General features: G+C 43.9%; 4 protein-coding genes across 4 annotated transcripts; 2 read left to right on the plus strand and 2 right to left on the minus strand.

The window, feature by feature from the left end:
• The first annotated feature begins 1,953 nt into the window (after nt 1-1,953).
• Nucleotides 1,954-8,006, plus strand: LOC139643130 (low density lipoprotein receptor adapter protein 1). Its single transcript, XM_071518300.1, has 3 exons — nt 1,954-2,325; nt 4,690-5,439; nt 5,884-8,006. Exons 1-3 carry the CDS (start codon nt 2,223-2,225, stop codon nt 5,967-5,969), a joined length of 939 nt encoding a protein of 312 aa, XP_071374401.1. The 5' UTR covers nt 1,954-2,222; the 3' UTR covers nt 5,970-8,006.
• Nucleotides 8,007-8,742: 736 nt separating this feature from the next.
• LOC139643110 (uncharacterized) lies at nt 8,743-13,549 on the minus strand. Its single transcript, XM_071518271.1, has 8 exons — nt 13,447-13,549; nt 12,820-12,891; nt 12,657-12,728; nt 11,629-11,828; nt 10,302-10,365; nt 9,900-10,065; nt 9,397-9,594; nt 8,743-8,867 (listed from the first exon to the last, which is right to left on the minus strand). Exons 1-8 carry the CDS (start codon nt 13,459-13,461, stop codon nt 8,743-8,745), a joined length of 912 nt encoding a protein of 303 aa, XP_071374372.1. The 5' UTR covers nt 13,462-13,549.
• A 1,735-nt stretch (nt 13,550-15,284) lies between these two features.
• Nucleotides 15,285-22,937, minus strand: man2b2 (mannosidase, alpha, class 2B, member 2). The gene is made up of 19 exons (XM_071518306.1): nt 22,817-22,937; nt 22,439-22,585; nt 22,223-22,328; nt 21,928-22,100; nt 21,603-21,718; nt 21,134-21,311; nt 20,483-20,681; nt 20,068-20,258; nt 19,533-19,706; nt 19,173-19,289; nt 18,489-18,766; nt 18,076-18,267; nt 17,692-17,935; nt 17,370-17,480; nt 17,087-17,277; nt 16,365-16,483; nt 16,070-16,182; nt 15,752-15,869; nt 15,285-15,525 (listed from the first exon to the last, which is right to left on the minus strand). Exons 1-19 carry the CDS (start codon nt 22,895-22,897, stop codon nt 15,422-15,424), a joined length of 2,952 nt encoding a protein of 983 aa, XP_071374407.1. The 5' UTR covers nt 22,898-22,937; the 3' UTR covers nt 15,285-15,421.
• A 242-nt stretch (nt 22,938-23,179) lies between these two features.
• On the plus strand, nt 23,180-24,960 carry smim20 (small integral membrane protein 20). Its single transcript, XM_071518309.1, has 3 exons — nt 23,180-23,350; nt 23,988-24,044; nt 24,728-24,960. The coding sequence occupies exons 1-3, from the start codon at nt 23,242-23,244 to the stop codon at nt 24,769-24,771; spliced, it is 210 nt and encodes a 69-aa protein (XP_071374410.1). The 5' UTR covers nt 23,180-23,241; the 3' UTR covers nt 24,772-24,960.
• Nucleotides 24,961-53,908: the final 28,948 nt, after the last annotated feature.

Raw genomic sequence — 53,908 nt, forward strand, 5'->3', positions numbered from 1 at the left:
ATTTAAATGTATCTAAGAGCCAACTAGTTTGTAAACATTGTCAGTGTCTGTGATCGTGGCCACGCCCCTTACTCACAACGCTAAATGTCTTGTAGCTGCATTGCATTTTGGTCTGTTGAGGCTACTGTTGGGGAAGAAATTGGTATCTGTACCTCTTCTACGATGGATTTCTCCCTGTATGAATGTTGATTGTCGATGCCTCTCACTAATTAGTCTAAAAAACTTCATCATCTTTAATTCTGAGGGACTGACACCAAAACCTGATGTTTACTTTTGATGTTTTACATAGCTGAAAACTTTGCTGCAGCGGGAATAAGAACAATACACCGCCAAGCAACTAAATAGGTCCAGAAATACAAGGTACATCACCAATAGCTGGTTTCCTTTAAAATACATCATCCGGGCTCTTATGTATTTATCCAGTACAAGAGTATTCACAGGGACACATGAATATTATGTCTACTGTCTGGGCAATGTGGCTTTGACCCTCGCACTCCTTACTAACGGTTGTGTGTAAAGTTGCCGATCTAGGAGTTTATTCTACTGTTGCACTCACTGAATGGTACTCTCAACAGAAGTGCCAACTAAATACCTCCAATGCAACACGTAAATGCATTCACACACTCATAAATGCATTCACACACTTGGAGCACCCCGGCTTAAGCCACGGTTTGGATGCTGACACCGTTGCTATTGCCTAAACTTTTGCATTTCAGACAAGAAAAGTGAGATAGGGAGGGTGGTCCATTATGTCACTGGTGCCCAAGAATAGTTGCAGTGTGTCCTGCTAGGCGCTGGGACGGGTGTGACGTCCAGAACATAACTGTTGTTGGGCCAAACCCAGAAGAAACAGGGGCCCTACTGTTTCCCCATGTCAGGCACACCCACCGTCACACACACACACACACACACAGACGTATACACACATGGAACCGTTTAGGGTTTTCCTCTGCCACTGTTCAAATGCCCCCAAAATAAACACTTGAAACAGATCTGAACAAGTCGGGCCAATGAGCCCCGTTAGGAATGGGTTGTGACGCAATGTGATGCTAATGAGAGGTAGTGGGTTTCAGATGTTTCGTCAGTTTGGGATTATATACATACATATGCTTATATAGCCTATACAAACTGAAACTTTCAGCTGGAGGGGCATAATGACATGGCTGTAAGAAATGATGTAGTACTGTATATCACAATATATTTTCATAGGCCATATAGATGCAAAGGTAAAGATATATAGTATGACCAATGGTTGTTCAACAAAGTCCCAAAATTAGAGAAAGATTCTTGAGGGATTTTTGATCTAAGGGAAATTGGCTTTCTCAGTTATGTCTTTGAAGGTGCAAAATTACCAGTGTTTATTTGGGAAGTTAGATATTTGTGTGTGTGTGTGTGTGTGTGTGTGTGTGTGTGTGTGTGTGTGTGTGTGTGTGTGTGTGTGTGTGTGTGTTAATGGGCACTCTAACCTTGTAGGATTCATAGGCTGTTGTGCATCCCAGGTAAATATAAAGGTGATGATCATAAGGAAAACAGCCATCAGTTGAAATTAAAATAATATGATTGTCAGAACAGCACCAGCTTTGTTTCTTCAAAAGACAAACTTTATACTTACATCAGGTTGATATTACTTACTATGATGTATACTATGAATTTACCTCAAAAAAGACCTCTGCCAGCCTAAAATGGTGGGTAAACTGTTCTGCAATTATAAAGGCAGGTCAATTGAGTTTAGGTGCGTTTACCTTTCACTACATCCTTGCTTAGATTGCCATGTATGTCAATCAGTCCCACTTTCTTTTGAAGCAGCCTCCCTCCCACTCCTTCCTTTTTCTTGCTCACACCAGCCTCCTCACCTCTCAGACGCAGATGCTCGTCCACGTGTGGGCCGGACGCGCGCCCACGCTGCTCAAAAGCCTTGTTCCAGGCGCTCTGAGTCACACAAGTTCAGTCGATGAGAGTCATACACGCCGACCAGAAAAGCAGAGCATGAGTCGAGTTGAGTTGAGTCTTTACTGGCCAAGTCTGTATCAGTCTGCGCTCGATTCTAGTCAATGTCGTTAATTCCTTTGAATGCCATTCAGTTGAGGGGAAGGTTGAATTTTGTTCCATCAAGAGAGACTTGGATGAGCAAGGCTTGCTGCCGAGAACGACAGGGCGTTTAATTGACTTTATCTCGACTATTTATTGACTATCAGCAGATTTGGCGTGCACCGTCGCCTCGCATGGTAGCCGACCTCCACCTGCCCACTGTGCTTAGGAACACCATAGGACTCTCCGGTTCATCTGAGCAGCAAGAGGACATCGTTTGCATGAAACTGTGGCCAGGTAAGACGAACTTTATTTTAGGAAGCTCTGGTGGTGGATCATTGATTTGCTCTTAATACATCTACTTAATAATTAACTAATTTTAAAGCAAATGACTACTTTCATCATTGTGTCTTACTCCACTATCTATTGAGAAATTTAAAGGGGTCCTCGGGCAGTTCTCTAGCCGCGATTCGTGCCATTCTCTCTGGACAGAACGTCACGCCAAACGCCATTCAGAAATCTGTGAATTTAATGTTGCCTTTCTCACTGGCAAAATTACACACCTCACAGAACATGACATAGGAGCTTTTACGAAACACTAGGGTCTGCTGGTAAATTCGGCACAAAAGCGATCCACCAAGCAGCACCTGACTTTAAGAAAATCTCAACTTTTTCAAATTGGTTCACACTACTGGCTGCCTTCATCTGCTGCTTTTGGTGGAAGAGGATTCAATTCTACTAGAAGTTGATATTCCTAAATGTTGAATCACTTCAAAAAGTTGAAATTTACATTGAAATAAGGGCTGCTTGGTGTATTGGATGCATGCCGAATCGAAGAATGCATCTGATTCATATACGGTCTTAATTAATGTTCTACGTAAGTGTATATATTTGCCGATACATAAAAGTGGCCGCATTGAATTGACAAATGTTTGCATGGAGCTCAGGGTGACTGTCTCTCCATATTTCGTCCAACCGTTCCCCAGAATATGCTGCTTGCTTTTTGAACATAAGTTCACCGCTTGGCTACATTTGAAGGGAAATCAAAGCATTGATATTCCTATCCACTTTAAAATCCTACTTGCAACCACAGGGTGGTGAACTGTTGGGATTTGACAGCACTGCTCTTGTTACTATGCACCAGTCTAGGAAACAGTTTGTTCATTCAGATCACATAAATTTAATTAACCTGTGACGCATGAAGTGCTGAACTGGATCTTCTGGTGTAGCCTACCAGCTTGGAAACATGTCAGATTGTAAGGTAAACGGTCACGTTTGCTGGATGATTATTTAACCTTGTACCCAGTGACAGTGACCCTGTGATGGAGCCTTGGCTGTAATGTAATATAGGTAGGTGTGTGTGTGTGTCTGGGAGAAAGTTGACTGTCAGGGGAAAGCCGCTTTTCAAGAGTGTGTGTGTGCTTCTGCACATTTGTAACCCACACACTGACTGTCTGCATGTCCTCGGTCAGTGTATGCTCCAAAGTCAGCTTGCATCTCTTTGTGATGTGACACACTCACCAAAGCATGCCATTGTTTTTAGGAGAAATATTTGGTGGGAGTGCAAAGCTGTTTCCTGTGCAGGGAGCTTGACTAACAATGGCCGCTACCTTGGAACAGTCGGCGGTTCTCTCCCCAAGTCACTTCTGAGAGGAGACGTAGGATGTTGAAAGAATGGCAAAGAAAAGAGAAAGGGGAAAAAATAAAGTGTAACACAATGGAGAACAGGCGGCATACTGATGGAGAGTGCTATGGTTTTGTAGGATGAAAGACAATGGGAGGCCAGATGTGGTGGTTGCATAAGACTTTAGTTGGCGAGGTCACGCAAACCTTTAAGTGTGGAATGCACTTGACTGTGTCCCCTCCCTCGTGGACTTAGATAGTCCTCTAGGCCCTTTGTGTGTGAGGCTTCTCTGAGAATTTCCCCAGTAACTAATAATATGGTGCAGGGTTTCCATTGTAACTCAACAGGGAAGACCCAGGCTTTGGGGAACGTAGCCTGAGAAAGTAAGTTGGTGTCCAAAGCAAAGTCTGCTTCTGAGTTACTTTGGCACCTATGATAGTGGTGCTGATGATGATGATGATGATGATGGGCATGGAGTTGAGTTTGGAGATGGAAAAAGTAGCCTACGTGTCACTTGTATGTTTGTCACAGTCACGTCAAAAAGACATTAACATGCCATTTGTGTTGGCGTGTTTCCAGTTTATCCAGTCATGTCATGGTTGTGCGTCTCTATATTTCTTAAGGGTTCAAAGCCCGAGCCAAGCCTAACTGTAAATATTTAATGGCTGGTGTCTGTGGTAAATGAATATTCTCAGTCAATGCGTCACTTTCGTAACTGATCCTCGTCTGCGTGCTTGGTGGCCTTTTGTTTTTCCGCACTGTGGTACAATGTGTGCTGACTGCACTTTTACTAGGGAGACTTGGAGCCCGTGGCCTTGAATGCCTTAGATTGCACAAATCAAAAGTATCAAATGAACAGTTATTTAATATCCAGGAAAATCATGTGTACGTCAATGTAAAAAAAAAAATCTATTTCCAGGATTTACCCTTCATCGCATTCAACTCTGAACAAAGCTTGGGCATCTGTCCTGCTCAATTATTTATGCTTCTTTGAAATAAGTCTGCTAACGTCACTGTTTTCCTCTGCCCCACTTCAGATAAGACCAGTGGATGCAACTACGCTCCATTTATAGAAGAAAGGTGGAAGAGTGGGAGAAGGCCTGAAGAGGACCAGTCTACCACCTGCAATTGCACCTCAGCTGTTCCCAGCCCTTCCTCCAAAACTCTCTCCAAGCCCAGCCTGAGACGCACCATGTCTCTCAGCACCTTCCACCTCATGCAGACCCTTAAGAACTCTCCTGCCGCTCTGCGCCGCCGCTTCCGCCGCGACCGCACAGAGTCATTGTCCCACGGCGACCCGCTCTTCAAGGTCCACTACCTGGGCACGGAGAAAATCTTCTCTTTGGACCGAGAGCAGGCCCAGGACGCTATCGGGCGCTTGCTAGAGGGCGCCGCAAACGGGAAGAAGCTGGGTAAAGATCACGCTCTGGTGGTGCGCCCAAGATATGTTGAGGTCAAAGAGCTGAGTACGGGTCGGCAGCTCACCAAGACGTACCTGCAGGACATTGCGTACTGTGCCGCCGACGCCAACCGACCCAACGTCTTCCTGTACATCTGCAAACATCACGGGCAGCAGCTGCAGTGCCGGGTGTTCTGGTGCAGCCGGGCGGAGCGGGCGCGAGACATGACGGCTTGCCTGGCGCATTCCTTCCAGCGGGCGCTGAGCGACTGGCAGGACGGCTCGGCCACGCTGCCCCTGGGAGAGGGGAAGGGGAAGGGGGGAGAGGAGACGCCCAGCACGCCTGCCACCACAAAGAGCTGCACGCTGCCTGCCAGTCTGGGAAAAGGTGAGATGGCTTGATGGATAGGGAAGGGGGGAGAAATGTCCATGTTGTGCAGAATCAAAGGGAAATGGTTGTTGGTCTAGGATACTCTTAAATGATTTCAGGTTATAGAACCATCTGGCTGATGCCCACTCACTCTTGGTTGAGGGATTATTTGAAATGATAAGGTTTCTGAGGTGTGGGACATAGGTACCGCTGAAACCACATAGAAACCAACTGTTTAGGCAGGTAGCAACATTGTTGACTTGGATAGCCTCCCTTAGACACTTAAGAAACCCACAAGGTGTGAAATTCAACAGGGCGGTGGTTGGATGTTCATAATTACCATTTGAATGCCAGCAAGCACTTTTCATTTGCACCTGCCTTTTGGGAGCAGTGATTTTTTTTTTTTTTTTAAAACAAGCCAAGCTAACGTCATTGACCCAGTGTTTCTGCTTGCGTTTTCAGTTCGCTGGAAGAAGAGGGGCTCGGTGTCCCGCAGCCCCCTCAGGGCCATCACCAGAAGAGGATCTGCTTCTGACAGCTGGAATTGAGACTCTGCTCCGACCCCCCCGAACACGGGACCACATTAACCTGATGAGAACCTCAAGGATCACAGCACTGAAAGGAGGGAGGGTGGAAAGGATTACAAGAAGGAAGCAAGGACAGAGGGGATGAAATGGGGGAGGGGGAGCGCCCATAATTGGACATGACGAATCTGCTTCTGAAAGGATGTTTCCGTAATCAGTGAGTCTATGGACTTGAGAGGTTTTAAAGAAGCAACGTTATCTGTTGACGTTTTGCAAGAGTAGCACACAGTGCATTGGGTTGATAGCACAAGACGCTGTTGACAGCTGCCATTGTTCACTTGTCAACAGCTATGAGAGGACGTGTGACTGGCTGTAAGCCATGTGAAGACGGGACTGGTTCTTTTCCATGGCCATTTTGGTTGGCCTGTTTTCACTGAGGAGTCTACTTGATACTCTAAAGCCACCGAGGTTTGAGTCTGTTGAAATAGACAAGTGGCTTGGAAACCAACCGTGATGCCACCGAAAACCACAACCGCTGTCAAAACGATAAACAGGCTACAGCCAAAAACTGGATGAAGACAGTGAGAGTGCTGTTTTTGAAAGCATATTTTAATTTAACTGACATTTATGACAAGTCATGTTGATTTTTTTTTAACTTTTTAAACCCTGTGGCACTAGCAAACACCTTTCTCTTCTTGTCTACTCACTTTTTGGATTGTATGGAGAAGCTACGTTTGTGAGCTTGACCTAAATTGTGACCGATATTTGTCTCAGCCACGGTCACAAGTATGTGAAGGGCAGGGTTTCTCTTAGGCATGTCATACAAAGACCAAGATCTCACCTTGTGTTTTGTTCCAGTTACAATGGCTATCGTTTCTAATGCACAGGAATGCAGTTACTGTTATAGTTACTTCTTTTTGAGCACTTTCTAAATCACCTCATTATTTTGCAACTGTAGTATTCAAGATATTTAGGCAAACACATATCACAGTTCCTTGTTTTATTGTCCTAAATTTCTCAACTAATATGAATCATGAATTTTATCCTACATTTTAGGAGTTCACCAGCTTCCAGAACTTGTATGACAGGCCTAGAAACCCTGCATCATACATACTGCATGTACACACTGACAGAACTCGCAGTGCAAACAAAATCCTCCCTTCAGCACTATAGTAAAACAAGTTCTCTGAGTGATGGCCAGTGTGATAAATTATTTGCATTTATGTGGAAAATCACTCGGCCATGACATGCGCGCGCCTGTGTGTGTGTGTGAGTGTGTGAGAGAGAATTAGAACACTGGGAACACTGTGTTCCCATGTGGAGCCTCTGTTCGGAATGTTCGGCCATGCACCTGCATTCCGATTGGGGAAATTTGAGATCTAGAATCTTCTTAAAGCCCCAACTCTCTCTCCCTCCCCCCCATTCATTGCTGACTATGACTTTGCATATTTAGTAACGTTTGGCATGTGCCAGCACACACATGCCTGTCTGTTCTGACACACACACACACACACACACACACACAATCCCTTCCTCTTAATACTTTCCCTCGCCACGTCAGTACATGCTACAGTGATGACCTCGACAAAATCGCATTACCAAAGCCATAAAAGGTGTTCCAATCCTTAAAGTACAATATAAGTGACAGTTATAGGCATTGATATGTGCAGTATTGCATAACATGCTCTCATGATGGCAATTGATGTCTTATGGTTTACAAATGTTACCCAGAGACTTAAGGATTAGTGGTGCACCCTCAGGCTACCATCCACCTCTCACTATGTGTTTATGTTTAGCGAGATTCAGACCAAAACTAAGCTAGGGATATCGCCTCGTTTTACAGGAAAGGTGCTTGTTCTTCTTTACTGATGTGTCACTGGGTTTTTATCAGTTTTAAAATCGTGTACTCATGATGTATCTCAAACTACAAACGGCACAGCCCCAATCTCAGAAAAGGGTTAAGTGCCCGCTTCAAGACGTATTTTATTATCAATGTACTGTTTTATGTCATTATGTATATATTTAAATATGTATTTTATGAAATAAACTTTTTATACATTATTTTTTGTGTATGTGGGTATTTAAGTGTCTCTACATGTTGAGAAATATCTAACCAGCTTTGACGAGATGCATGATAAATTAGACCATTTCCAAGAATGAACGCTCATTTTTAAAAGGTTATATTTGGCCTGAAGAAAACAGAATTCCTGTGTGTGTGTGTGTGTGTGTGAGAGAGAGAGAGAGAGAGGAGGGTTTGTGGTGGCAGGTCAAAACATTCAGAGAGGTCCTGGGATTTTTAATCTCAAAGTCATGTGACTGATTTCCCAGGGTACTTCGTTGTGTTTGCACATTTCAAGGAGTCTGATACATGTGACTGCTACCTTCCAACTACTGCCATTCCACAGCAAAGATGGCGATACAGCTCATACACATCTGTACTGCGTTCAACACAGCAGCTTTGAAACAATTGTATACTGCTGTACATACAGTAGTGTTGTGTGACCACAGCTCCCTCCAGACACTGTGTTGAAACATATCCAGTGTCAGAGCATGTTAAATATGGACACACTAATTATAAGGTCCATGTAGGTTCCACACAAGGACACAAGGAGTCATATGAGCTTCTCATATCATTCAGCATTACAAAACACAAAAGTTCAAACGCAATTCAAATGCAACCACAATCACATATAGACTTCCAGCAGATCCCAGTCTTTCCAGCAACACTTTCACATATTGGTTTGAATCTTCTGGAGTAGAGTGACCATGAGTGTCTGTCGGTGGACGGCACTCATGGTCACTCTACTCCAGAAGAGTGCTGCATTGTGGGATCGCTGCTCGGCCCGGTGCTCCCTCTGAGTCTCTGTAGCTCCAGCAGGGATTGGACATGGAGACGCCTCAGAGGCTTCACCTCCTCTACCACTGAAAGCAGAGAAAGAGAGAAAATCCACAAATCATCAAAAACATTCAGTGATACTTTAAAACAAGAATTTAAATACAAGTCAGTACATAGAGAGCGTGAGAGAGAGACTGTAGTGATCCCTTCATAATGTAGCTCAATAGCACCACCTGCTGGCCTTCATGATAATAATCTTGTATTCATCCACTGACTTGAACTGTGGTTCAGTGGTTCTCAAACTGGGGTCCGGGGACCTCCACAGGTCCCTGAGGGAGCTCCAGGGGTTCCCCAGCAAAATGAGGAATAGTTTAATTTCACAATAATTGAATTCACAAGACATTATCACTATCATATTATTATAATATTATTATTGGAGAATGTACTATTTTAATATTACTTTTGCACTCCCACCACATCTTAGACAGTTATACATGTATACAGTTATATAATTCAATACTAAATCAACAACAAAATCCTATCAAATGGGGGTTTGTGGCCCTAATCTGTGTCCATTTTGGGGACTGTCGCATGAAAACCTTTGAGAAATCGTACCTTTGTCATAGTGCAACTCGTCCCGGTTTCCGAAAACCACATACATCTCCAGGAAGTTGAGGAGAGCTCCTGTGACAAGGAACCGCTCAGGCAGGGGAAGGTTTTTAACGTAACGCATGTCCAGGGCAAAGGGGTTGGAGGGAGAGGGAATGGTGCACAGGCACACCAGCTCACTGACAACGTCCCACACACGTATTCCTTAAAACAGGATGGAAAAGAGCAGAGCAGAGAATAGAACAGCAGTTTTTATAATTTGTGGCCTAAAGCAGAATACAGCAGTTCTTATATCTGAACTGAATAGATAGCTTGTGTGCTTTGTTGATGTGTAAAAGAGCTAAACTGAATCCACACTCAGCAGAAGTCTCAAAAAAAGGGTAAATTCAGGCAAAGACATCTGCATCGGATTTAGCTTGTGGAAAATAGAGTAATTACCGAATCTGTCGACAAGACCTCACTAAAACAATAACTGTCTCCTGTTTGGATTCCGCACATTGTTTCCATACCTTGCGTTTGCCAGTCTGTGATGGACTTGAGCTTCATGGGCGTGTCCTTCACCATCGAATCGGTGCCGCCGATATTGACCAGGCGCTCGTGATTGGAGCGGATCCAGGCGTAGGGACGGCCGTACTTGGCGTAGCCGGCCAGTAAAAACAGAGTGCAGTTCACTTCCTGATGAGGGACAAAGTCGAGGCAATGTGACTCAGCGAGCAAGGTTATGTTCACATTCAGAGTCTGGGGTTAGAAGTGGAACGGTGGTCATTGTTAAAGGTAGAGCATGGCATGTTAGGCTTTGGACTCCTGCTATGTCCAATCATACTAAACATGTGTTTTACTGTTAGACACTTTAGATAGTTTAGAGTTTTCCACATAGAGAATGAAGATAATTTGGAGGGTGAAGCACTTACAGGCACTGCTATCTCTCTTTCACTGGGAGACGCTGGGAGAAGATGCTCCTCACTGCTGGGCGCCCTAGGGACACAGAAAGAGGTCAGCCAGTTTGAGAGTGTGTGTCCTACTGTGTGCATGCTTTACCTACCGTCTGCGTGTCTGCACCCATGTTTACTTTTCTGCTCTGTGTAAGTATAAGTCATTAGTTTGAGCTCCGTCTATGTTTTTTTAAACCTTATTTAACCGAGCAAGTTAGCCAAGAACACATTCTTAACTTACAGGAAAGGCCTGGGGGAGCTGTTGCAGGGATAGGGAGGGTTACACACACACACACACACACACACTCACACCTGGGAGCTGTTGAAGCAGGAGAGAGTACGTCTCATTCAGTTCCTCCAGCCTGATGTTCAGAGCCGGTCTGGGTATGCAAACCAGCGACTTTCTAATCACTTCTAGCTTCCAGCCTCCCTCCCAGCTGATATTGTATGGGAATAATGAGTTTAAAGAATGAGAAGGACTGGGTTTATCCAACCCAGCGAATGGGAAAAGAGGCTTATGACAGGACTTCAGTATGAGTCAGTGTGTCCTGTGAGTGGGATAGTAAGTAGGTCAGCTGATTTTCCCCCTGACACTAAATTAAAGCTACGATCACACCTACAGATCGCTTTATTTGGTCTGAAGCATAGTGGAAAAGTTTCTTTTGGTTTGTTTATGTTCACACTGCCCAATTACAAATGAACCAGTGCCTGTAAACAGAAGTCACATGGATTCACAAGTGGCTTGGTTATTGGACAGAGTTTTGGCAACTTGTCATCTTCGCCATAATTTACCTTCGCTGGTGTTCCTGCCAGTCAACACATGAAGAAAAAGCTGAATATGAGCATTAGTCCAGACTGCGGTTTGCCCTCTATTCATTCTGTCAGCCTAAGCTTTCAAGCATAAGCAACCGCTGGCTTTCAGATATCAACACGTGTCTCCTTATAGCCATAAAACTCCGCTTTTTGGGTTTTTTTTTTCCTGTAGTTGGCACAATTACGTTCACACTCCTAACGAACCACACCACAGTTTGCTTGGAAGAGGACCGAGACTTGTATTTCCAGGCCAAGTTTGAATGGCATCGCTCTCACCTGCCAAAACAAACCAAACTAAAGGAGTAAACACTCGAATGAAGCGATCCAAACACGCTCGTTGTGAACAAGCCCTAAAACTACAACATGAGTAATTTCATGTCATGCAGGCATTCATTTCCTAAGATCAACACCATCATGCGCATAAACAAGTGACTGCAATATAATAAGCATGTACAAGTCACATAAACATACACACACACACACACATGCACACCTGCCAGTCTGTGTGTGGGTCTTGGTGTGTGTGTGCAGCTGGGAGCCTCGTGGGCCCGGTGGCTCCCCAGGCAGGGGGGAGCTGGTGTGGCTGGCCAGGCTGAGGGAGCTGCTGCTGGGCGAGACATCGCTACTGTTACAGCTGCTGGTGGAGGTGTAGGAGGAGGCCCGGGACACCGCGAAGCCCGGGGAGCGCCAGCCCTGCAGCACAGGAGGGGGAGAGGTAAGGTGATGATGAAGTCATTGATGTACATGAGAAAACATGTAGTCCAGGCAAGAGAGTAGATAGGAATAGAGAGAGTGAGAAAAGCAAGCAGCAACACAAATGACACAAGTTGTATTTCTTCCATATTATGCCTTTATGCAGAAATTATTCTCATAGTTAGGCCCAAACAGAATCTGTGGATTTGGATTTTGTCTATTTTCTGTCACACCTTTTGCTAAAAATTTGCAGCATTTATTTTGTTTTATTTTACTTTTACATTTAAGGTGTTCTTCCATCATTTACTAACTAAAAGGCTGCATTCTATGTGAATCAAAGCACCACTGAAAATGAACACTAATGCCATAAATTTCTTTCAGGCCTACACTACCAGTCAAAAGTTTGGACACACCACATTTTTCTTTACTTTTACTATTTTCCACATTTTAGAATAATAGTAAAGACATCAAAACTATGAAATAATACAAATGGAATTATGCAGCGACCAAAAAAGTGTTCAACAAATCAAAACTATCTTATATTTTAGATTCTTTAAAGTAGCTGCCCTTTGCCTTGATGGAAAGGCAAAGGCTTTGGAAAGAAATTCATACATAGGCATCAACTTCACTATTTATATTTGTCTGAGAAATCAATTTCAAGCATTTAAGCATAAGCCTTTAGATCAAAATGGCTTTAAGATAATGAAAAACATAGTACATTCAATGAGGTGTGTCCAAACTTTTTACTGGTAGTGTATAGTCATAGTTCTGGCAGAAGCTGTGTGTGTTTTTGCATGTTTTTCTCTTTCTCTTTCACCAGCGACTAACCAGATCCTCATTGACCACAGTGAGCAGCAGCTCCTCTTTCCCCCGAAGCCAAGGCTGGAAGTACTTAAAGCCCTACAAGAGAAAGAAGGGATGGAAGCATTAACTTGGTGTTTCATCTGCTCTGCATATTGCATCCAGTAGGTCTGTCTGGTCAAGAACCAACCTGCAAAGATCCCAGTAAAGCCAGGTCCGTCAGGAAGTGCTGCAGCTTCCTCTTTTGCTCCCTCTCTCGTTTCTATTTACAGAGAGAGAGAGAGAGAGAGAGAGTGAGAGGGGGAGAGAGAGAGAGAGAGAGAGAGAGAGAGAGAGAGAGAGAGAGAGAGAGAGAGAGAGAGGGAGGGAGGGAGGGAGAGGGAGAGGGGGCAGAAATGTATTCATATGAGGCATGATAACCTTCCTCATCTAAAACAAACACCCACAGGCCTGACCCAAAATCCTGCAGCACCTTAAGGAGCTCTTGGCCGGTGCCACCCATCCGCCCCCTCCCAGTCTAGTATCCTAGCAACACATGCAACGCCTCTTCTCAGCATCCTTGAAACCATGTCGATAATAAAGCCTACATGCATTCGCTACATTAAGGAATGGATGCTAAAGGAGGACAGATCAGATATCTGTAGCCTGCCATTTCATTTAACAGAGTAGACATTAGCGAGACACTGAATGCATCAGGCTATTTTGTTTAAAGCGTTTCGGCGGCTGCGATCTTATTCCTAAACAACACAATGGTGCTGATAAAAGAGCACATAATACAGTTAAAAGAAACGGTTTCGTCCGTTTGTTCGACACTTACACTGGCACTGCTCATCTTGTACAAAATTGCAGACAACGTCGTCTACTTCCCTGGCGGGCATGGCGTGTTTATGTGCGCTATTGTGCGACCACTAAAACCTTTTCGCTGTTTTATTTAACACGTCTCTTGCGCAATCTCTAAATCGATGTTTCCCACTGTCTGACAAAGGTTTTGGTTCCCAGAGCCTGTGTTCTTCTTCTCGGGTGTTGTCTTATCTCGCTGAGGGATCTTCCCCGTCGGTTCAGCGTGAAGTCGGTTTGATATTGGCGTTGTAGAAGCATTCTAGAACGCCCTAGCGGCCATGTTGGAAGACTGCCTCCTGATTGAAGCCAACTGCTGTCAACACCGCACACACCATGGTCAACTTTAGTTGTGGTTGGCTGTTCCAGTAAGACAGGAGGATGAAACACGTAACACAATACAAGTGTTGTCAGTGACATATCCTTCTGCGTCTTGTTAGACAACTGCAGGCTCTTAAAAGTGTCTTCATTCAGGGTCGCAAAATGTTAACAGGCTGGGAATTACAGTGAAACTCTGCTCTCACTTCTTTCTCTCTGTCTGTCCATTGAGGAACCAGAAGCATATTTGTACAGAGAGATTTTTTTTATGACTACAATTATCTTGCTGTCACTACATCCATGATGGATACAATTTAATAGCTTACCTTCCATAATCCATGTTACCTAGAGAACTAAAACAAATTTCATTATTATCAATATCCGACCTCTAATTTACAGAAATTTCTTTTGACAATCCTTACCTTCCATAATTTAGATGAATATTGCTTTCTTCTTTTGAGAATTTTTGGTCAATGTGCTAAAACAAATTCAAATTTCAATAGTTTGCTCTGTGTGAGCAAACCAAACTCATTCCCATTGGTGACATCCATCCTCAATGTTATGGAAATTACACTTAGGCCTACTTTGAAATTGAGTCTTTGAAAATGTATGGACTGTAATTTATGGGAATCCTTATTTCAGTTTTTTCAGAAACAGAAATACGTTTTTGTTTTTTTTCAATGTATCAAAATTGATTTAATGGATTTCAATAGCTACCTACCCCACAATGAGAATGAATTTGAGATCTATGGTCACACAGAAAGAGATCTATTGAAAGTGTGATTTTACTGCCATGAACAAAAATCATGATAATAAACAAACCAACAGTTTGAAAAAATCAATTCTATATATTCTATATTCTGTATATGAGAAATTGGACATAGAACATACTTGAGCCTATGCCAATATCAAACACACTTTACTCTGGTTTATGTGAGTGTATTCAGTCATGAAATATGGGTGAGCTGAAGTTAAATCTCATCTTTAACAATTTATCATGATCCACCAACAAGTGGAATTATAACACAGATGACAGACAGGCACTGGATGGACAGGAGTCCCTTTTCTCCCCCAGAGATTAACTGCAGCCTTGATCACTGGTAGGACAATCAGCTTTATTCATTACTAATTTTATGTACCACTCTTTACTCTCTAGGTGAACACAGTCATCCAGAACAGGGGGATTTTTTTACACTGAAGGGCTCAGTGACTGTCACCAATTTAGTTGCATTTCAAAATATTCTGACATTCTGCACACCATCCTTCACATAGGGTGAGGGTGAATACTGTTTTCTGCTGCAAAACTGCCACCTTTTATAATAAGGTTAATTAACCTAAATAAAAATGAAGATTATTATATAACTATACTAGGGTTCATATAGGCTGTTGGATACCAAATTCATTTTGAGATAGACATTTGAACAAAACAGTGACAAAAATATACATTTTATTTAGTGAGAGTGAACACAGACTCAAAATCACACTTAATCAACACATACATACTTCATAATAAATCAACAAGCTGTGCGAAAACAACATTTATTAACAGTGCAACAAAGGATGAAATTATGAAAGCCTGTCGGTGTCACGATTAAAGGCTGATTATCTTCACAGAAGACAGAAGACAGCAGTTCAGGCTAGAAGTTGGTGGAGCTGAAGTGAATGAAGAAGGTCCTGATCTCTTTGGGTGAGATGGTCACACTGAAAGCTTCATCTCCATATCTGCAGCACTGGTTGTTCTCTGAGACACACAAAGAAAAAAAAAACATTTGTAAATAAGGGATAACGCCATCATTTCAAGGATAAATACACTGAGATTTAACTGAACAGTAATTAATAACAAGATGTAAAGCACTGTTTCACTTTAGTAGAACAGTTTCACTTTTCACAATGCTAGTTTTTTGTGTTGAAGTTATCAGACCCCCATTAGCAATATTTAGACAGTTTCCATATGGAGTCTCTCTCACGTGTTTCTAAGGTATCTGCAGTCTTCCACTTCCACCTCTGGAGGCTGGCGACGTCCCAGGTTCCTGTGAGAGAACGCTCCTCCAGCACTCTCACTTCCCCCATGCCCCGCAGGACGTCCTGTTCACACAGGAAATAAATGACCATTGGAAAATAAAATAAATTGCAACGACCATGTTAACTTTACAAAACTGTAAACTGTGAAACTGAGATTGTATTTGAAATTGTGTTTCCTCTTTCAATATTACGACATTAAAACATAGGAGAGCATTTTCACTGGCATGAATACTAACACGTTAGTTATGATGTGTGTGCATTACCTTCAAGTTTATGGAGACTGGCTTCGATAGATCAGGGTCTTCCCCTTCCTCAAAGAGATGCATGATTCTCAACAGGACCCGATCATAGTCCGGCTCCGACCGCAAATCTTTACCTACACATGAGGAACAGACTCAAACAAATCAACGCCATGTTCTTTCTGTGAATTTCATAGATAATGGAACAATTTGTCTCCTTATGTGAAAAATCAATACCTAAAAAGCTCCAAGTGACACAATACAGCCACTAAATATGGATGGACAGGATTGTGTGTGTCCAGTATATGGCACAGCTGACCTGAGTCTATGTGGCTGAGGTGGAGGCTGTGTGTGGAGCTGTAGTTCCAGCCGGGGATGCTGAGGCTCAGCAGGTGGAGGTTGGGCGGCAGGACCACCGGCTGCACTGGAGAACTTCCCCTGGGCTCCTTCTCCAGCCAGGTCTTCTCTGCACAGGGCAAGGACACAACGTTTAAAGTATGCAACAGATTGGGGAGCTTGGTCAACCAACTGAAACCTTACAGAGGCGTGTTTTGAAGAAGGGCAGTGCTGTGGTCAAACCCTTAGAGGGCAGCATGAGTGCTGAAACTCAAGAGTAAAAGACCCAGGGACTCATTTATCCCCACTGATTATTCATGGCTAGCCCAGATCTATTCACTATTTATATGTCACTCAGTTTCTATTTAAATCAAATTTTATATGACCCTTTTTTCATATTATTGCCTACGGAGGACGATGTGAAAGTTTCTGACTTTAACCTCAGAATTTTGACTTTATTCTCACCATCTCAGAATTCTGACATGATTCTCAGAATTCTGACATGATTCTCAGAATTCTGACATGATTCTCAGAATTCTGAGATTAATCTCAGAACTCAAATATAAATTTTTTTACATGTGGCCTTAATCCTCTTCCGTAATTGCCAATGTTGGTTTGGCAGGAGTGTAACGGTTTAAAAAGTAGCTGAATACAGTGTTTGATGTCATGCAGCCCAACAGCGACTGCTGTGTAGCGTACTCACGCGGCTGGTCTATGGGCATGACCACAGGTCTGTGCTGCAGCTCTATCGCCTCCCTCTGGTAGAGCCGGGCGGTGGCGTTGACGGAGCCCAGCATCATCCACAGCGTAGGCCGGACAACCGAGCTGTCGTTGAGGGTCAGGTTGTAGCCGAGGTTCCAGGGGAGGTTGTTCCAAAGACGACGGTGGAGCATCACCTGGGGGAAACACACAGGGCGTTCACATGTGTTTCTGTGTGTGTGAGTGAACGAGACTAAGACAGATGGGTGTGTGTGTGTGTGTGTTCTACCTCTAGTTGTCCATCGGCCTGGCTGGACACACCGTGGGCTCTGTCACTGAGGAGCACCAATCTGCTAAGATCATCCTCAATGTAGGCTGCCCGAACCATAGGGAAGTAGTTCTGCAAAGTTCATATGATATATTCTATGATATACTGTATATATCACATTGTCATTTTAGTATGTTGCCACACATGCCCTATATCTGTCGTAACGCACACACAGCTGGCTCTCTTTATGTGCAAGCCCTCTGGGGCTAATTGAAGAGTCTAATAGGCACGGAAATCCCTGGCAGCTGAAAGTCCAAAGAGACCAGTTTATCCAAGGCCTTACCCGAGCTAAAGTGTTATTAGTGAACTTCCGATACGTCCTCTTCATCATCTGGTAGCCATTGTCGTCGGTGTACAGGGTCCTGTTGTTCTTCAGGGTGGTGCTGGTCCTGAGGACGACCTCTGTGTTGACACGGAGGGGGCCCAGCGAGTAGGTCTGCTCCAGCCTGCGGCACATCAGCCTGCTCCTGAAGCCCTCTGGGACACGGGTGGTGATGGAGTAAGCGTAGTCCGCATCGCCTTCCTCTCTAGAAGATGGAAAATTGTGTGAGTGGATGCCAGAGTGTGAGCAGGAGGCAGAGAGGGAAGAAAAGAGGGAGGGAAGGAGTAGAGAGAGAAGGAAAGGATGACAACTAAGGCTGAAAGAGTGAAACTAATCCTAACCCACCTGTAGAAGTATTGTCGGATCTCAGAAACAATCTTGCCAGGGACAATCTCCATCTCCACAGCCTTGTAGGCCTTCACAGCCGAGCCGTTGGCAGTAAAGATGTAGTTATCAGAAATAGGCCCTGCTCCTACATCTCCATTTGCTCGGTACTCCCAGAAATCCTGGGTCATCCTTACTCTCCTTTTTTCTAAACTATCAAGGACGACAGAAAGGTCACAGGTCAGAAAGTCACACAAGTCTATGATATGACAGTCAGAGAATAGTATGGGGGCCTATGTGATCCAAAAAAGGGACTCAAGTGGGATGAAACACTACTATAAACTACTTCCTCTGTGGAGTGTAATTGCAACTATAACTACAAGGGGTGTGAGATAGTTGGACATTATTAAGATCTAATAAGCTTGAAATCTCACCAGTCAGTGATGCTGTGCAGCAGATTGGTGTCCTGGTCAAACATGAGCTTGTAACACTCACTCAGAACTGGCAGGAGCCTCTTCCCCGTTCTCTTCCAGTCCTGAACATTGCGTCTCTCCAACAGAACGCCTTTGGCTACATAGGTGGAGTCGCACTTGGGTCTTCCAGCGCACGGCTTCTCAGAGAACTTGATCAGGTACTTCCTGTGCTGAAGACCCCCCAGGTCCACAACGATGAAGAGGTCATAGGTCACATTGGACCCTGCTGACCTCTGAATCTGAATGGACAGAGGAAGATAAGATACTGAATTATTTTAAGGCTGACGACTCAGCATTTTTGATGAATGACAGTAGAAATGCAAATTAATTAAATCACTTACATACAGCTGGAGGAGTAATATCAATAAAAGCTTATTTGCCATTGTGCCACAAATATAAAAAACAGTTAATTTTGTACAAAAGACACCTGGTAACTGTTTTATATTACAAATTGTAATATTGTATATTTCCTATCTAGAGACAAAAGAATAGTATCATACTGCAGTTGGTGTGCAAGTTCTTGTTTTGACACTTAAGAATGAAGAATTTAATACTTTAAAACTATACATTCAAAATGTTCTCAGTCAAAATTTGTAAAAGTAAAATGAAATGAAATAATAAAACAGAATAAAAAATATACTTCACCTGTGCAGGCACAAGCTGTCCATCGTCATCAAAGACGGTTGCCATGGGGAAGGTTACCGTGACGTTGATGAAGGTGGTGATGTTCCATGCTAAAGGGTTGTAGACAATGACATGCTGCTCCAAAGCCTGACGAACGCCTGGCATGAGGAGAGTAATGACCAGTTTATTTAATTTGACCTCAACTCTAGTGACCTAAACGTCTGAACAAACTCCTCGCTGACTAACTACCAGAACTGTTGTTAAAGTGCATAACTGACCAGACTGCTGTGATATAGAACTCATTAATGTTTGTTTTTACAGAGACGGTGCACATTCATCATCATTTCTGTAAAAGCTGATGTCCCCTAGCCAGATGGCAGCACCTTTCCTATGGTAGTGGGTGCCGAGGAAGCCGGGCATGCCGAGGTCGTGGGGCAGCAGGAAGAGGGCAGCCAGGACCTCCTCCACCCCCATCATGGCCTGGATGAGATGCTGAAAGTACATGTCTGCCACCTTGGGAGACTCGGTGCCAGTGATGCCATCGTGGTGCTGGACCTAAAAACACACACCAATAAAAAGAAAATTTTGTGAGCTTGGAATTATAAGGCTCTGTCTGGATTGAGTGAAGTTATTACTGACAAAAAACATAACACCACACAAGCATAAAGTAGTATTCATATTCATATTCAATATTCATTCAATTTGCATTCATCTCAAACACGTTTGAATGTCAAAAACATATATGACAGATATTTAAATCATAAGTATTATAGGCATAAAAACACTAAATTACAAATAAATATTACTTTACTTTTTGTGTCTGTATTAACTTGACCATGAGCAATAAAGTGATAATAAAGCCTCTTTCCAGTAAATCCCTTTCCAACAAAGGAGTCAAGTATTTGGACAAGATCACCTCGGAGACGGCCCAGCGAAGCCCCCGCAGTTTGTCGAGGGCCCAGTCTTTGGCCACTGGTCCATCAGGGAAGCTGATCCGGTACCGGGCAAAAAGAGTCTCCGCTGCATGCAGCTGGGAACTGGCCTGTCGCGCAACTCCTTTCAGAACATTTCGGGAGGCGTAAAACCCCGTCCATGCCTGGTGAGGTTCTGGGAAATAAAATACATTGGCCACAGTGGATAATATTGAATATTGATATATAAATTTTGAACTACTGAATGTGGTACTATAAGACTGGAACTCTGAAGCAGAATAAAATACTGCTGATAGAGCAAAAATTACCAACTGAACCATTTTCAAGTTCTGTATATTGATAAAGCTTATTGATTAGCAGGTGCTGCTTCACGCTATGTATTCGGATACAGGTACTCACCAGTGGAATAGGGTAGAAAGTCTTCGCTCCCTCTAACCTCCCAGACAAGATCTGATTGGTGGATGGCTTGGAAGTATTCGCTGAGAGTGGCGTACTGGACTGTCACTCCAAGCTCTTTGCTGTTCTGGTTGATGTAGTTCATTAAAGGGTCCATGTTGTTGAACTGCACTGATGAGTTGTAGAACTGTTTGTCGCAGCCCTGAAACAAAAAAATAATGGCAGAAGTGGGTTTGTAATATATGACAAATGTGGTAGGATAGGCCAAAAATACCAAAATTCATATACAGTCTGTCAGAAAACCCTAGAAGAGATGTTTTGAGCGCTGTTTTTGGAAAATCTAAATGAAACTGTGTGGAAACTAAGAGGAACGTACACCAGGTTTCTTATCATTTTGGTAGCAGATGCTCCTAAAAATAAATTCATGCTCCCTCAAAATTAGAAAAGGAGCATGTGCAGATCTTGAAATCAAAAATAGGTATGGTGTTTTCGCAGATCATGCACCTACATTTCTTTCCATTGCTTCTGGACTTTTCATTTCAATAGCACTTTTGCTCGTTGAAGAAAATGTCACTGTCGGGTCTTGAATACAAGGACTCCATTGGATTTTACGTACAATAACAGGGTTGGGGTTGCAGGTTTCTATGGACTCACCCATGGCCAGAGCACGTGGCTGGTCTTGAACCATGCGGCCCTCTGCTTGATGTTGTCTACCATGGTCTGGGCATAGGCGTGTACCGTCTCCTTGGTGACAGGCAGGCTCATGTTGGGGTACACTCCATCTTTAGGGGGGTCGGGGAACAGGGCAACTCCGTTCCAATAGAAACCAGAGCTGAGACAGAAGAACAGCACATTTTCCTTTCACTGACCACCCACATTTCACACAGGAATGAAATAACTTTGTATAATTCAACTCAGTAGCTCATTTATTTCAATATCCAACATAAAACACTCTCTTGTCTGTTACTGATTAGGTAGGTACAGTATAAGTCTTTTATGGTGCAATTTAATTCAACTTAAGGCAGTCTAAAGATCTATTGTAGAATGATAATAGATTGCCTTTCTGCAGTAGCATACACAAATACTCAAAATACACCACATGATGATTCATAGGGAACATTACCTGTTAGAGAAGGGCAGGTGGGATGGGGTGCAGTAGCTAAACTGGTCCATAGTGTGAGTGAAGATCTCCTGCTGCTCTTTCAGGGAGGGAGAACCTCTCCATACGAACTGCAACTTCTGCACCAAAAACAGAGATGAACAATACACAGTGATTATTTACCACCAAATACCGGTTAAGTACACACAGCACATGATAATGCCTTGCATTCGTTTCTGAAATACTCAATAGAGCCCTAAGATTCTGAAACAGTATTCCCTTATTTGACCAAGAACGAACAAAAGCTTGTCACGGTAGTAATATGGGACAGAGCCATCAAGACTAATACCTTGTTTTTCTGCATGGCGTCTTTGAGGTCATAGTCAATGCGGGAGATGAGGTGGGCGTTGAACCCGGCCAGGGCGAAGAGGACAGGCGTGGTGGCAGACGCTCCGAACGGATCCACGTGCCACGAGAACCGAGGACGCACCCCGAATGTCTCGTACAGGAAACCGTGGCCCTCTGAAACGCCACCGAGACACACAGAGCAAGAGACAGACACAAGCAAAGTGAATTTCTGGGTTACTACAGACTCCTTATCCCTGAATGTGATGATAACAGGGTAAAAAAAAGTGTTTTACTACCTGTCATTTGCAGTATCTCATCGTCTAGATCAGTCACAGCCTCGTCATGCATCACTTGGCCCCCGATGATGAACTCAAGTCGACCCTCTTTCACTAGCTGTCGTACCTAGGGAGAAGAAACATGACATATAACAAAACCAAGACATACCATGGAAGAGGGTATAGATTGAAAGCAAGTAGACTAAGGCTGCCATGCATTGGTCTATGTCTTCTTACTTGTTTCTTATGGGAGTCTGTGGCCACAGTGTCCCACCACAGTCGAAAGAACTCCTGCTCCACTGCAATGAACCTGCGGTGTTTAGCCTTTGACAGTTCCTCAGTAACACTGGTGTACACGTTGGCTGCATAGGCATGCATACTCTCCTATGGAAAATACATATTCATCAGCAATAACTGTGGTTTTGTTAAGGGATACACAAATACTACTCATCAACACTAGAAGGGATAACAATGTAACTTGTTACTTAGGTAAGTGCTATATAGTAGTTGTATTAGAAGTTGTGAAAAGCAGACTATAATGAAAAGTGTACACCATATGCTTGAACTTCCAGTTATTGAAGTCTAAGTATAAATCAAAGTCAAGTCAAAGGCTACCTGAATAGTGTACACCCAGCCCACATCCATGTGACTGTGAGGGATGACGAAAGTTTGAATTGGCTTGTTTTCGTTTCCCATCGCATACGAGTAACTGTAAAAAACAAAAAACAATAAAACGGCTAAAACTCTCATTTTTTTTTTTTTTTAGCTCGTAGAGAAACTAACTTCTCAAAACTGCACAGACTTCCTTATTATTGTTGTGCTGCTGCATGTGACAGTCACGAGACACGCCCCTTTGGTACGGAACAGCAGAAAGGCCAAACTAGCTTGACGCCGCTTCAATAACCCTCCTTCTTACAAACCCGGCTGAACACTGTCTATTTTGAACCTGCGCTTTAGTTTTGGTGACCTTTACCCCGGAAACACTTCTAAACAGAGTGCACAGTTGGAGGTGAAAGAATATTCTCCTATGCGCCACAAAAATGTCAAAAAATAGAAGAATAACATTGATATTTGGAGGTTTTGTAACGGCTGTTGCCGCTGCATTTTATCCCATATTTTTCCACCCGCTCACACACTCAGACGACTACAGTGAGTAGCTTACAGCTTTCCTTCTATTTCAGTTATACAACCTGCGTTTACAATGTAATTCAGAGTATAAACTAACTGAAAATATTGTACCGTGCTGCTGAGTTAAAAGCAATGTGTCTAATAAACTATAGCAAGCCCAAAAGATTAGAGCAAAACAACGGAGAGATATTAGCCTGATGTTTATACTTCTTTTGAGATATAGCTATTGCTTTACTTGGCAAGAGAGACACGATTTGGCAGTTATTAAGCTACTTAACCACTGTTTATAATGTAGTGAGCTGGCAGTCCCTAAACTTATGTTCCCTAAACGCTTAACGAAAGCTCCTTAAAGTAAAGTGACCTAACAAAACAGCTACTCAAATAACCAGGCTAAAAACGTGGGCAAAAAATGAAAAGTGCTGCCTGCCCACTGGGAGCTGGGGAGTTTCCTATAAGACACCCATGGGTTTCCACTAGTTCTGTTCAAAAGTATAGACAAATAGATACTGGGACAAAGGTGGAGTGATATCAGGAAAATGCAATTAAAGAATCCACTGACGCTCTAGCCTGTACGCTGTGATGTAAAATCCTGTCTATGTTATTGATGTTGGCCACAAAAATCTTCCACTGACTATACTTCTCTCCTCTCTCTGTTTAGAACAAGTCCAAAGGGCAAATCGGGCAGGAATCAACCAAGCAGATGTGCAGCCAGTGGGTAAGACACTCCTCCCTGCTGCCCTCACACTTCCTGCACCAGTGTGGCACTTGGTGGATGTGACCGGGGGGCAGTTTGGAGGAAATGAAAAAGATTGCATCATTTCATCATTTCAACAACGTGTTCATGCACAAATGCTGATGAAGGCTAGACAAGCCTATTCTATTCTTCTATTCTTCCCAGAGCTGTTGGTTTTGACTGGATCTTAATTTATATTTACAAAGACACCTGTCCTGTTCTACACTGACCCAATCTAGCGCTCCTTCCCTTCTGTTTTTGTCTGGCTCAGTACTTGCAAACGACTCTTGTTTGTTTTACTTAACATGGAGCACCAGATGGGTGGGGTTTGCAGTATCAGGACAATGTTGATAGTCATCTAAGTTTCAGTCTCAGGAAAGGACAAAACAGTACACTGAATTTCAATTAGTTTAAACTTTTAGACACCCATTGTGTTATCCAATGTAGCAAACCACGCCCAGCTAGTACTTTGAGCATGTTAAATACAAAGATTTAATTGCAAATACTATTGAAACAGGTTTGGTGAGGACCTAGTGACCACTCCTTTATGTGTTATCCAAAACCTTAACAGTGGTATAATCTCCTCAAAGGGGAGAGGGAGGGGCTACACTTTAATACATAGCTGACAGTGTTGATTTCTTTTTTTCTTTTTGTTTTGGCTAAAGGTGTGAAGATATGGTCTGATCCATACAAGCCTGCAGGCAAATGAAGAAATGATGACCACTGACAGCTGACCTTGGTGATGATGATTCCAGAAACTGATGCGGATGAAGAGTGGAGAAGCCACTGTTTGATGAGTGCTTGATGTGTGTGTGTGTGCATGAGTGAATGCTTTGTAGAATGTGTGGTTTTGGTTGTTGGGTGTTTACTTTATCCTGTGAATAAAGTTTTAAATCCTTAGAACTAAAACTGGCTTCTTATAATGATTTGTTTTCATGCTATTTCTGCTTTATTGGACAGTGTATTTTCAAGAGAGACAGAAAACATGGGGTGCAAAGAGAAGCGGACATGAAACAAGGTAATAAATCAGATTGGAAACCACAAGACTCATAAATACATGGTACATTCCCCAGCTTGCATCACTTCCACATGATTCTGCAGAACTTGAACCCATTGAGTACAACACATGACAAGGATGCAGTTCCCTTTGTGTCCACTAGGGACCGCTCCATGCCTGTCTGTTGACACAAAAGGCATTGGACTGAGTAATGCTTTGTTTGTGCATCTTTGATGTTTTGGAAAAACCTTGTGTTTCCAAAAAACCTTTCTCTGGTATGCAGGCTTTAGGAAATCATAAAAAACTACAATGGTTTGTTTACCCATCCTGTTCACAACTATCTCTTGACATTGTATTTTGATTAAGTTGGTCTGAGGGTCATGAAACTTGTTTGACAGATGAGGGACAATGTCCAATAATTCACCGTATCATATTCCACGATGGAAAAAATGGAGGCAGGGTTTTTCCAGGACACATCATACTTTATTATCAATTGTCTTTCAGAGACCGGGTTTAACTGTTGGTGGGCTTTTGAAAGGGCATATGACTATGGGACAGAGCTCCTCGGTCTTCTTGTTCGAAAACCTAGTCGATGTGATCCAGACTCTCTTTACGAGTCCATGGGTGCTGTAAAAGCGGAGAATTCCAAAACTACCATTTTTTCCCTGTACTTTTGTGGTTTCCTGACATTGACCAGCATCCCCTTTCAGAGTTTGGTCCACCAAAGTCCTTCTGGAGGAATGATAGAGCAAGAAAGAACTAAAGCATGTGTTTATGTTCCTACAGAGATGGTGCATTTTCAAAGCTGCCCTTAAATCTTTCATAGTCTTCGATGTAGCCTGTACTTTCGGATTTTTAGGACCGTTCGTGAGGCCGGCTGCCAGCAAAACCATCCGCCTGGGCCAGCAACAGCCACTCTCCCTCTCAACCCCCCAATCAACAAGCCCCATTGTTTATGAGAGGTTGTTATTGTTGGGCCGCATTCAGAAACAAGAGAAAACTCAAGAGCCTGGCTGCGCAGAGGCGTCCAAAGTAAAGAGCGCAAGGGGTGAGGGGGTGGTTAAGGAAAAACGAAAAGCAGAAATTCCTCTCATTCCCCGCTGGTGTTTTCCAGATTCCTCAAGCGACAGCTCCTCGACTGTGTGAGTGAAGTAAGCAACCGGAGGGGAAATTGAAGCGAACGGCGAGAGGAAGAGAACCGCATTCTTGAGGGGACGCGTCACCTACGCACAGAATAGAAAGACACTCAATCCCTGTTCCTCCGCTTGGCAAAGTATGCAACAGGTAGTGCAGCATTGGCCCCCAGCTTTTAGTCCACCTTTGTTGTGAATCAGTGTTGGTGACAGTGAAAGTTTATGTCAGACGTGTTCTCGCTCCTTACATCTGTCTTTAGTGCAGCAGGCTTAGGGTCTGCACCACGCTTTATGGTTTTATGTTGTCTAGTCCTCTTTATGTGGTCCTTGTCCCATTGAGCTGGATATGTAGATAGACACCCTTCACTATAAAGCATTGAATAGGGTCACAGCCCACTATAAACCAACATGAACTCGACAATGTCGCCTCCGCAGCAGTTTTACTACCCTGCCATTAACCCATCACACAAATCTCGCCCATCTATTGAGGAGTTTTCGCCGAGCGGTGGCAAGTCCTCGCTCTCAGCGGTTTGTTAGGCGTGGGTTCAAGAGCAGCAGATAATTGGCCAAGGTTTCAAACTAATTGCCATGGGAACAAGGGTTGACAGACAGGCCACGGGGTTGGAGAAACAGCAGAGAGAGCGTTTGGGAAGGGAAGGGGCGGGACAGGGATGTAAAATATGAGCAAACTTCTCGCCTAAAGTATGTCAAGCGTGGAGGAAGGAGCAGGGAGAATAGACACAGAAAATAACAAACAAACAAACGAACCAGAGCTTTGAAGAGCTCCAAGAGCCTTCCCATGACAGTAATTGAAGACAGAGAATTGCAGCATTCGCTTTTGTCTGAAGAAGTTTTGGAGTCAATTTAGGAAGATTTCTTCTTCTGCTTTTCCTTCACTGGGCCTTTGTCAAAGAGTTGATTAGACCAGTGATCCTCAACCTTTTTCATATCAAGGATCCCTAATTCAGTCCACACTTGGGCCACGGACCCCCATTTGATGAGATTTTTTTTCTCTCGGACCCAAATCTGAGAATATTTTTATTGTTATATATGATTTTGTCCAGAATTCCAAGACTGTCTGTATTGTAGGCAGAAAGATAACAGTCAAACTATGACCAAAATAGTAATTCTTCTACATTCTCCAATTGTAAATGAAATAATGCTGAAGTGTAACAATTCATCAATTTTCTGGGTACCCCCTGGAACCCCCTCAAGGACCCTTGGTGGTCCCAGGACCCAATGTTGAGAACCACTGGATTAGGGGACATGTTGTATCATGTTTGTTAGGAAAACACTGTGAGTAGTGATCCGCAACTTTTTCATATAAATAAATGTCTATTTTATTACTCTCTATCACCAATTGATACCATACAATAGTGATTCAACCTAAACCCAGTTTACGAAAACTTTGCCGTTCTAAACATCTGAGCGGGTCCCGGGAAAAATCCTCTGCTGCACAAGAAGTGATGCGTTTTACGTTTACGGAAGCAACAACAGAGGCTTCTTTGGAATAAATATAAAAAGGTAGAAGAAATGTAAGAAGCCACTGTCTACATTAAGTGTCTTTATCATTACAGTATGTTGGTCCAGCACCTACTTTGAAAAGAATCTTGCGGATTATCGCTTTAAAACAAATTCATTGCACTCACACACACACACACACACACACACACGCACACAAACATGCAATCGGTTTTTCTCCACAAAACAATTAAGCAGGATCTACATTTCACATCTCAAATACAGTCTTTAACCTTGTAGAACAATGTACTGGAGCGCCGTCCACATTCTTGGGTTAGCAGGCTAACGGCTGTGGAAACGGATAGTATAAAGTCTGAAGCAACGTCTAGGAAAAAAGGCACCGGCCAGCCTCCCAGCAGGCAAGCAAGGCAAACTGCCCCAGTGACAGTGTGGTCTGGAGTGAGCTAGTGTTACATTTTGTGTGTGCATGTGCATGTGTGTGTCTGTGTGTGTCATTCAGGAAAAAAAAAAGAGAAGCATCTAGGTTCAGCAAAGAGGAACCCAGTATCCCCTCGAGACTAAACTGTGGTTCTGGGACTTACTGGAACTCCAAACGTCGTGTGTGTGCTTTTGTATTATCATCATATTCGCCCGAAGCAGGACCACAAATAGATAATTATGGTTTGTTTTAGGTTGCGTCTCGGCTGCCCATTCGTGAAGGCATTGGAGTTCTGCTTTGCGGTGTGTGTTGTTTTGTTTGTGTCAGTAAAGTTCATAATTGAAACTGTGCATGGGCAGCCAATGGTAGAGAGCGGATGATGCAATGATGGTTTGTCCACTCTCTTTTTCTTGCTGGTTGGCGCAGTTCAGGCTCATATAGAGACTTTTAATGAGATGGAAAGAAGAGAGAGAGGGTTTGATGTGTGCTTTTTTTTCCCCATTTCATCCAGAGTGACTCATAATGAATGAGCAGCTAGGGGCTTAAGGACACGTCAGACGGGACACATGGCCGGTACAGGGATCAAACCTGTGCTAATCTTTAGTGCTAATTGGTCATTGATGTGGTCTTTCTGCACTGCCCTCTTCCCAGAGATCACCTGTCAATCAAACAGTGTGTCCACTAGGCTACTGTTATGTCTTTTTCCTTGGATTTTCTGTTGATGAAGTATGACTCTCTGTATGGGGCCAGGGGATTTTTCTCAGGAGAGACCTACACAATACTGGGTGTTAAGGAAATGTAAGAGCTTTTATGAATTGGGTGTAGGCAGAATAACTATTGCAGCTACATCAATTGTCATTAGAAAGTACTAAAACAGACATTTATTTAAGTGAGAATGTCACAGATTATTATTTTAAAGAATAATCTTCCACATCGCTCGGTAATGTAATAAATATCTTCAGCCTGTGGGCACTGTATAGGTTGCTCTAACCTAGAGTTCACATTCAAATTATAGACTTCATTGTTCCTTATGAGAAATGTGGCTAGTAGCAAGGGGATACAACGCTATACAGTACATAATCACAATAAATAATCATGCAGAAACATACAAATCACTTTAAAATGGCACTGGGAATAGCAGTAGGTGAAATGATCAGGGAAGGGAAGGTTCAGCCCAGTGAGGGAAGACTCTCTAAATGTAACCAAGGTTATGTTTATGGCTAAACTCAATGGGGCCTTCTTTCCTCTGAGGCTCTTCAGTCATCCAGTGAATGTGATTCAGCAACACCTCTGAATGGGCTGAATAGAGAGTTCTCAGATGTGTGTTGAAGAGGGCCAAATGTCTGTCGCTTGGCCCATGTCCAAATATGGATATGTAGGGGAAACGTTTGAGCGATTGGTCGGAGTTTAGGGTTGAAAAGAAAATGAAAATTACCTCAATCATTTCATTTTTTCAATGGATGGAGAGGAAAATCTTGATTATGGACGCACCATCCTTCCTCTTTCAACATGGTGCTCCACGTTACATTGGTTCTACGGAACCCAAATATTAAAAAACCACAGTGGTTTTTAAGAACTGTTTGATTAACAAAGTTCAGCACACGCACACACACACACACACACACACAGACACACACTCACACACACACAGAATATCATCCCTCCTTGCTCTCGTAGCTGACTGAAACATTGTTACCCATCCTAAACACACACCATTACAGCATCGCCGTCTGAGTTTGTGCACCGCGCGGCCGTCAATCACGTTATATAGCAGAGTTCCGTTTTACAGTCCCATTATAATCTTAAAAATTTCGTATGCACTAAAACAGCAGGGCGACTGTTGATTTAGGCAGTGTTACTGACGAGGAGGGCCAGAGCTGTAAGCAATCACGCTGTTCTTCAAAACCTCGCAGAAAGGCTAAGAAAAGAGGGGAGCAGAGAGAGGGGATGGTGATTTATAAGGCACCTTAATACTTGACACGTTCATTTGTGAAAATAAGTCTGTGGCCTATCAAAGCCATCCCTCACATTAAAAACCATGGAAAGCTCTTTTAAACTGCTTTTATACTCTTTTGGCCAATTTTCATTCATATTTCCTGGCGCGGGGCTTTATTCCCCCTCGGTCTCAGGGACTGTATTAAAACAAACAGCTGAACCCCCAGACAGCGTTTAAAAATTATATGTGTAGTGAACAATACAGAGGGTATGTAATTTAACAGGGATTTTTTAACAGCACATAATGCAATGAAAGAGGACAAAAATGTAAAATATTATGATTTGATGTGACTTACTGAGTGTCTTGTTTGAGTTGGACTCAACGTACCACTGATTCACAATGTTGAAAATACTCAAAACACTCCCCTAGCCTTTCTAACGGAGCTAGCCGAACTGTATCCTGTTATTAGTGGTTTACACACAGAGCAGACTAATTCAATAAGTCCAACCTATATCCTGTTGCATACCAGCTGCATAGGATGAAACAGCTTTTAATGGATGTTTAGCGATCACGACGGCGCGTGATGAGTCATATTTGGTGTATATTTTCATTGTAGTGTAAATGGTGTGTGGGTGCGCGGACACGCTCTGCCTCCGTGTTCCTCGTGGGTTTTCATTAGGGCCTCGCGGATGACAACAGAATATATGACTTGGCTCGGGCCGGGAATTCTGGGAAAGTCATGGAATTTTGGACGCCTTGACGGAACACAGGCTGTCCGCTCTTGGCCCGTTCCCCACCGAGAGGAGGAGGGGGAGGAGGAGGAGGAATCCTGCTGCATAGTGTGTGTGTCTCTCTCTCTCTCTCTGTGTGTGTGTGTGTGTGTGCGGTGGGTTTTAAGGACATCCTCAGGGAGCTGACCCAGAACAATGACAGGTTTACAACACAGCACCAGGCAGGCGGGATCACATGTGGCTAATATCAGACAGAGCCATGCAGGATCGCACTGTGAGTGCTAGTGCAGATTTGACACCACCGGACCGTCCTGGTGGTTAGACAGGCTGGTGATCTGTGTGTCTGTCCAGGCCAGGCTTCTATCTGCTCAATGCATTTACCATCCGTAGCCAAAGAGTCCTTAGGAATCCATTCAGTCTCTTGTATTTTGGAACAAGTGCTTTTTGGGGATTTTTTTGAGTCCAGTTGGACAGTCTAATAGGACTGTTAGTCATCCAATAAGAGGTAATAATATGGTGTCTTGTGTGCAGCTGTAACTCTTTTAGGTGCTGGCAAAATCCAAGAAAACAAAGTCCATGAATAGCAGATATGCCGCACACTCAATCAGCCATAGGCCGACGTGTTTCAATTAATCCTTTTAAATTCTTCATAAGTCAAGTTAAAATGCTACTGTGAATGGTTGGTCATTATTAAAGTCTTTTAGGAGAGCCCAGGGAAGGATTTTTTTAGGTTAAGGTTATGATATATTGTTATATCTTTTTGAATACTTTGAAAGCCAAGGGATTTTTTTTTTTTTCACGATTGCTCACGGACTTCATTATTTCCTTCACTTTGGTTGTGTGTGTGCAATGGATGGTCAAAAATAAACCATGGTCATGTCATGTGCATAACCCTAAACCTAACCACAGGATTAAATAGCACCCATATGCACTGATGTCAGTAGGAAATTTGCAAAAAAAAAAAAAAAGATTGAATAGCATGCATAAACCTCATCCTCATATTCTATCCAAAGGGTATGCTTCTGCTATTGAATGCCATCCACAAAAGAAAGCCGCACGAGAAGAAAGTAGAGTAATATCCCACCTGAGCTACAAATGATCTCTCCCTTTGGGCTATGAGCTTACTCTGTGGTCTCCCTCTCCCTACTCCCTGCTCTCCTCATCCATCCATCCATCGCTCCGCTCCTGCTCCATTCAGAGAGAGAGGGAGAACAAACCACATGTTTCAGTGCGGAATCCTGGACGGGCAGCGTCCCAGACCAAAGTACCTCCAGCTCTCCTGCCCCCCTGGCATCACTTAGTCCTACCCTGTCATTAAGCAGAGGGTTGGATGGTTCGTGTTGGAACGCAGCCCTTTGTTTGAGAAGGATGGGTGCGGAGGGAGAGGGAGCGAGGGGGAGAGGGAGCGAAGGGGGAGAGGGAGCGAAGGGGGGAGGGGAGGAGGGGTAGAGAGGTATGATGTCATCTCAGGTCGGGTTTGGAACCGGGCCGGGACCTGTGGTGGCTGTAACGGTGTTGCCTTTGGGCTTTGGAACAGGAAAAGTGAGTGCATGTCAGTGTGTAGACGGGGATGGAATGATGGAATATGGTGGTGAACAGGAGCGTGTGTAATTTAGTGTGTGTGTGTGTGTTCACGTGCATGCGTGTGTGTATGTGTGTATTTGATGTCTATTTGGATGAGTAAATATGTGCCTTTCTATGTTTGGTCCTGTGGGCGCGTGTGTGGGTACATGTAACTTTTACTAGCCTGTGCATGTGTGTGTGCGTGCATGCATCTGTGTATATGTGTGTGTGTGTGTGTATGTGTGCGGGTTTGTGCTAGCCAGTGTGTGTGTGTGTGTGTGTGTGTGATTGCGCGCTTGCTCGCATGCGGTCGGAAAAGTATAGGCTGTTTTATGTTGCGTTCGCTCTTTGTTTCAGTGTTTCTTTAGTGGGTGGATGGTTGAATGAATCATTTGGACAGAGGCTGAGGTATCAGATAGAGTGGTTTGGCTTGGGGGAGAGGGGAGAAGACAAGGGAGAAGGAAAACCAACTTGTACTTGTGGCTTCTGGATTCCCTAAGCGCACTGCATAGTGATGTCTGTCTCCCCCCACTACCTCTGGACTGTGGGACATATCAGATACGCCACGGACAACAAGGGTTTAAAGCAACTAGATATTTGTGCTCAAGTACTGTACTTATGTACAATTTTGAGGTACTTGTATTTTATTATAGTTTATTTTACTTTACTTTGATGGGTTCAATTCCTACTGGTGTGGACTCATGGTGGGCCCACTGTAAGGTGCTTTGGAGAGAAGTGTCTACCAAATGGCTCATGTCATGTTATGTTGTCATGTTATATTATGTGATGTGATGTGATGTGATGTGATGTGATGTCATGCCATGTCATGATGTCATGTCATTCATGTGATGTGATGTGATGTGATGTGATGTGATGTGATGTGATGTCATGTTATGTCATGTTATGTCATGTTATTCCACATCACACTACACAATGTTACGCTAGTTTACGATATACGGTATGTTACATTACACTGTACTGTATTGTCTTGTGTCACTTGAATATTTCATTTTAATTTCATTTTAATTTGGGGCTATTTTATACATTTACTGCTAAACATTTCAAAGAAAACATCTTACTTCTTCCTCCAGTACATACATCTAACCCCTGCAGTTGCCAGTTGCTTTTGAGAACAAGGTGTTTCAGTGAAAGCACGTGATCAGTTCATGATACAGATGATGTATCTTTTGACTCTCAGCCATCTTTTAGAGCAGGCGATCAGAGCGGACCTAAATGGACCACTGACAACTTGACGGGACGGCTGACTTGATGGATGGTAAATGGCTTGGAGAAGAAACACTTCCTAGCACTGAAGAACATTTTAATGACCATGTATTTTTTACTGAAGACACTTAGTACATTTAAAGTCTGTCACATCAATACTTTAACTTATGTTGAATTTTGAATGGAGAACTTTACTTTTAGCAGAGTGCTAATTGCTTCACGATATTTTTACTGGATTTGTGAACCTTTTCCAAACACTGTGTACAGCATGTTTAATAAACTGAAATGTTTTTGTGATTATACAATTATACAATGTCAATGTATTCTCTGAATATGGTATCAAACACTATTTTAGTTTAGTGATATGAGCAAAACAACCAGAGACACAGTTATCCCCACTGCAGCTAGATTTGCTTAATTTGCATATGTAATGATGCAACCTTTATGAAAACCTACTGACTCCCTCTCTCATCTTACCAACTGGCACTATCTTGATGTTTGTATGTATGGTATATAATGGAGTTATTTGTTATGTGTTTTACTGTAAATTTTACTGACTTGACAATACTGAATTAAATTGAGCTGAGTTGATGAAATCTTAATTCAATCCAATTCAATTCAGTTCAAAAATCCAGTTGAGATGAACAGGGTTGAATTGGATTTGCATTAAGATTTCTTCCGTTCAATTCAGTGTATAAAATGGACATTATAGACATTTGGTAATCAATTTCTTCGAGCCATACATGCATATTGTGGTTAGCATATCGACACATTCATACCAAATGCAAATTTTTAAGGAAGTGGACTTGCTTTGCACGTACAATGTTATTCCGCATATTTATTACAACATTTATTATCACTGCCTCCAATAATATTTAGATGGAATGGGACTGATATGAGCAGAGTTCCAATAACAGAGATTAAGTGCTCTGGGGTGATTGTGCAGCATTTTTGAGGAGAGAGGCCTTTGCCTAAGTAAACTCAGCCGAACACTAAGGAATTGCGCTCTGGAACGTGGTGGTGTAACCGGAGCGCGGGTTTGGGAATAGCCCGAGGGAAGTGGGCTCAGTTTTCCAAAAGTCTCTATCTCCCGCGATAGGTTGTGTGATTCGAGGAGGAGCAACCATGGCCCCTGCTTTTGTGTGTGTGTGTATGTGTGTGTGTGTGTGTGTGTGTGTTAAATGGGGGAAGTGGATGGAGGGGCTTACAAGAACGGTTAAGTCAGGAAAACAAGCCTCAGGAAACCCTATACCTCACTCTGGCACCAACACAGACGTTCTTTCTTTCTGTCTTTCTCCCTCTCTCTCTCTCTCCCTCCCTCTCTCTCAGTCTGTGTCTCTTTACCATAACATATGCCATTTGTCCCCCTCCTCTCTCTTTCTCTCTCTCTCCCTCTCTCTCTCTCTCTCTCTCTCCCTTGCTTTGTTGGTGCGTTGTTATTTCTGTGGCCCAAACATTCCTCTCTTTATTTTGCCTCATTTTTTTTTCACTTTTTTCTCTTTTCTGCACCGCACTGTCATGCTCTTCGTCTCCCATATTCCCATTTCTCTCTCTCTCTCCCTCCCTCCCTCTTCTCTCTACCACTTTCCCTCTCTCGCTCTTTCTTTGTGTGTGTCTCTCTCTCTCTCTCTTGCTGTATCTCTCTTCCCTCTGCCTGTACTAGAGAAAAGGAGAGAAGGCAACAGCAGACAGAGCAACAAGAGAACAAAAGCTACACTTGACACTTGGTGCTGTTGAGGAAACAGCGATGACCTTGTTGAGAGTTCAAACCTCCTCATGCCAAGCATCTCTCCTTTCTCTCCCTCTCTCTCTTGCTTTTCTCTCTTTTTTTCCCTTTCTTTGTTGGTGGTTGCTGCTTTTTGATTTCTTATTTCTGTGCCTCAAACATTTTTCTCTCTATTCTGGCTCGCTTTTGCCTATTTTCGCTTTTTCAGGCTCTTCACATCCCAGATTGTCTGTTCTCTCTCTCTTTTCCTGCCTCTCTCTCTCTCTCTCTCTCTCTCTCTCTCTCTCTCTCTCTCTGTCTCATACAAATACATACACACTATCCCCCCCTCTCTCTCTCTCCCTCCATCTCTATCAGTTCAAATCAAAGATGCTTTGTTGGCATGACAGGGCAAAAATGGAAGTTGCCAAAGCGCAATTATACATCACTCTATCACTCTCTCTCTCTCTCTCTCCCTTTGTCTCGCTCTCTCTCTTCCTCTTTCTTCCTCTCAAACACACACACACACACACACACACACACACTTCCCCTGCCTACACTCCTTTATCTTATCCCTTTTCCACCGTCCCTAATGCCCTTGTCTGTTTCTCTATCACCCCCCTTTTCCTTTTTCAAACCCTGCCTTTATCCTTTTCCACTGCTTTTCTCTGTCTGTCCTTCCCTTTCTCCCCCTCAACTCTCTGGGACCCCCCCCCCCCCCCCACACACACACACACCTACCACTCCCCCATCTCTCTCCCCTCCTTATTTCCATCCATTTTAGCCAGCATCTGCCTCCAGCTCTTTTTCTTCCCCTTCTCTCTCTCTCCCTCTCTCTCTCTATCCCCATCTCTCCTGATACCTCTCTTTCTCTTTCTCCATTTTTCTCCATCCATCACTATACGCCTCTGTCTCCATGTCTCTCTCTCCATCTCCACCTCATCAACTTGTCCTCTCTCTCTCTGCTCTCCCCCGCAATTCCTCCTTCTATTTCCTCTTCTTTTCTTCTTGCTCTTTCTCCCTCTGTCCCTCCCTCTCCAGCTCTCTCCTCAGTGTGTGTGTGTGTGTGTGTGTGTGTGTGTGTGTGTGTGTGTGCGTGTGTGTCTGTGAGGGCAGCAAGTGGTCTGCCTGCAGGCATCAACAGCACGGGGGCACTGCCTCGGGCTGTGTGTGTGTGTGTGTGTAAGTGTATATGTGTGTGTTTTATATATGTGTGTGTGTGTGTGTGTGTGTATGTGGCTGATTGGCACAGTGCCCAGACCCACCTCCTGTGGCGAAGCCCACTCCTTTCCTTCTTAGCAGTCTGGCCTGCTGCCCAGACTGACCCTCACACACACACACACACACACACACACTCACACACACACACACACACACACACACACAAACACACACACACACACACACACAGATAGAGACATGCAAACACACGCACAGATAGACATACACTGACCGTCACAAAGATGTGGACACACAAATACAGAGATAAAGACACACACACACACACACACACACACACACTCCACAGTAGAAAATCACCTATGCAACACCACCTGTGTGTTTCTGTGTATTGGTGTCTTCATTTATCCCTGTGCTTGAGTTTGTGTGTTTGTCTTAGTGCTTGCCTGTGGCTATATGCATTGTGCCTACGGTGTGTGTGTGTGTGTGTGTGTGTGTGTGTGTGTATGTGTGTGAGCTTGAGGGTTTGCCTGGTAGCCAGTGTTTGTATGCACATCACACACAATGGGCCCAGCTTCCACTAACTCCCATTCTACAAATTGATGTGTATATCATACAATTTAGGATGTTTACAATAGATTAACTCCAAAACAAAAAAAGATGGCTCCGCTCTACATTAAAGGGAAATTCCACCCTCAGATACTCTCACACTGTTATGTATCATCAGTTTGTGATGTTCAGTGTACTGCATGTATTATTTTGTTATACACATACATTATTTTTGTGCTTTCCCTCAACCTGCCTCATCTACTTATATTTCAATTAGTTATTTCCTACATTTCCCAAAATGCCTTTCAACAACCACAAAAGAACGGGTGTGAAATTGTTGCGTTCGGCTGTAAGTTATACATGTAGGTGGAGAGAGCCATTGTGATAACATAGTAAGAGCAGGAGAGAGCGAGAGGTTTTAGAGTTGAGAAATGTGAAAGTCGTGCCCCTTACTCAAAACAACATCTCTTCTACCATGGATTTCTCCCTGTATGATTGTTGAACATCGGTGCAAAATGATGAGTAGAAAGAAGCCTTCTCTCTTTGATTCTGAGGGACTGACACCAAAACCTGACATTTACTGTTGATGCTTTAGATTGCTGAAAACATTTCTGCTATTAACACTAGAACGGCCACGACGGTCATTTTGACCGTTTTGAAATTTATTTGTGCAATAACTTTGTTGAATAAAAAAATACAATCCTGCTGGTACCAGTGTAGCTACAACTCCATTGTAGCTACACTGGAAATATCTTGATGTGATGTCACATCGTCCATGTTTGACCAGGTATTTGCGGACATAAGAAAAATACTGTTAAAGGACAACTCCAGCCTGATTTTTTGTTTTTGCTAATTTTTTCCATTTTCCATGCCTGTAATGTTAAATCTGACAGTTTTAACATACATGCGCTATAATTAGAAATACATTTAAATCAGTTTTGCCATACCTCTCTGGCTCATTCACTTCCATTCAATTCCAAACAACATAGAAAACAACTCCGGAGACTTCCAATTCAGTGGGTAAAGGCAAGCCATCACTGTGAATAAGAAGCGAGAAATCACGTTTTGCAAAATTGAGAACAGAATGTTAATATCAGGCTATAAACTTTTACGTTTTGAAAGTAGCTCAGTTCATATTAATGTGTGCAGTCGGGAACATGGCAAGAGCTGGACTGAGACAGGAGGGGGCGTCTTACTTCCACTCTCTGCTTGTAAACAAAACAAGCTAAAGCTGAAGTTTCCGGTTCACTATGTGTCCGATTTCCACTTTTTCCTCTCCACTATAAAACATCCAACCAATAGCTTTCAATAGCATTCTCTTTGGTTACGTTAGGACCCGCCTTCTGTCAATCACAAGCCATTCAAGCCAGCATCCAAGCTATAGTCCATAAAATGAAATGGAAAATAAAGCTTGATTTTACAGTTGCAGCTTAAAATTTGTGACCTCTTCTTTACTGGGAGTGACTCGTAATATATAGACAGCGTTTATTTCAAAATATTCACTTTGAAAAACAACTAAGACGAGGGAAAAATAGCAATATCTCATAACGTGATAAAAGCACTGGAAAACGATCTGCAGTGATATTAAACAGTGAGGGGAATGCAGGAAATGAGCAAAAACTCCAATCACGCTGGAATTGTCCTTTGGAGTGTTTTTGGTTTGGATTTTTCCTTTAACCCCCATATAAAAGTCAACAGGAACTGGTTGAGCGATGGGTCTTAAGTGGAAGCAGAGGAGGACCAGTTAGTGTTTTATCAGCCCTCTGGCACATCTTGCACCGCCGTGTCATTCTTTCCATGTTATGGTCAACTGGCGTGTGGCTGCTGGCCTCCTCACTCCCATATCTGCTGCTCGAGGGCCAGACTTTGAAATGTGGAGAGCCGTCTCGTTCTCACTCTCTGTCGCAGCGTTGGTGTCTCTCTCTGTCTTTCTTTTACTGTCTTTCTCTCTCTCCCTCCCTGAGCTATCACCCCTTCAGCCCACAACTACCCCTTTTCTCTCCTCTAACTTGACACGGAGCTAAACTGACAGATAGCTGGAGATTCATAAAAAGAGAGAGAAAAAGAGAGAAAGAGAGAGAGAGAGAGAGAGAGCGAGCGAGAAGTTGTCCCAGATCCTTTCCCCAGATGTAATGCAAACGAAGGCCAGCGCCGGGCCAATAGCAAACCCCGGCCGCTCGTTCCCTGACACTTGGATGCCAGCGCCTCTGTGGTTTCAACCAATGAGCTCACCCTCTTGAAAATAACAGCAGTGACATCACCGTTTTGGCCCACTGTCGCTCCCACCCAGTCAGGAGTCAGAGGTAACCCGCAGCGAAGGGAGGAAGAGACTAAAAATGAGCGGAAAGAAAGAAAGGGAGAGGGAAAAGACGGAAGGGAAGATGGTTTTTATTTAAAGGTAATAAGGCTGGTTTATAAGCATAGGAAGGGGAAGGAGAGGGTGAGGCCCGATTAAGTACAGACAAGGCAGACACACACACACATATGTATTTTTCTGCAAACCTAAAGCAGAAAGTAGAAGGTGTTTTGGCTCACTTTTCCTCAACGTCTAGCAGCATTCCTGCATGGAGGCAGGTTGGAATGGTTTCGGTTTTGTTTCTGGGTCAGAGAGTCGGTGGCAGTGTCATTTTGTTGAGGCTGGTCTGATTAATCAAATTTTCTTTTCCTCTTCTCAGATTTCAGTCCGGTTGTGATTTTGGCTTTTTGTTTGTTCCGTTTCAGTCCTCCCTCTTTCTCTCTCTCCCTCTCCCTCTCTTTCTCCCCCTCTCTCTCCCTCGAGGTCATCGTCTGACTCACCAGCTGTTGTCGATGACACCTTCTCATGTTGATCTCCTGACCTTTCACCTTTAACCTCTGCCGCTCCAGTCGCCATCCAGGAACATCACACATATCCCGCACACACACACACTCAATTTAATGGCCAGTAAACCTCTTTCACACCCCCTGACACACATCTCAGACCTCCACACACACACACACACTTATAAAAGATGTCTAATAAGCTTCCAGACCAATAAAGTGATGATTGATGTTCAGTGTCACTTCTCTTTCCATTAGTTAGGAAAGTCTGGCGCTGCTAGTAGCAGATTCAAATCACTTTGCTGTCAGATCATGCATCAGATCACGTCGTCTTTGCTTGGTTGTGAAAGGGATGGAGGGCAAATAAGAGATTTCAAACAATGTCAACAAAGATTTGACATCAATATTTGACCATGTTGCAGGTTTGCCAAAGGAGGAACAGATTTGTGTCGGGTGATATCGGGTCGGGGTTCGGCCTGTGGGGTTTTCTGAGGTCAGGTTTTCTGTTTTTTTTTAACCGCCAGCCTTCCGCTCACAAGCTCACTTCTTTAACATTGAGGGGGTTAAGGTCACCCTCCACTTCCTGTGATGTCATGTTTGGTGATGGGGCTTGGGGGGTGCCGTGGGGACTGTATGTGTGTGTGTGTGTGTGTCAGTGGGGGGGAGGGGGGGACCGGGGGTGCATCCTATTTGTTTGTTTTGCCCTCCAGACGTGTCCGAGAGCAGATTAAGGGATTTAGCCGGGGTATGGTACGGGGGGGGGGGACTTAAACTCCTCACCCATCAACATGCCTGGTCAAATTAACAGATACGAACACACTGAGGGGGGGTCAAAGAAATCAACAGAATGCTCCTTTTTTTTTTTTAAGATGCAGCAACATCAGGGATGGATGGAGAGGTTAGACAAAAACGATGGAGGGGTGGTTGAAGGGTGAAGTTGTGGGAGAAGAGAGGGAGTCAGGGATCCCAGTAGTCGTGTGTCAGCACATTGATACGTCTTACAGCCGTCTGATCTGGTCTTGTTTCAGTGCTAATCCCAACCTGGGGCGGCAACAGAATTAGGGAACCAAAATCTTCAGCTTTGCCAGCTTTTGCACGCAACGCCTTTCTTAGAGAACAGGAACCTATGAGTAGAAAGGTTCTTATCACTCTATCCTTCTACTGTGCCTTTCATTTTGTCTTAATTACATGCCCCCAATGGTTCATAGCAGTGTAGATATTATTAATTGTGTAACTATTATTATTAGTTGCAGTAACCTATTTATTATGTCATGCTTTAAAATCACAATGTAATCTATTTTCCTTTTTCTGCGATGCAAAATCAAACCTATTTAATCATTTTAGAATGAACAAATGGTAAAGAGGGTGACAAAGATAGATGCTACCGCTCTCTCTCCCTTTCTCTCTCTCTCTCTCTCTCTCTCTCTCTCTCTCCCCCTTTTCCTGTTCTTGTTCTTGCTTTTTATTTTTTTCTCATTTGGAAGTGAACACAAAACACACTCAGCAGCACCAGCCTGCCACACTTATAGGAGGGGTGTATGTGTGTGTGTGTGTGTGTGTGTGTGTGTATGTGTGCATGCGTTCAGTGGGGTTATAGGGGGGTGGGTGGGGGGTGGATGGGTGTAGCTGAGGGGGTGCAAACAAATGAAACGAACGCCAAGCTCAAATCCAGCCGCGGGTCTCCGGGGCCGGGCCCGGGCCTGCCGTGGTGGGGCTCTTTTGTAATGTATATCAAGTTCACCCAGGCCCTTTTCATCTGACAGCCCATTGTTAAGGCGGGCTAGCCGGCGTTCCACTCCCCTCTTAACCCCACCCACCCGACACGGGAGCAGGTTGGCCGCATTGTTTTATGGAAATGCACGCGGGCCTGGCCGGGTGTCTGCCAGGCGAGGACAGAGGGGAGGGGGTTATATGTGTGTGTGTGTGTGTGTGTGTGTGTGTGTGGGTTGGTGGGTGGGTGGGGGGGGGGTTGGATGTGACGCCGACCCCAGTGAATGCCCCTGACCCTGAGCAGATGGCGAGGCAGGGTCTCTCCGCTGAGCCAGAATTAATAGCGTGTGCCATGTCACATTGTCTGAGACGGGCTGCCCAAAACTGCCTCCTCCCTCCTCCCTCCTCTCTCTCTCTCTCTCTCTCTCTCTCCCCACCTCCCTCTATCACTCCTACACAGTTCCTCTCTCTGCTTCAGTCTCATCCTCTCCGCTTCTGAGGCTTTTTACCCCCATACACCACATCACTTGTCTCTTTCCACCCCCCCCCCATACCCCCGCACCCTCCCTCCCTCACTCACACACACACACCCCGCTAGATCCACAGTCTCCCTCAGCTACCCCGCAGAGGGCTCCCTCTTCCAAGCGCTCGTTTTGCTCGCTCATTCACTCGTTCACTCATCCATTTATTCACGTGCGCCTCATTCATCCCCGTCTTAATAGACACTCATTCACAGGTTTGCCCACTTGCCGAGGCTTTATGGAGGACAATTAAGGCACCTGCGTTTCTAAAGCTCCCCCGCTGAATGCCTGCCACCTCATTTCCTCACCCGTCTGTTCACACTCATTCACTCGCTCACTCGTTCCAGTATCCGGCCTCTCTCTCTCTCTCTCTCTCTCACTCGCTCATGTGCCGAGTTGTAAGCTCACTCGCTCACACACTGCATAAAAGCATATCATATAGCTATGTGTGTGTGTTTTTGTGTGCATGATTACTCCTCAACACTGCTCAAAAGGCTCATCATGTGTGTGCGTGTGCGTGTGGTGTGTGTATGTGTGTGTGTGTGTGTGTGCAGTGTGCATGCATGTACACTATCTAGGGTGTGGATCCATCACAAATATTTGCAGGGCCTCTCTCTTTCTCTCTCCTGGAGCGGCAGGGTGGCTGCCAGGAATGGGACAGAGGGTCAGGGGTATGTTCACCCCCCCTCGGGTGCCCCCCCCCCTCATCCTAATCACCAGTGCTCTTCCTGCCCCTCCACCCCCACCTCCCTTCCCCCTATCGGCCCCCAGACAGACAGCCTGGGAGATGGAGGAGGAGGGGGTGTGTGGGGGGGGGGGGGCGTACAGGGTCACGGCCTCAGTGGTGCAGTCACTTGGCCAGAGTGTGTGTGTTTGTGTGTGTGTATGTCTGTGTGAGACACGCTCAAATGTGTGGGCGTGTGTGTGTGTGTGCGTGTGTGTGTCCTCCCCGGCATCACCTCTTCCCTTTGTGCATGTGTGTCAGAGAGAATTTTTCCGTTATTTTTGCGGATGAGGCAGGCACTGCAAAATGTCTTTGTTTCTTGGTGTGTGTGTCTGTGTGTAAACATGTTCATGTTGTGTGTGTGTGTGTGCATGAGAGAGAGAGAGAGAGCGAGAGAGAGAGAGAGAGAGAGAGAGAGAGACGTGGGCGTTAAAGAGCCAAAGGTCAAGGTTTGAGAGGTTCACTTGGCTGAGGCTTGTTCCCTCCAAACCCCCACCAGCCAAATATGCTGTGGTTAACAAACTGAAGCTGTCTATCTAAACACTATCTCCAAAACAATTGCATTAGCAACCCAGCGTAAAAAATGTCCTGTAAATATACAATATATCATGTTTTACAAGTTCATGAGTACATTAGGTGCCAAAAAACTGAGATTCAACTTGTGAATGAACTTGTATGACAAACAGGATGAAGTATAGTGATGTACCATTCAAAAAACTTTATTAAAATCACTGGACCAATATCTTTCTTTCATGTCACTGAAACAATACATTTGGCTCAGATAAAAAGTGTCCTAAAGACCTAGAGAGATGTATTTCTTTGGGTTTGGGGTGAGCTGACCAAAGTGCTTTGCACCCGGTAATAACTGTCCATCAATCTTTTTGTCACGATATAATATAGCCTGTCACTTGATCTTGTCAAAAAAACATTAACATTCTGTATTGTAACATTATCGGGCTTCTGCTCTGAGCCTTCAGCAACTTTGGCTTAGAAGTCTTAAGTACAACGAGGGCAACAGACCAAGCTAAACGAGTTATGCTCTTAGTTTACTGGATGTGAATATCCCAGGAGAATTTTCACAAAGTGGAGAGCCTTACTTTTGTTGGACGGTTCCATTGTTATGACATTTTTGACCCTGTTCCTGATTATTCTCTTATGGTTTTGAATTCTGGAGGAGTTTTCTACTAGTCTCTTTTTGCTGGGACAAAACCTCTCCGAAAATATTGGATCTGGGCCTAGCCGACCGCGATACCGAATCTAGAGGCTCAGAAGATGATGTTTCAACCACATCCTGACAACAAACAAAATAACTTGTGTTGAGGTTAGAGAATTCCTACAGCCTATACTCCGTATGGCTACCATAAATCATCCTTTGGATCCGTGTGCGTTCAAAAAGGGTCAAGAGATTTTGTTTAGGGCAGCGCAGATCTTACGGGCTGCATGCATCGACTCAGATTTTCCGAGGTGGAACATAGATGTCACTCACAGTAAAAGGCATCGAGTGAAGCAGTCCAGAAGTGAAAGCGACTGGCTGCATCACAGCTGAGTCACCATTGCACCGATGGAGTGCAAAGTACAGAGACAGCATGCAAAGACAAATCAACACAGATTTCCTCTTTGTTTCCTCTACGCTTTGTATGATTAACACTGAGCTGCTTGGCTGCGTTGTATCTCTCTCACTTGTCTGATGCTATTAGACCTGTGAGATGTTTCAGACATATAAAAGGAATGATAACATTTACAGGATTCAAAAATTAGGATTTTCTGATACGTGAAGATGGGAACAAATGATGAAAAGATATATTTGCTTTCTTTGGATTTGGCTTTTGGCAGTATTTTCTTAAACCTTCATTCATCCATGGAAGGTTTTCTGTGTATGTATATGTGCTTCTTTTGTCAACACCCTGCTTCATATTCACACAGTTACACACATTCAGGCTTGTGTGCTGCTCTGCACAACCTCAGTCTTCTGCTGCTGGCCACTGAACAGCCACACCAGAGCAACAGGGGCTTGTTTATGTACCTTGCTTAAGGGGATCTCAACGGTAGTTGTTGAGGGATGGGAGAGCGTCACTAGTTCATTTTCCCCAACCGCATTTTCCCAGCCATTCTGAGAAGCTGAACCAGCAAACTTCAAATCACAAGCCTGCTTGGCTATTCTGTTAGGAAACTGATCCTCCAGATTTTTCAAAGAACATCTAAATGATCAAGCTTTACTCTAGCTTCATCAGAGCATTGTGGTAACAGGGACAAAACTATGATTTGGGAGTAGATCTGTACATCTATCTATACATATATATATATATCTGTACATATATCTATATATACCTATATATCTGTACATCTATACGAATAAAGAGTAATGATGTAGGATCCCACTCCCCATCATCATAGAAAAATGGATGTAAAGTACACCTACAAGTAAAATAAGAGGTTAGTTTTCTCACTGTATGCATATCCCATCACATAATATATCCCATTCTTGTCTTAACATGGGCTCCAATTTTAGAAATGTGGGGACTGGGCATAGACTAGTAAAATCTTATCATTCAATGTGGTGGATATACAGAAAGATTAGCTTAATTTAAACCAAATTCCACTGACCTACTACCACTCACTGACAATGCTCCATTTTTCTCAGATAGGGAACAGTTTACAAGCATGAGGCTGTTTGTATATTTTCCATAACATAACGCATCAGGCATATTTTCAGAGCTCATGATCAGCTCTGCTTTTTTAATCAAAGTACAAAACCCCAAGGCAAGCGCTGAACTGAAAGGTAGTGGAGAGAGACGGAGCCAAGTCAGCCCAGACCACACTCATATAACTTTTTATGAAACAGTTTCCCTCGAGTGAAAATGAGAACACAGTCTGCCACACACACACACACACGCACGCACACACACACACAACCCTTAAAGCAGGATGATTCGAAAATGGCCTTGGTTGCAAAGCTGACATGATCCCACCTTGGGTAACAGAGGAAACTTGCTGGGTTTTGGGAGTTTTTGTATCTATTCTGGACTTGTTGCTTCTGCTGATAAGCATCGCGCTAATGGATTTATGGGTCCTTGTGATTGTGTCATGGTTATGAAAGCTCATAACCCAGACCTATTCCAACAATGTGAAAGGCTGTAAAAATACATACGAGGGATAGTGTGGATTGATTTCATCTTCTTTATCATGAAGTGGTTGTGTTATCAGTCATCAGATTGACTGGGCAGACTATAAAGGCTCTCATTAAGGCCATAAACTGCCAACAAGGTAGACTAGGTGTCACTGTGGTATAAGTCAGTCATATCATATTGCTTATTTTCATATGTCATATACAGGCTGTGTCACGCCGGCCAAATAGCGTGCCTGTGCAGTTCTCACCCCCGCAAGAGTTTGGCAGCGTGAACTCGAAGTGAACCACGCGGGTCCAGGAAAGGGGAAACGTCTCTTTCCTCACGCCTCCGATTCCCCTCTCTTTCAAAAGAGAGCGCTTGCAAAACAGGCGCTCAGTTCCCCTGACGGTCTGCAAACTTATCACCCTGTCATTCTTTTTTTGACACGGCAGCCGGGGCTCCGTGATGTCTTTGGGACCTAATTGCAGTGACAGTCATGTGATAAAAGAGGGGAGCCTTTGAACGGAGGGCGAGAGGGGAGTGCGGGGTCTTTTGAAGCGAGAGGGCGCGCCCCTCCCAGACCGATCGTCCCTCCCATTTGTCAAACTGTCTGCCCTCTTCCACCCCTGGGTTTTCCCGTGCGGCCCGGAGAGCAAGACAGATGGACATAACGGATGGACAGACAGGGACGCCCTTCCCTCTGCTGTGAACTCAGACTCACACCAGCTAGACTTGATAAATATGTGACTCTTGGTCTTGTGATGTTCACTGGGGGAATACGATATTATCAAGAGGCTCTGATTGCTGCCTGGCTGGAGAAGTTGAGTTTGTTTACCAGGGGAAATGTATGTGCGGGTGGCATGAGGCGCCAAACGCCGACTTCCTGCCTGTATCTGTCTGGCAGCCTGCGTGTCCGTCTCTATCTGTGTGTCTGTGTGTCAGCCCTTGTCTAAACGTCTGTACGCCAGTCTAACATTTGACCCAGTATCTCTCGGCCCACCTTTCTCTGTCTGTCGCTGCCTCTCACTCTGACTGTGCCTTCGGTGCGTCTGCTCAATTCAGGAAGTTTCACAACCCTCTCACTGCATCAAATGAGTCCGTTTCAAAGAGCTGCTAATCAGGAAACTGCAACTGCACTTCCTTAATTGGCTTGCTTTCCCTCTCATTCTGTTTTCAGCCCTCAAATCTGCAGATAAAAATAATTTGCCTTTTTTTTTTTTTTTGATAATAAGTGCTGGTAGTGGCTCGGCTAAGCTGGATAAGCTGGATGTGAAAATTTTCTGGAGCAAAGAACAAAACACTTCCACTCCTTGTTAATTTCACTATTTCAGCTTAGAAAGAAAAGACTTATGAGTTTACTGTCAATCTGCTCAACACCGATCACAAAGTTGCTTCATTCAGTGATACCCAAACCTTTTTATATTCCAGTGCTGGTGTCAGATGATTAACAATACATTAGACAAACTGACGACCATATAATAACAAGAATGTGTGCCAGCTATTACAAATCCATATTGAGATAACACAAAGTGGGATGATCTGCTGGTGAGTGGCATTTACACTGGGGACGAGGGCTTGCTCTCTCTTTCTCTTTCTCTCTCTCTCTATCTCGCGCTCTCTTTCTCTCGGGCAATGAGCTTAAGCAGTCAAGTGAGTGGATTTATAGACCTGAGGCTCGTGGCTTAGTCATGATTGCTTGAATTGGCGGCCTACCTTTTCTTTATTGAGCTCCAGAGATGGTCCCTCTCCATTAAAAATAATCGTTTTACGCCTTATGAGAGAAAGGGGCACGAAGGCGCGGGGAAAGAGTGAGACGAGTGCAGGAGCTGCTTACTCACCCAAGTGCCCATTGAGTTGAATAAAACTGGTTTATTTGGAAAATGTAATCTTCTTCATCACATTTGAGTACTTTCTGTGCTGCCCATGAGCACATTCTTGAAAACACTTGGAAAAAATCACACACATTTGCAAAAGCAAGGGGAAGAAAGAGACATGAAAATTACAAGAAGAGCCTCAAGGAAGCCTTAAATCATGTGTATGAGCGCCCATAAAAACATGTTATGAGTTTTACAACAGCCGAAGAGGTCAAAGTTCAGATCCAGTTGTTGTTAAACTTCTAATACGCCTCCCCTAAATTTAAAAGTTAACATGTCCTCAAAGCGAGGCTTCTCCTCCTCTTCTCTCTCGCTCCTATTTTCTCTGAAAAGTACTTGCACTTGTGTAGTCTTTTTTACTGTGTTCAGCTGTAAAACATTTGAGGAAACTTTACGCTTCCCCATTCAACTCTGAGTGTAACTGGAGGTTCTCCGCTGACTATAAAAAAGAGAGGGAACGGAAAAATGGTTTAGGGCAGGATGAGGTCCTCGTCTCTGTGTCTTCATAGTGTGGGCCGCGGGCCAGGCACACTCTCATGCAAAACCTCACCCCTGCTACTCTCTTCTCTCTCCTTTTCTCCCTCTTTCTTTCTGGCAGAGCAGTGACGTTCTATAAAAATGAATTATGCCTCTGAAAAATATGAAATGTGTAGATTTATATAGTGTGCACTGGGGGAAATCACATCTGCTACATTATACAAAGAAGTGTTTGGTGTTGATTCAGACCTGCAGTTGCAGGAAGGTTGAGAGTTCATCCGTTATGGATGAAAGCAGGTAAAAAATCTATTCAAATATAATTTCCGTTATTTGGGCTGCTTGAGCAGCACTTGATTCATATTGAAAGAAACATAACCAGTCAGACACATCACGTGCAAGATATGATAAAACAATCTTGTAGTTTCAAATATTCAAAAGCATTTTAACATTGTTGCAGATCTGGCAATCAACCAACTATTGATTTTGTCTTTTTTTTTTGTCTTTTTGCTTCAGCCAACTACCTTTTTTTTTTCCTTGCATAAGTCTCTCTCACACACACATAAACAAACACACACACACATTTTATGGGCAGAGAGTCTTGACTGGCCATCAGTGTGGTCTCGAGAGCCTTCACTTTTTCTTTGAAGTTGCTAAAAACTCCTATTAGATGTGATTGTGAGGTGAACAAAGAGGCCAAACACATTCAAATTAAGGCTGGAGAGACAACCAGACACAAGGGATTGAGACCTACATGAAGGTTTACAGCTTTCTGACCCCTCCCAGATACACAAGAAAGACCTGACTGCATGTGTGGGATGGGGATGACAGTGTAAATAACAACATAACCTATTTGAATACACTTCAGCTTAGGGTCCACAGAGAGAGAGAGAGAGCAATGGAGACAGAAAGAAAAAAGCTAATAGCCTATGTCTCGTTCCCAAGTATGATAATTCTAAATAATAGCCTCCCTTGTACTTTGACTGAGGTTTGGGCTGTGAGGAGGGTGGTCATGGGACTCCCCAATGTGATGGCAATGCACTAATCTGCCTTGTATGGTTCATTCACATGTGTTCACACCATTGTTTCCACATTCTAAACAGGAACTGCAATGCTACCCAAGAGAATTGTAAATTTGGTGTGCAGAAATCCTCCATTAATTCCTCCTATAAACTCAACTCAGCGTGTCCTTGCAGTCCCGTCGCCTCTAATTCTTGTTGTCTATATGCTATTGGGTATGATAATAAAATAAAAATGAGATTTTTTTTGTTGCGGAAATTATATCCAGCTGTCTGAACGGAGTGTTTCAGACACTCCGTGAGCAGACACAATGCATACGACAAAGTCTGTGTGAGCCTGGGAAAACTGAGGCTTTCCTCGCCACTAGCGTTGTTTGCCAAACCGATCGGTGCTGTAATTTATTACCCGGTAAACACGTGGGAATAGTATTTCAGCACCACAAGATAAACAACTACTCCGCTACACGCATATCTCGCGATAAGGGGCGCTCCCTCTGTACTCGTCTATTGTGAGAGTTTTCCAAGCCTCGCGCGATCTTCGAAGTTTCCCACGCCTGTTGTTGTGGCGTCTGCCCTTTTCGCTCACTCTCTCTCTTGCTACCCGCCGCCTCCCCTTTTTTTTCTGTCTTCCTCACCCACCCCCTTTCTCTCTTTCTCCCTCGTCCCTGTACCTCCAGTCTGCTTCTGTTGTCTCGGCGGATTGTTGGGCTGGGAGAGAAAGGATATCGCGAGTATTGGAGTTTTGGTGAGAGTTTGTGGAAGATGGCGCCTGTTGTGACAGGGTGAGTCTGAGATTCGGGGCTGGTGGTGGGGAGCGGAGTTGAGGAGAATGCAAGTTATTGGCATGAAATAGGCTGTTTTTAGTCCATGTGCAGTAGCCTGGACACAGTGGGTGTTTGGTTATTGGTTTAGTCACCAGAAGTCGTTTCTTTATTTGAATGTATCTGCGTACGAGTGTTTTTCTTTCACCAGTTAACGTTACTTGACTGAACTGACTGTTGCTGCAAAGCAGTGCGGTGTTTTGTGAGCTAGCCCCAGCTAAGCAATACTTCACCCTCGGTGGTCTTTTCCAGACAACGGCGAGCCGTTAGCTAGCAAGCTAGCCAGCGAGCTAAATACAACCAGTGTGGCATAGGTCGGAAAACAAACTAATATTAATGTGCCCTCATTCTTTTTGCGACTGGCTTTACAGTGAAATAGACATTTTATCCCCAGTCTTGCATTTGTTTTCTTAACATGTTCATTATTTAGCCAGGCACCACGTTATGAATTTGATTCACGACTTAACAGCTAGCTGTCCGATAATGGACGTTAGCTAGCGATATGACTGAAACACGTTGCGGCTTTGTCAGCAAGGCATCGGTTTTTTCAGTGTTTTAAAATGTTGACTGCATTTGTTGACGCCATGCGACAGTTTTGACGCCACTCACAGTGCTTACGTTACATGTTTAAGCTTAGAGCCATCAATTTCGATCAGCAGTCATTGTCCGTGGTTATCGTGTACTTTTTATGACTAGTTGCCTAAGCGGACGACAGTGATAGAAAATAGTGTTTACTAAACAGCGATGTGCTTCTTCTGCTCGTTGAGTAAATAATACAAAAGCGATCCCAACGTTGGTTACCGTTTGATGCGGAGTGCATCTAAGGACACAATTCACCGTTAGCTTTATAGCCAAACACCCACAACCATGTGTGCTTGTGATCAATTTAATCCTCACTGAAAAACATCCAGGTACAAATCCTAGAATCAGCCTGAGCCATTGGTGTAGTTTCACAATTACGGTTCTTGTCGAATGAGTGTGAAATTTGCTGCTCCGAAGAACTTGAATATGTCTTCCCTGTCTGGGCACTTCTTAGATAACTAGCTGCTTGACTAGCTAAATACCAACTCCTGAAATGCGTTTTATGGAAGTCGGTTTCATATTAAAAGTTTTCTAACCTCAGTTGAAGAGAGATAGTAGAATACTGTACCATGCTTAGTTCATGTTCATAATTGTCACTAGCTAATGCATCTGTGTGTCAGCCAAGGCTTTTAATGGGAAATTGATTATTTTCAAACTGTACATAGACTTGACGGTTGGAGAATGTCTTGGATACCTTTTTTTGTGAACCAGAAATGTGCTGCTTTGTTTTATTGTACATGGAGTGTATCAGTAATGTAATCATATTTTTATAAAATATATATTGCCTGGATCCAGTGCTGTGTTTGACTGAGCTGAGGCTTATTTAAGGGTTGCCTTTACTACTAAGATCAGTCTGCGGAGTAAACCCTATCTGATTAAAATGATTTGCCTGCACATTAGCCAAGCACAAGCCTTTTTTTGTACTGTCGAGGCAATAATCCCCACAGACAGCTCAGTGGGTGACAGACATTTGCTGGGCTTGTTGGAGGAGGTGTGTGTGTGTGTGTGTGTGTGTGTGTGTGTGTGTGTGTAGTGGTAGGAGAAGGGGGGTCGGGGGGTTGCTGTGCATGTTCATTTGGGGCTTTCCAGCAGACCTGAACTGATTTCAGTTGAGAGAGGGGGGGCGGAGGCAGAGGGAGGGAGCAGGCGAGAGGGCAGGCGGGTCAGGTCTGGGTGGCTGGCCACCTGTCCAGATGATATCTCCAGATTCGTGTGTATGTGTGTGTGTTTGGCTGGGCGTGTGTGTGTGTGTGTTTTTCTGCGAGCGGGGTGGAGGGAGTGGGGGTCAGTGTTTGAGAGGAACATGGGGTGGGTGCGTGCTTGGGTGAGAGAGGTTTAACAGAAAATTAAAGTGCCATAAGGGGTCTTTTCTAGCTTGTGGCAGACCATGATCACAGCAACGGTTGGAGGCTACAGAGAGTCTGACCACAGCCCGTTGCCCCCACACACCCTCTGAATGGGTCTGGGTTTACACGGGGAGGGGCTCCAAAACCATGGGCATGTTATGGTATTGTGGCCCTCTTGCAACAGCATTGATAGTTTATTATGTAGAGACTTTGAATGACTTTGAATTGGAAGCTGTAGCCTATTAGTCACTTGCATTAAAAAGTGCATTTACTCTAATTTTAGAGTTTCGCTGTAGGCCATGTTTTTTTTGTCCGTGTTGCTTCATACATACATTTTATCATTTCTTTTTACCCTATTCAGCTTTAATATGGATGGGCTGGCTGGCAAATTATTTTACAACAACAATAAAGAATGAAGTGTGTGCTTTCTATCTCTGAACGCCATCTTCACTTGTTGGATACTGGATGTGTAGGGCTGCAAATAACAATTATTGATTAATCAGTTGATTATTTCATCAGTTACTCTGAACGACTAATTTAAAGTGAAAAAAAACTTTTGCTTTTACTTTTTAACTACTTCTGGCTATATACAGTATATTGCATTTTAGTGTATGACCATCCCAACTACTGTAGCACACCTGCAATAGCCGAAGAGTTGGTTTCTAAGACTGACTAGGAAACACAAGGCAGGATTTACACTCTACAGCTAGCGGGCCAACCTCGTTTGAATAACACTTGGCGTACTACTGCGTTGTCAAGCGCATCAGCTTACGTGAGCAGGATTTTTTCTTTTCAGGTATTTGTGCACATTAGTTAGTACTGTAGTGTAGCCACGTTGCACAGTGAACAGCACACCACATGATTGAATGAGCAAAATTGATACATACTCAATATAACGGATGACACCAAAATTGTTGCAGTCCTGGGTATGTATGTGATGCAAACAAAACGTGTGCAGTCAAGCCCTCTATTGTTTGTCTGCACTACACAAATCTATCTCTACCAATATAGCCTGGTCTTATCCAGAACGTCGCAGAACGCCACAATAAGATAAAGCGGCAAATATCTCCTGAACACAGACCTGAATGTGGGGGGGGACAAATAAGAATAAAAAAAACAGATAGTGGTGCTTTAATTTTTTTTTCTCTCCTCCGTCTGCCAGAGAAAGTGAGTGTGATAGCTGAAAGAGCAGCACTGTTCACCTGGGATGATAAAAGCATGAATCACTTATTTCAACACAGTGCTGCCTCTGCTTTGCCCCTGGGGGACGGGATTCCATTTAGCTCTCCCCTCTCTCCCCCTCCACCCCTCCGCCCAAAAAAAAAAAATGAACGGTGGAGTCTGTCGGGCCAAAAGACAAGCCTCTCTTTGCTGGTGTAATGATACCACTGAGCCTGTCTTTGAGAGACAAGCCGTGCGTGCTTGTATTTGTTAGCACGGACATACGAGCGTGTGGTTTTTGCTTTGGGGCTGTGTTGATGGTGTTCAAGTGAGTGCGCGTGTATGCAGAAGAGGGTGTGAGTCTTTTTAAAAAAAATTTTAATATCCACACACAAGAGTGAATATGTGTGTGTATATCTGTGTGCGCGTGCATCCATTCCCTGGGGTCCTCTCCTCTTCCCCGCTCCCCTTTTATGAAAGGAGAGGTTCAGAGAGAGGAGCAGATGTCGAAGCGCTGACCTTTATGATGGCGGAGGCTCGGGCTAGAGTTAAAAGAGATGCCGATTTCACCACCCCCACCACCCCCACCCCTCTTATGTCCACCCACTTACACACACACACATCACAGACACAGATCCTCCTCTACCTGAGCAGCAGCACTGATGGATAGGTTAACGATGGAGGCGATACAAGCTGGTAAAAACCTGATCTGTGTGTCACCTCAGGATCCCTTAGTCTCCATAGCTGCCCTATATCCAGCCAGGAGCTGTGAAAATCTTCAAAGGTGTGTG

This window comes from Centroberyx affinis, unplaced genomic scaffold, assembly GCF_046629955.1.
Source record: "Centroberyx affinis isolate AG114_WGS23_722 - 3 ecotype Tasmania unplaced genomic scaffold, CSIRO-AGI_Caff_v1 ptg000562l_1, whole genome shotgun sequence".
Lineage (NCBI taxonomy): Eukaryota > Metazoa > Chordata > Actinopteri > Beryciformes > Berycidae > Centroberyx > Centroberyx affinis.

What these genes read in the sequence shown, in the direction of transcription:
- LOC139643130 (XM_071518300.1), top strand. Translation starts at nt 2,223, where the DNA reads ATGGTAGCCGACCTCCACCTGCCCACTGTGCTTAGGAACACCATAGGA. An exon ending in TTGCATGAAACTGTGGCCAG is followed by an intron (nt 2,326 to 4,689) that starts GTAAGACGAACT and finishes GCCCCACTTCAG; the next exon opens with ATAAGACCAGTGGATGCAAC. An exon ending in GCCTGCCAGTCTGGGAAAAG is followed by an intron (nt 5,440 to 5,883) that starts GTGAGATGGCTT and finishes TTGCGTTTTCAG; the next exon opens with TTCGCTGGAAGAAGAGGGGC.
- LOC139643110 (XM_071518271.1), bottom strand. An exon ending in CTTTACTGGGATCTTTGCAG is followed by an intron (nt 12,729 to 12,819) that starts GTTGGTTCTTGA and finishes TTTCTCTTGTAG; the next exon opens with GGCTTTAAGTACTTCCAGCC. An exon ending in ACCCACACACAGACTGGCAG is followed by an intron (nt 10,366 to 11,628) that starts GTGTGCATGTGT and finishes CTGTGTCCCTAG; the next exon opens with GGCGCCCAGCAGTGAGGAGC.
- man2b2 (XM_071518306.1), bottom strand. Translation starts at nt 22,897, where the DNA reads ATGGGAAACGAAAACAAGCCAATTCAAACTTTCGTCATCCCTCACAGT. An exon ending in ATCCGACAATACTTCTACAG is followed by an intron (nt 17,936 to 18,075) that starts GTGGGTTAGGAT and finishes TCCATCTTCTAG; the next exon opens with AGAGGAAGGCGATGCGGACT. An exon ending in CCTCAGCCACATAGACTCAG is followed by an intron (nt 16,183 to 16,364) that starts GTCAGCTGTGCC and finishes CCTCATGTGTAG; the next exon opens with GTAAAGATTTGCGGTCGGAG.
- smim20 (XM_071518309.1), top strand. Translation starts at nt 23,242, where the DNA reads ATGTCAAAAAATAGAAGAATAACATTGATATTTGGAGGTTTTGTAACG. An exon ending in CACACACTCAGACGACTACA is followed by an intron (nt 23,351 to 23,987) that starts GTGAGTAGCTTA and finishes CTCTCTGTTTAG; the next exon opens with AACAAGTCCAAAGGGCAAAT. An exon ending in AGCAGATGTGCAGCCAGTGG is followed by an intron (nt 24,045 to 24,727) that starts GTAAGACACTCC and finishes TTTTGGCTAAAG; the next exon opens with GTGTGAAGATATGGTCTGAT.